The 70438-nt window shown below is 36.8% G+C and overlaps 3 protein-coding genes across 3 annotated transcripts in view; 1 reads left to right on the top strand and 2 right to left on the bottom strand.

The window, feature by feature from the left end:
• The window catches only part of hhat (hedgehog acyltransferase), a 14671-nt gene extending 9024 nt beyond the window's left edge, over positions 1–5647 (top strand). The window contains exons 10-12 of the mRNA XM_062430653.1: positions 100–301; positions 794–938; positions 5562–5647. Of these exons, the coding sequence (XP_062286637.1) occupies positions 100–301; positions 794–938; positions 5562–5647 (433 nt within the window). The remainder of the gene's footprint in view (positions 1–99; positions 302–793; positions 939–5561) is intronic.
• An 11991-nt stretch (positions 5648–17638) lies between these two features.
• Positions 17639–59617, bottom strand: kcnh1a (potassium voltage-gated channel, subfamily H (eag-related), member 1a). Its single transcript, XM_062430104.1, has 12 exons — positions 59545–59617; positions 52707–52830; positions 48583–48689; positions 48086–48214; positions 46722–46840; positions 45998–46390; positions 37152–37309; positions 34984–35255; positions 28736–28935; positions 27070–27322; positions 23261–23457; positions 17639–18505 (listed from the first exon to the last, which is right to left on the bottom strand). Exons 1-12 carry the CDS (start codon positions 59615–59617, stop codon positions 17639–17641), a joined length of 2892 nt encoding a protein of 963 aa, XP_062286088.1.
• Positions 59618–64770: 5153 nt separating this feature from the next.
• Positions 64771–69846, bottom strand: mrpl57 (mitochondrial ribosomal protein L57). Its single transcript, XM_062430566.1, has 2 exons — positions 69703–69846; positions 64771–65330 (listed from the first exon to the last, which is right to left on the bottom strand). Exon 2 carries the CDS (start codon positions 65313–65315, stop codon positions 65004–65006), a length of 312 nt encoding a protein of 103 aa, XP_062286550.1. The 5' UTR covers positions 65316–65330; positions 69703–69846; the 3' UTR covers positions 64771–65003.
• Between the last annotated feature and the right edge of the window lie 592 nt (positions 69847–70438).

Genomic DNA, 70438 nt, shown 5'->3' on the forward strand with positions numbered 1-70438 from the left:
GTTATGATCTTCTTTCACCAGTTACAAACACTATATTAATTCTGATTGCATTCAAAAGAAATACGTTTTTAAAAAATGTCATCATTACTTATGTTTCAGATACATCTATGTGCCGTTGGGAGGTTCACGGCATGGTCTTCTATGCAAAATGTTGTCCACTGGCCTGGCGTTCGGATTTGTCTGCCTATGGCATGGTGGCCATGACTACTTACAATACTGGGCCCTCATGAATTGGGTTGGAGTTCTGGTGGAAAATGGACTGAAGTCTTTCTTTGCCATATCTTTTATTCACTCCATGCTTGTAAGTTTCAAATCCATATATATCTCCAAACAGTGTATAGATATACTTCCGTGGTTATTCTGTCAATAGGATTTTAAATTAAAATGTGTGGACATGATCTAATCTTTCCTGTAGCTAGAAATAAATGGGTCATATAATCTGATATAATAAGAGATAATGCTGGGAGCTGTTTCAGTACAGCAAGTTCAGATAGGAGACAAACTGGTTTGATCCTGTCAGATCTAATTGGCATGTTAGGCCCAACTTAATGTGAGTAAAAATTGATTTCCTAAACATTAGCAATGGACACTTTCAGGCTATTCTTGCTTCTTTGGCTTCTAGCTTTGAGAGACGTTCAAGTTCTCAAAATAGTAATGAGGTCTGATGGTCTACTGAGTAATCTTTTTTTGTTTATTAGTGCCAGGTACTTTGCTGTTCTTTGTGTCTTAGATTTACAATGAAAATCTCTTGTGGTCCTTCAGCAATTTACTTATTTATTTACTAATTTCCCAGGAGCAGAATTTCTCTGCGGCAATGAAAAGGCGTTGCGTTGCCGTTCTGTCTGCCTTCTCCACTGCCATGCTCATCCTCTCTAATCTGGTGTTCCTTGGGGGGTTACATGTTGGCAGAATCTTCTGGAAGCGCGTCTTCATTCAAGGTAAATTGCCTTTCACAACACTCGCTCAATAGGATTTGTGAGTGCCTTTATTTGCAGGATTGTTTTAGCTGGCATTTCCAAAATCATTACCAATGTAGAATATCATCATCAGTCATTTGGTGTTTTAATTTGACAGATGAGTTGTATGGTTGCTGTAGGAAATTACACATTCTCCAATGTAATAAAATGGTTTAAAATGCTGCTGTTCAATAGGGGTGTGTATTTAGCAGTATTTGCAGTGGATGTTGAGGCTGTGGACATACTGAGGCGTTTTATGCATCTGCATGTCTCCCAAATAGAGAGACATCTGCTCCGTGGTTGTGCCAGTCCCTGAACTGCTCCCTGTGTCTTTATTTGGCTCATTTGGTACCTAAAGCAAAATGGCAGTACCTCCTGAAGCCTGTCTACACATGATAAGCAGTCTGAGCTGCACTCACCACTGGGCTGGGCACAGATTAGGTGCAGAGAGCTCAGTTCAATACTGACACGTCATTATAGAGTATTTTAATAAAATAATAGTAAAATTAATGCTGAATAAAATACATACATTGGCACATGTTATGTAGTGGTAAACAGTTGCCTATTAACTCATCCAACAGACACAGCAAGAGTTTATTTCTATTCATTCAAAGAATTTAAGAATATTTACTCTCCTTGTAGCTCTTTCTTTTGTCTCCACCAGCAGCTTAGGAAACTCTCTGACTCTTCAGCTCCTAAATGCTCCACTATATTATACTATCTAGTAACTAACTGTGTCCGTCTGCTGTTTGGTGCTGAGCAAGTCAATCAATCAATCAATCAATCAATCAATCAATCTTTATTTGTATAGCACCGAATCACAACAAAGTCATCTCAAGGCACTTTACACATAAGGCAAGGCAAGGCAGTTTTATTTATATAGCGCATTTCATACACAGTGGCAACTCAATGTGCTTTACATAAAACAAACATTTAACAGAAAAAAAAATTGAAAAAAAACATGGAATTTGAGAAATAAAAATAAAACCCAATCATAGAAAGCACAGACAACTCCGGGGAAGAAGTTTAGGTTATTGAATGCATTAATAGTACATGAATGTTAATGGATATAGATGGATGGATAGAGAGAGAGAGAGAGAGAGGAGGAGAGAGGAGCGGGTGTCTGCCCTCCGGACCCAATCTGGGAGATGGTTCCATAGGAGAGGAGCCTGATAACTGAAGGCTCTGCCTCCCATTCTACTTTTAGAGATACTAGGAACCACAAGTAGGCCTGCATGCTGGGAGCACAGTGTTCTGGTAGCAGCGAGGTATAAAATGTGACACAAGACCAAATGTGGTATCACTGTCAGGAGCATCAGATTCATCACTTTCTACAGAAAAAAAACAATGGCTGAAGTAGATGAGAAGGGATCATGTGACAGCCTCTCCTTTTTTCACAAATCAACTCTTTTTTTTCATATTTAATTTGAATCGAGAGTCTAATGATAGAGGATGTTGTATTGCTGTGCAGATAGCAAAACCCCCCTGTGGTGAATTAGTGATATTGAGCTAAACAAATGAAATTGACTTGATGAATTTGTTAAGACTTGATATTCCAACATTATATTAGATATTATTATATAATATTATAACCTTTATGGAGATTTTTAGAATAGTTTCAGATTGCCAGTGTACAGTCTCTTCTGTATTAGAAAGAAACCTTTAAACATGCTGCATGTCTCACACTTTTGGTTCTCTACAATCTTTATTCCATCCTTTTCTTTACTGGTTATTCAGACTGGGGCATATTCTTTTCGGATTCTGTCAGGGAGTCTGTATGCCTCTTAAAATCAAGCCTAAACAGACTGACAGAGGTCATGTTCCAGTCACTAGCTAAGCTTTATTGTGCGTAAAAAAATTTAAAAACTAGAAGCCTCACAGCAAACGGTGCGTAACATTACGTCTCTAGCACTCCTGACCTCCTTTCACACATACAGTAATGTAAGACTTGGTGTAAATAAGTTAGGAGAAACCTAAAAATAAGAACTGGGTGTTTGGAAATACCATTTCTGCTGTGAATTATTCACAGAAAAAAGTAGAAACTGAACTGAGAATCTCAGTTTGCTTTTATGGCAACTCACTCAGGCCATTAAAATACTAAAAATAAAGACCGCATGGCACTGCCTGATGCTTACTTCAAAGAAATTAAATAGACCATTGAACAAACCACTTAATCATTTTGTTTCAGTGAGTATTTGTGTTTTTGTACTTGAAATTGAAGTATAATGGATCCACTGGAAATGCCTAATGCCGTTTCTTCTGTCTGCATCTGTCTGCATAATAAACCACCCAGGACGGCGGGGGTAGCAGTTTGCTTCATTAACATGAGATCAATGCTTTTAAATCAGCCTGTCTGGGAGTTTTACTGGTGCAGGCAGCAGCGTAATTGCACTCTGACCTATCTGGTGAAATGTCCAAGAAACAAACTCCTAATCAGAGTGTGTACAGTCTTATATTTTGACTCAAGATGTCCGAAGTGTCTCGTTGAATTGCACACTACTAACGCATGTGTGTTGATATACCCTCAGGTAAGATTACACTTGAATGCGGAGTGATTTAAAGAATTGTTAAAAAATGTAAGCAGCAGACTCAATGTATATTATTAATGCAGAACTATGAATCACCACTTTAAATTACATAGCTGTAATGAAGACTTATTTATCTTAATATCTTATTTGGAGCTGCAACAGTGAGTCAGCTAATAGATTACTTGGCTATTAAATCAGTTGCCAACTATCTTGATCATTGATTCATAGTTTTTAGGCAGTTTTTATTAACAACATTTCCAAATTCTCTGATTCCGGCTTCTTAAATGTGAACATATTCTAATGTATTTAGTCTTCTATAATAATAAACCAGATACTGGTTAATATTGTTGTACTGTTTTTAATATTGGTCAGGACAAAAGAAATTTGAAGATGTCATCGTGGTGACATCAACTAATCGATTAATCAAGAAAACAATCGACAGATTAATAGAGAATGAAAATAATTGTTAAACGCAGCCTGAATCTCATTTCAGTGATTATGTTTTACAAATTATCGTAATCCGTCTTCATCATCTACTTTTATGTCAATTATGTACTTCACTGCAGCTGAAATCACACATTGGTAATTGTTCTCCACAACATTCAAACAACTGCAGGACTCACAGAAGAGTATTCTAGCTTTACTTGTTGCACTAGTGTTGGTAATTTCCACTTAAAGTAATATTCCATAATTCTAGGAGATTTACTTTCCTGCTGAGTTAGATTAGAAAATCAGTACCTCTCCATATGTTTGTTAACCATGACTTCAATCTAATCTCTGTACATTCAAAAATGTTTCTTACCTGAAAACTTTACTTTGTAACTTTTTTTAGTATCTTTTTTGTTTTACTCCACTAGCTTTTAAAATAGTGCTTTACTATTTAAGTATACTATTATTAAAACTGCAGTTCCTTTACCTGAGTAGGACATTGTATTAGCTCCACTGCAGGCTGCTGGTATCATCACTTACACTTAATTATTACATTATTTGCTGATATTCACACATTATCTGTGCAATGATCAAATATGCATCCAGATAGAAAAGGAAGCATTCCATTTACTGAGACGCATAGTCTCTCAAATCAACTTTATATTTAGTTTTGAGTCGCCTCTCTGCAAGCAGCCTTTCTACCTCCATTTGAACTCAGTAGCACTGAAGTGTTAATCAAGTGGCAAAAGAAACGTGCCATAGAACCATAGAAACAAGCAACTGATGGAAATGGGTTAGTCATACTCCCATACTGTATTTTCTTTCTGTCAACATTTCTATGCCAGGCTGCAGTAATTAGTAGTTTTGGTTAGAACAGCAGAGCCGCCTGAAAACAACTCGATTTTATGTTACAAAATTGCGAGGAGGTCACCTGACACATTAAAATGCACTGAAAATTTGGCTTGTGGCTTCATAAAAATGTGTACTTGTCACTGAAGCAAAGGTGAGATGATTGGTTGGATAATATATTTCACACTGAGGGCGTTAATGGCATTTACATACCTGCAAAGACAAAAACACTAGGAAGTTTTGACATGACGGCATGGCTTCCTCATGGTTCATGCAGGGTCCTTAGCTAAAAGGCTTTCAATGATTCATTTACATGTCAGAAATACATAATATTTTAAAGGTGGTATTTACCTCAGTAAAATATGGCTTTTATAGGCTTTGCCCATGTTACTTTTCTCCCCCGCAGACAGGAAACTGGCAGAACAGATGTGCGAGAAGCAGGCCGCGTGTATGCGAATTAGATTTTGCCATGAATAGGAAAGAATAGACTATTGAAAAGCATTGTGGGTGCAGGTGCAGGTAACCAAGATAATCTGGAGGCAAGCCAGTAGGGGAGGAGATGCAGACAGCTGTCCTTACCTGTTCAAGAAGCAGCTATAAATAGAAAAACATTAAACAGCAGAGAGTTTAACAAACTGATGCTGCAGTGGAAGCATTGCTTTTTTTGGCTGAATTTAAAATGAATTAATCCGTTTTTATGTAGCAAACTTTGCCCAGGTTCAGGATAGAAATGTGTTTTGGAGTTAAAAATCATTTATTTTCAGTTCTGTTTCTGATAAAACATCCTTTTTTATTTCAGGATGGTCTACCATTGCTCCACCTATGCTGGCTTTCCTCTACTGCTTTGCTCAGATTGGACTCGAGTGGACTTCTCACCCGCCATGAGTCACCTTGACTTTGCGTGAGTGAGAATCCCAGCTGCCGCAAAAACCAGAACAACCTGCTGGGTCCAGTGACTCGTCCTCACCAGCCAAAGTTTCTGTTGTGAATCTGGCTCATGGCCACTCAACCTGTCCAAACCTGGCTGAAGTGCAGCTTAGCAGCAACTTTTAACAACCTGCAGCACCCAGCAAAAATCTGTAAGCTACGACATAAAGGAGCCATGTTTTTCCTTTGAAAAGTGAACGTTTTCTGTACTGTGTTGACAATTGACGTGCATACAAATTGTAACAGAATGATTGTTTAAAGCTGTAAATGAATCTAATAGAAGTCAGTGTTGAGGCATGTTTTCCTCCCAGTAAGCTACACTGAATGATTATGATTGTGATGATTGTGATTCTCAGAAACCGTAAAACAAAATATGGACCCCAAGTCTGTCTTGGTTATATGACTGATAAGGTATTGCTCAGTGATGCGGGAAGCTGGAGAAATGCTAATTTCATGTTTACAGTCCTCCTTTGGCTCGCCACAATAGCTGTTGTGTATTCAGAGGTAGACAATAGGCACAGCAGGCTGAATAGATCAGCAGGAACCTAATAATGTCATTATTTTTCCCTACAGACATAATTTGGGTAAAGTAGAATGACACTAATATCTGTAGATGCATTACTGAAACGCTTTAAAGGGACTGCGCACTAGCTTTTAATTCAACACCATTACAGTGGTAGATGATGTTTATCCAGTGGAATTTTTGAGCAGAGAGTACATAGAGGACTGCAGGCTGGGTCCTTTTCACTAATGTGTGCTGCATACTGCTGTTGTTGCGTCAAAGCCTCATGTCACCAAAATGTCAGCTTTTCAATCCCTCAGCCTGACGCCACTAACCAAATTTAGCAAAAACCCAATGATATATAAATATCACTTTTTGGTGATGCATCCATCCATGTTATAATGGATAACTGATACAATGAGATATTCACAGTTTTTCTGTTTCAGCTGTGTTTATGTAGTCAAAACTGATGGTTCACCTGCTCCCCTATATGTTAAGATTCTTCAACTTGCCTTAATTTAACTCATACAACCGTTTCAGAACTCATTCTCAACTTGTTGTCAATTTTTCAGGAAATAAAAAGATATTTTTAAGCTTGATGACAGGATGTTTTTATATAGAGCTTAATAAGCATTTGTAAGAGAGATAGAATATGTTACTCAAACTATTGGAAAGCATGCAATCTTCAACATATCAGAAACATGAAAATCCCCAAACTATCTGTTATGTGAGATTCACTCGACATCTGAATTTTGAAAATGTTTTTAACTTCTGACAAGGGTTGGGCAATATGGATAAAGTCGTCCATCACTTTATATGAAACTTTAAATCGCAATATCATCATATTATACCGTGATATAATACATTTTCTGCTGATTTTGGCAACAAATCCAACAAATAAAAGAACTTCATCACATTGTTGCAAAAATAATATATATAAAAAACAATATTAAAGGAAAGGTTGACAATTGTTCAAATCAGTCTTAATACAAAAGTCAGGTGCCCATGTAAAAAAAAGTGAAAGAGATTGTCTGTACTGTAATAATTCTGACTGTTAAAAGATCCCCTTCAAATGTGCTTTCAGTGTAAGATGGGGGACAAAATCCACAATGTGTCTACATGATTGTGCATTTAAGAGTTGATCTGAAGCCTAAACGATGCTACAGCAGTCTGAGTTAGTCATATCAAGTGAATATCTGCCACATTTACGGTCTTTTTAGCATCAAATTACCTCTTTGTGTCTCAGTGGACAGTATTTTCCTCTTCAGCTGCAGTGGAAGAATAGTAAGAAAAAAAAGAGACTTTGGCACTAAAAAGACTAACGATGAAAAATACTCTACTTTGGACAGCTGAAGCTTCAAATTAGCTTCAGATAAACTTTTAAATACATTTTTGCAAGTGCATTATGAATGGATATTTTAATGATATGAAGAGGAGGAATGATTACAGCAAGAAAAACATGTTTCAGTGTTCATTTGGGCTCCTGACTGTTGTAAGACTTGAAAAACTGAACCTGTACTTTATTATTAAACATATCTGCTCATTGATTTACAATTTTGCCTAGAGGGATACTTACTGTGGCATAAAGTGAATGGTTAATTCTCTGATGGTATATAGTAATATATCATTCTAATTTTGGCCAGTGTGCTGGACTACAACTAAAACCAGGACACACATTATAGTTGTTTAGACTCATGTAATTTGGGCATGATGACTGATCAGAACGAGTAGATCTGGGTCTGTCTCAGGCTGGCTGATGTTGACAGTCAGGATACAAAATCAAAAGTCTGGTGTTAAAGGATTCAAATTTAATCTTAATTGATGTTAGCTTCACATAAGAGGTTCAGTATTAAGGCTCTCTGGTGATATTTTACCCATCTTGAAAGCGTTTGCATCTTCTCTTCATGTTTCAGATCACAGTAAATAATTTACTCTTTAATCCAGGAGGGAATGACTAGTTTGTCATGAGCTTTCAAGGCAAACTCCATGCTGCAGGAATTAATAGGAAGCTGCTGTAAACAGATCATTTATGCTTTTTTGTGTCTTTTGAGCTAAGAAAGCATGATGAGGCAAAAACTATCTGATCCTCCTCTTCCTGTGAAAACAGTAAGCAATAAGCAAAGCAAACAGCTGCAAGGTTTAGCTTTCAAAAAGCTTCATTTTGGAATTTTAAGACAAAAGTGCCGTCACTGAGATTAATTATTAATATAAACCTTTCAAGTTGCCTCTGGTTGTTCATTGTCATGATGACTGCTCTCAAGGTTTGTATTTAAGTTTTTCAATCAGTAAACCATCTCACAGTCAATGCACTAGTCTGTATTTTTTACTATTTGATCAATGGCAAATACATTATCATATAATACAAGCTGTTGTCAGTAAAAGAACTTTGTAATCTTAAATCTGTTTTGCTTGTGAGCCTCCAGAGTTTCCATTAGTTGATTTCTGTTCTCGGGATAATCACAACTGTGACACTAAGTAGGATCAGTGTGAGCGGGTGGTCAGTGAGGAATCCTCTTAAATGAGCACAAAACTGTGAGGTTTATCTGACGTAAGAGGATCAGCAGGAGAATACACCTGCTGAGTTACACTTTCTTAGAAAGATACCCCGATCAGTGGCAGGCGAGCTAAAAAAAACACAGGTCGGAGTGAATTTTTCATGGTGCCATGCATTCCACAAAGAGAAAAACCAGGGCACAGTATGTATAAAATATTTATTATGAATAGTACAGTATGTCGCAGTTCATAACAAAGAGTCCTCATTGTGCTTGAAATAGTTACATTTCTCATCACATTACATGTGTGAACATAGAGGCATGGTGTGCATTACATTAACTATATCTAATCTTTTCTCTGTCATTGCAATATCAGTTGTGCATATATATTTATATACTGTAGGGTTTTATGACTAGGCAGCTTTCTGGAGCTGACCACAAAAATAGTTCTGTGTTCAAATTGTTTCAATGGAGCAACAATAATTTAGATATTTACTACAGCTTTTCTCAAGCACAAGGAGTATGGGCCAGTATGAAGGCACAGTGCTGCATGCTTCTCTGTAGCAGTCAAAGGTAATTAATGTTGCTAACACCATTTTACAGCTCCTTTAATTTAATATTAATATCCTAGTATTTGCAGGTGTTTAGCAGTTAAATTGCAAAAGATGGTGGTGCCATTTGGTACAAATTAAAACATTTTTTAAAAGCGTAGGTTTAAAGTTGGTTTAGTTGGTGGGTCGACTCAGTATATTTGAGTTTATATGTAGTTGTTAATTTACCAATGATTTACCAAATCATTTTCTAATGAATTTGATTCTTAACATTTTGGCTTCATGCACCAATGAGCGACCTCTGACGCTGTGTCCAGTTCTCTTTATACATCAATGATTCTTACCCTAACCCTAACCATTTCCCTCCACATGCCTAAACCTAATCAACGAAGGAAACTAGTACTAACCAATCAGAGGCACTGTAGGGAATGTCATTCTGTCGCCATCCTAGTAAAAGAATGTGCATCCAGTCAGTGGTCTAGAGCAGTACTCTGCTGCTGTTTTTTGTAACTTTTTGCCAACTACTATCTCTATCTAGCGACCCACCCAACTTCCTCGCCTCCTCCTAATAAGCCAAAAACACCTTATAAAAAAAATAAAGAAACATTATGTTGACATCATCTGAAATGCTTAATTTCCCCTGTACTCAAACATAACTACAGGTCATATTTGGTGACTGAATTGATGGTGATACCAGGCTGTGTTAGCATATCAGATTCTTTCTCAAACACTATAATGAACAAACCTCCAAATTACAAACATAAGAGATCTGTAAAATAGTGTTACCAACACTGTTGATAGTAGTGTTCTTAAGAAACCACCTCATATGCTAATATGTAGCTTGATATATGCACTGTTTTCTGTCTGTTAAGAATTGTTAATAATCTTAAGTTTAAAAAAAAATAAAAATTAACAACTACATATGAACCCAAATATAACGAGTAGTACCAACTTAACTCCTTTCCCCCCATTTTTCTTATAATTTGTATGAAATTGCACCACTGTTTTTCAAAATGTCCACAAAATGTAAATGCTTATGAATTACTCAGAAAATCTCTAGGAAATAAGTAGAAAATAAAAGGATCTGTACAATAAAGTGTTACCTGAATGACTAATAATAATTCAGTAAATGTAATGAAGTGCAGTACTGTAAAAGTGTTTTTCACTTCGTATCTTAAGGTTTTCCATATTTACTGCCTTGGATCTTTGTTTATGAATGTTAAAGCACAAAACTACATATTGCTTCAAGGATTCTGTCTCAGAAGTTATGAGTGCACCTTAATCCCATTATAGTGCAGTATATTTATGATGTTGGTAAAATATTTAGCCTCTTGAGAAAGTACACTTAAAGGTGCCATCCGTGTGTCAGAATACCAAATGTGATCTTTTCATTAATTTATTAAGAAAGATCACTCTGATCTCATCATGTATCCAGAGAAACTATAAAAAGACAAACTAAAAGATGGTTTAAAATATGAACTTACGGTGCAAATATCACACATACTGAGAGAACACAGTGCCTCCCACAAATAAGACCAGTTACAGGATTCAGAGGTGGTGTCATTCAAAATGAAAGTTTAAACTTTACTATGTGACAGATTATATCATTCATCTGTGTCAAATGGTGACATGAAACTGCAGTTTTTTTATGGCTAAAATAGAAACATTTCACTGTAAGTAACATTGAGGAAAACGTAAAATTTCCCACAAAAAATACAATCTTTTGAAGAAAAATAATTAAAATGATGTCAAGGTAAAAGTTCTTAGTTATTTCAACCAGCTAGAGTTGAACTGTGTAAAATTTGAAGATTTATACCTTTACCCTCCACATAATGTGACTTAAAATTAAATCTTGAGTTGTCACACATTAATTCAAAGTCAAAATCATTGACTAACTTTCTAAGCATTGTTACGGTAGAATATCTACATTTACTGGCCGTACAGAGTCATACTTTACTACTTCAAGTTGTTTTACAAATCAGAACTTTTCAAGCAATTTATAGGCTGCACAACCCAAACTTTCACCCGTAAATCCAGTTTAGCTAAAGAAGCTGATCATATGTACACTGTGCCCACATAAGTGTAAATCTGCATCATTTGTAGATCACTTTTTTCACTAGTGTGACAAAATGTTGCCCTGGACAATACCAATTAATTCACAGGCTTTGATTGTGCAAACAGACTAATGTTTCAACAGTACCGTGTGTTCATCAGAGCTTAAGTGGAAAAATACATCAGGCAAACAACATATATATAGTCAACCTTGACCAGGTGTAGAATTGTCATTGGGTAATTGCTTGAACAGGGTTTTGAATCTGTTGGATAATGAATTGAAAGGTGGGAATTGCGATAGTGAGTGTTGTGCCACACCTTGAACACCATGTCAGAAACAGAAGAGCATAGACCTGTTTTAAAGGTACAAAGATAAAAGTACAAAAATTACAAACATCCGTCAAGTGTGACAAATCAGATGAAACCTAATAAATCCAGTCCTTCGTTCATGCCAAAGGGCTTACACTATGTCAGAAGCAAAGGAACGAAAGAGAAAGAACACAAACCTCTCCTAAAGTTACGAAGATAAAAGTACAAAAAGTCCAGGTACTAACATCCTTCAAGTGTGACAAATTGGAGGAACCATGAAAAATTCAGTTCTTAATTTATGCCAAAAGGCTTCAGTGTGTTCAGAATGTGAGTCCGATATGAGCCGTGGTTAGCCTGTGCATAATGTTGAGCAAAGCATCCATATTTTGTGTACATATTGCAGTCTCACATCCAGATATGCAGATCTTTAAAGGTCTTTTTTTTTTTTGTCCGACACAAACTAGTGACATGTAAAGTACTTGATGTTTGATGAGTTGGAACATGAGCACAGTGACCACAGCAGAAAAAAACCTGCAGGTTGATTAGACAGCCATGAGACAGTGTTAGATGGTTTCGCTGTATCGGAATTAACCAGTCGGTCTCTCAGACTGCGGCAATGTTTAAATGTGATCAGCGGAGGCTCAGTGCTGATATTATTTAGAACTAGGTCACTTTTTAAGATATTCCAGTGTTGAAGTATAATATTTTTGACCCTGCCCTGCCAGAGGAGAATACTCAGTAGAGAAAGTAGTCTGTGAAAAAGTGGTGGTTGCCATAGTTGTGTTAACTCACAGGGAGTCCCTCTCTGTAAGTCCCTCTGCTAGGCCAAAGAGATATATGATGTAGTATAACTTCAATGATGGAAACGCTCATTTCAACAGCTTTAGACTGGAAAACGGTAACAGTACTGCAGTTTCTGTGCAATCTCAAGAACTGACCAATAGCAATGTTGTGACTGAGTTGTTTTGGAGGGTTACTCTCAGCTTTTAGAAGTGTGTTTCTGCTTCCTGAATGAGAGTAGTTTCATTTAAATGAGGCCTATTTACCATCATTTCCAAACATATGTGTAAAACCTGTGTTAATAAGTTGCAATGAAGTTGGCTAAGCAGGTCTAACACAGAATTTGATGATAATTTATACCTTATGCTTTATAATCAGTCAAACCTAACTGGGTCAATTTTGATCCCGGAGGACAAAAGCTGCATGGCCGACGGGAAGAGGAACAGGAGGGTTAAAGGTTTACGATACATTGTATTCTCAATAATACTCTTGCTTCCCTTGTAATGTGTTAGGTCTAGAAAGTGGACAAAGGTTTCATGCTGTTCCATAGTGAAAGAAAGATATTTAGTAGTAGAATTTCTGTATTTCATAAAATCAGACAGCTCTCCTCTATCATCTCTCCATATGAGCATGATATCATCAGTGCATCTTTTGCACAAAGCAATCTTGGATAAAAATGTGTTTCGGAGTGGGTTGTAAATTCATTTCTCTTCCCATAAACCCAAAACAAGACAAGCATAGGATGTGGCACAAACACTGCCTGAAGCTGTACCACTAGATTGCAAAGTAATAACACTCCAAATGCTTAAAGTTCACGGTGAGAATCATTTCTAACAGTGTAAGTAAGAATTCATTAGGAGGCAAAATCCCCTCTGGATGTGTGTCGAGATATTGTATAAGAGCATCAACATCCATCTCATGAGGTACGCACGTATACAGGCTCTGCACATCAAAAGTTACCAAGATATCAGCTTGTTCATGTTTGAATTCTTTAACCCTCACTTACTGTTCAGGGTCAAATTTGACCAATTTTTACATTTGAAAGCAGTAAATACACTCCAAATACTTCTTACTTTTAGCCTGAAATCTGATGACTTCACCTTAAAACATTTGAGTGCAGCTGATACCTATTTGTTATAGAGTTTTTGACCCATATTTATTCAAAAATGTTTTTTTCTCCATAAAAGAAAAGTGTTATAAACTGAACAATAAACTCTCTCAGCTCTTTGAAAGCTTAATTAAGGATTAATCTTGCTTATTATCTGTGACTGATGATGTATTCATGAATGATTTGTTGTGCAGAAACTTGGTAGAGACTAATTATGAGGGGATACTGTGAAGAGTCTGAATATGAACAGTATCTGAAGGTTAATAGTATTTAGTATATAAGCAATATTGCCAAAGAAGGAAGGGAGATTTGAAACAAATTTCTCAGTGAAGAAGTCAACAAATTGTGACAGAAGCTCAGCGATGCTACCAATACTTGTCACAATCAGGCAGAAAGGGGGTCTGATAGTGGATTTCTGTACTTTGGGCAGGCCATAAAAGATACTTTCAACATGCAGGAAGTCTTACTCTTTTTTCTTGTTGTCCAACTTCTTTTAAAAGAAGAGTCAATATATTCATTAATTTGATTCTTAAAGTAGGGTTTGACTCAATGGTTATACAGCACTCTGCCTCAAATAGTTGACTTCTCATGCTAGAAAAACCCATAACAACTGACCCGCCTTTATCAGCTGGCTACATGATAATCTCCAGATTGCTCAGAGCTTTTAATGCAGATTCGCTCAGATTCCTTCAAACAGCATGTGAAATCTAGTATATTTCAGCTGAATCTTTTCCCGCTAATTTGCTTTTTAAGTGAGGATGGTGGGATTCAGATTGAATGAGGGCAAGAACAAAGATTTGCTTTTAAAAGGAGCTGCTTCTCTATTGATGTTAACAGCGTAGCTTGATAGGACACTAGACCTGGCAATGAAAAGTGTTTGAAATGCAGCTGTCTAACAAATTTAAACACATCAACTTTTAGTTTAAATGGGTCAATATTTTTAATTGTGGAAAAGCTAAGACCCTTACTCAGCACAGATACTTCATCTTGACAGAGACTCTTTTCCTGTTGCTCTGAGAGTGGTACATCATGGCGGGACCTATGCTGTCATCTTGTACTCTGCTGCATTGGTTCAAAATCTATTGCTGTTTCTGGAGGTCCTCTGAGCCAAAGGAAGATGTTTTGTTTCCCTCTTCAGTATTCAGAGAGAAGGCCAGAAGAATCTCATTTCTTTCTATCTGAGGTTGTCAGGACAGAGTAGATTGCTACGATGGCTGAAAAATGTCATTAAAAATTGAGCATGGGACTATAATGTTTGCACCTTCTTCTTCAGTGTGTTAGAGTCTCTGATCTTGCATCATTCTCTTCTGGAAGTTTGCCGTCCTTGAGCTGATTGGCACCTGATTCAGCATCTTTTGCTGGAAGCTGTACAGAGAGCCCTGTTTTAACTTAAATTTTGCCCCGTTTTGATTTTCCGACCTCTTCAGTTGTGTGTGAGCGACAGCTTCATAGATTTTCTGAGTGAATAGAGGTCTTAGCAAGTAGTCTTTAGTGATTTTTCTTCTCTAAGATCAAACTTCTTTATGAAAATAGACCCATAAAACCCACAAACACTGGCTCTCACCCAAATGATTTCTCACTTCTGTGATGACAGGCCCATTTATTTTTAGTAAGCTGAATTTTTGATGGAGATTGGGGATATAGAGTATGTGGGAGAATAAAAAGCCCCAGCATCTTCAGTGTTCCTCTCAGCTTGTCTCTGGTCTTGATAAGAGAGAAGGCATGCAAGGGACATAAATTATCCATATGAATAATGAATAATATAGAATAATGGTTATTTTTTGCAAGGTACAAGAACACTTTTAATGTATACTAAAGATTCTTTCAAGCGGATCAGACCTGCTTTTATCAGAAGTCGCCTCAAAACCACTTTTGTGTTCTTGTCCACAGTTAAACAATGATTTGCTTTAGAAATACAACCAGGACTAATGTTAATATCAGTAGTATTTTAAAGTAATACTGCATTTTATCTGCATAAATGTACCAGCAAAAATGGTTTGTTCAAAAAAAGATATCATATTTCCTGAATATTGTTAGACTTTATTTCATTATTCATAGTTTTAAAGAGCATCATGTTTTTAGCATTACATTCCACCATAATAATGAAATATGCCTCGTTATTGCTTAATATTAGAACTTATGTCTTTGCTGTACTTGATGTTGGATGAGTCTTATTCTGTCGACTCATCAGGTTCTTTGATGAATAAATAAAAATTAATTTCAATCACTACATTTTCCACCCTCAGTTTTCTCACTCCGCCCCCGTCCCTCCTGTCACACATGCTGGCATCTGTTTTGTTTCTAATACAGTACAATGATTCATTTTCACACATTTTACTTATTTTATTAAAATAATTTAGGATGTAAAAGGTTATGTAAAATTGATGATGATTCCTTCGATCAGCTCAGTCTAATTTAGCCATGGGTCAAAAAGGACATATATAGTTTCAGTATTTATTTAAATGTACCTAATTGTTGGTATCAGAAACAATTTTTAGCTAGTTGTTGAGCTGAGTTGTTGCTCTGCGAATGACGTTTCTCAAAAAAAAAAAAAGGAGATAGAAATGTTCTATTTGTTTCTAAACACATTTTTATTTATTTTGACTGGATCACTTTGCCTGGATCTGATGTAATTCAGTTTATTAGAGGGAAGGTTTTGTTTAAAAGGAATAACAAATAAATAAATAATCATGCCAGTTTGGAAAATTGATAAAATGATACAAAATAATGATACAAAATTTAACAAAAGACATTTTTTGTATAAAAAATTATATTTTTTAATCTATTTTCTCTTTTTCCCCATTATGAAATGACTCAGAATTTTTAGAGTATTGGATATCTACTATATATTGGCTTTATACTGTATCTACTACTAGTGGTACCAGTGGTACCCAGGTGGTGACAGATGTCTTCCAGGCCAAAGGCATCTTTAAGTAGATGTGTTTAATTTGTGGAAGCTGGAAGTTGAAATGAAGTTCTGACAGAGATCATCTGCATTGTATACATTGAAAACGTACTAAAAGTTTCACATATTTGGTCTTCGCTCCTTATTAATAGTCAATTTGTATGTCATGTCGTCATGATGATGATGATATTTTAAATGAATGTGAAGACAGACTGACACATTAAATCATGCATGCAAAGTGGTGCTTTAATGGCTACTGTTCCTCTGTAGCCATTAAAGTGTTGATGTCTCAGTCCTCTTATCTGGTGTTGTTTACGTGAAGACACTTTTGTAACAGCCTGCAAACTCTAAACATTGGATACTACCTTACTGTGTTCATGGGTTTTAAAATAACATAATTATACATGGCTTTCATGCAGTGTATGTATTATGTACTGTATGTGGCTGTAGTGTTTATAGTAGTGTAATACTAGATAGCAGGAAAGATGAATAACTTTTCATCAAGCACATCTATCCACGGCTTATGGAAATCTGCAGTTCTGCAGAAAGATGTCTTTGATAATGAGATTGTTTGGCTGGAGTTATCTGTTGTATAATTCATAATGATCCTGGCAATTGATATAACAAGAGCAGTTCATCAACTGCTTGAGGAAATTACTCTGAGACTGTTCCAACAGCTGTAAAGACTGTCCTTTTTCACTGTCACTGAGAAACAATGCAAAATGTCTGGGTATGTGGCCTCAATGAATCAAATATGCACCATTTGCAAATTCGAGGCACGTGTCTATTTTATGTGACATGCAAAGACTCTTATATAAATGATTCAATAACAAACCAGTGGGTCATGCTGCTTCTAATGAAGCCTTCCAACAGAGGTACAACTGCGTGCTTCTGTTGAGGCTCTCAAACTCTCGTAGGAGTTTGACACTCAAGCTATTTTTCCATTATAGTGCACTGGAAAAATAAGTCAAACATATATACAAACATACGGCTGTCAGGTAACCTCCAAGCGTTCAATGTTGCAACTGTTTGACACCAAAATCTGGGCTACAACCTCGGCTTCTCTGCGTGACGTTCCCTTGTTAACCAATAGGAACACCTGGGATTAAGGCCGGTGAGTCCTGAAGACCACCACTGTTGCCTAATCTAAAGGGTGCGCCCAGTACAGCCCCAGCTATCCAAGTAATGTGGATATTACTGGATTCAAGCTGAGTTCACAGTAAACTGTTGCTTGATGAGTCCTCCATGTTTCAAGAGAAGATGTCTTCTTTGTCGAGTTCAGGTGAAGCAGGTCTAGAAATGTCAAAGAGATGCTGCGGAGATCCAGCAGCTGATTTCCTCGCTTTGAGGAGTTGAAGTGCTTCAGTGAGTTGCGCCTCCAGCCCAGACATTCGAACATTTAGGTTCTTGAGGTCGTCCTTCAGCTCCAGCTTTAGCTCCTGAAGTGAAGCCTGAAGTGTTTGCTCTGGGATGGGGTAGAAGGGGTGTCGGGTCTCCGGGGGCTGCACTGGACTGCGGTCCTGCGGGGTCAAGCGGAAGTCACCGACTTTGTCAAGGCGCAGGTCACTTTTGGTGATACCGCTGTCACATGAGTCCGTCTTCTTTAGAGACATCTGTGATTCGTGCCCCTTGGTCCGTTCAGGCAAAGTCTCCATAGACTCGGCTTTAGACACTTTGTTCCAGTTGTCAGTTTTGGCCATTGACTCTTTGAAGCGACCCCAGCCTTTCACTTTGACTGGCTCAGCAACCCGACCTCCCACAAGGGAAACCGGGGGCGGCACCTGCAGCTTCGCCTTGTCTGTAGGAGTACAGTTGGGGGGTGTTGAAGATGAAGGCGTGGAAGATGAGGGTGTTGCTGGGCTTTCTGTTACTGTGACAATGCTGGTAGTAGTAATGGCTGTATTAGCTATAGGGATGTCCACGAACACCTGGCCCTTCTCGATATCATGGTCATCCTCTGGCTTGTCTGTCACCAGGCGGGCTTCTTTCTGCTGTCTAAAGCGCTGGAAGAGTTTTCGTACTGGATGATCTGGTGGCAAGTTCAGAGGGGCTTCATTTTTACGTCTCTGTCGCTCCTCCTCCTCTCGTTTCACATCACTGATCTTTCGGAAGACGATCTACAAGAGAATTTAAAGTTCTTATGATTCATAATAACAATCAGTGTGTGTTTGACAGCACACAAACACATGATATTGTATTGCCTCTGCTTTGAGTCACTTGAGTATAATCAAGTGAACAAATAATAGCATAAAACCAGGGTCAGGTGTGTCTAGTTTGTTGATTGTAGAGTTTATGTGAGGAAGATGTGTTCCAAATTGTGTGTGCTTTGTAAATGCCATCTCAAAGAGGCTATTCCCATGACACAGAGGGAAAGTTCATATCACGCCTCTGGCTTCAGTGTGTGACAACACATTGTTAGCTTGTTATGCAGCTGCTAATGGACAACTGTTTTAAGCATTTGTGTCACCAATTTCTGCTTTACAGTTTTCCTTCTGCATTATGGATTGATGTTGTTTTTGTGCAATGATGATGTCTGTAACTTGGTCTTCTCTCTTCCCAATTAGGCTGTAGTTAAAAAAGATAGGTTCTCAATTTTTCAAGTCTAAAACAAAAAACTGGTGCCAAAATGAACTCACTAACACATTTTAATTGCTGTAATCATTCCTCTTGTTCGTACTGGCCCAGTTAGCATGACCCATACAGCCACAAAGGACACACTTATGGGAAATAAATCATGTTGAAAAAAAATTCCACTTTAAGAAATCTCTTCATAATGCATGTTCAATTTAAGTGATGGGGGAATAACGTCCACAGCCCTTTTAATGTAACAATGTGTTTAAAAGTTTATTTGAAGCTAAAATGTGGATTCAGCCATCTAAATTTGTCAAATCAAGGCAATGTCCTTGAAAGTTACTCTCTCTATTGTGCCAAATTCCCCCTTGTTCAGATCCTTCCACTGCAGCTAAGCAGGAAAACCCTGTCTGTCGAGACACAAAGAGGCTTTTTTTTTATTAAGATGACTAACTGTGGAAGATATCTACTTTATTTGACGAACACAGAGGGCTGAAGCCTCTTATTATATTCACATGCTCAAAATGAGGACTGTGGATTTTGTGGTACATCACTTACACTGAAAGTACATTATGAAGGGATCTTCTAAAGAGAACCTGTTCCATTGTTCATTTGGGTTCTGTTGTTTTGAGACAGACTTGAGAAACTGTGAACCTGTCCTTTAAAGGCTAAATACACTTTTACATTTTTTTTTATCTTGTTAGTATTTAACAACTACAAAAACAAACCATGAGTTAAATATCAATTATGATAGTATAGCACATGGTCTTCAAGGCTGTCTTTAAGACCATCTGCTACTTATAAGCCAAGTTCAGAAGTCCTAAAAGTGCTAAATCAGAACAGTAACTACTACACCTGGCGTGCCAACATATCCATGTCCAAGACAATGAAGACTGTGTGTTACAGTCGAAAACTCTGGGAAAAAAACTGGTAAGTGGACCATGAGTTGGGATAGTTTTACTTATAGCAATCTTTAACATCCAGAACCACATTAGATATACTTATAAAGGAACAACGTGACATTAAATAAAAAACATATCTGCATACCAGCACCTGTAAAGTTCACTAATTAACAGGTTACATCTTGTTTATGTCTTGCATACAAACAAAATTGTCTTTATGTCAAGCTAAACTAACTGGCTGCTGGTTGTAGCGTCATATGTATTGTGCAGATATGAGAGTGGGATCAATCTTTTCATTTAACTCTTGGAAAAAAAGCGAATCAGCCAATTCCCCGAAATATTTCTTTCTTTAACCATTTTCCCTCTATGAGAAAATACTTACTACAAAAAATGCCTGGAAGGAAAAGTGGGGTCATTTTTTCAGTGTTCTGGAGAAGAGACGGGTAGTTAAATGACAAGCAGCTGTCGTGAACAATTTAGAAAGTGGACATTTTATGATAGCTCCAAGTTTGGGCACAATGACTTGCACTGGCACTTTGAAGAAGAAAAAAAAAGTCCAAGCCCACATAGAGAACACATTTTTATCATCTACTATTTTGCCTTTCCTGAGCATGAGGCTGGATTACAATAAGCACAAAATCACTCATTATTTCTGAAAACATCCATTTCTCAGTCCCTGAGCAACTGTGTTATAACAATTTAAACCACTTGAAAGCCGAACGTGTCGTGTGCTGGATTTCCCAAGTCGGAAACACAACCTCACGAGCTCCATTTGAAGGCAGCTTTTGGCTCTTGATTCAATCCATCTCAGGATTTCCCTGCTGTATACATTCAAAAAGTATAGGACCCTTGTGAATAGTAAATTCAATGCAGCAGATGAGATTGCCTCTTCACATGCAGGCAATTTAATCTCAGTTGCAGCCTCTTGGACAGACTAGCCTTATTATGAATGAAGTAATGATTGGTAGCTACAATTGTGTTGTTGATCACAGCTCTTCATTTCTGAATGGAGGATGTGAGAGGGGATTTAATAATATGGTGACAATTTAATGGAAGTGTGTTTTTTGTATGTGCTGTAGTTTGGGTTGTTTAGATGTTTAATATGTTTGACGTCTGACTGTGGTCAGGTGTAAATCTGTTATTACAAAAAAATAAATAAATAAAAAAATCCTGCCATAAATGTAGCAAAAAGATATTTTCTAAAGGAATTATGTGCTCAATATTTTGGTTAGCAGCAATAGCAATAAGTAATAATAAAGAGGAAAGGGAAAGTTATGGGGTCATGTTATGATTTTTTTGATTCTCTATTATTTATATACTGTCATGTCTGTCTATGTTGGATGTTGATGTTAAAGCTACTCTTACCTTTCACACAGCACTAAAAAGCACAAAAACTTGAACAGCAACAACCCTTCCTCCCTCCTTTGTCCCACCCCCGCACTCCCTTCCCCTCTGCGAACGCGCACCATATATATATAGTTTTCTTTTTCCCCGTGGGAGCGGCTGGAGGTGGAAGCCGTGGCCCGCTTTTGTCGGTCATTGTCAGTCGCTACTGTCTGTTTACGGCTATCTCTGTGGATCATGGATGTATTATAATGCCGTGGATCCACAACAGACTCTCTTCCGGGTGGGGGTGTGCGCGATTACGTAATGCGGAAGCGGAAAACAGGCAGGTCGCTCGGCCAATCATATCATTCGGACCGGATGATATGATTGGTGAGAGTTTTCACAGAATATTATGAGAATGGAATAATGATTAGTTTCTATGCCTGGTGGATCTCTCTAACATGTGTGTGCCATTACCTTATCCTGCTCTGAATGCTGCGGTTGCAATGATTTTTTTCTTAATCAAACTGATATCAGATTTTTTGCATACTCATAAAAATGGCTGTTCAATGGGTTGTCCATCTTGTCCACTCACTTAATGTGGATCTTTAAAATTGTACTGATGTATTTGAAAGGTTTCCATTTTGAGTAAAAATTAAATCCTAGCACTACATTTTGTAACGTTATGTAGCTTTCAGGACCAGTAGAGGTCTGTTGAACAGTGTCTTTCAAGAGCTGGCCAATCAGAACAGAGTAGGCTCATCAGGTCTTAAAGAAACAGGAATCAAAACGGCCTGTTTTCAGACAGAAGCTGAACTGAGGGGCTGCATAAAGAGTTTTTTGAACTGTAAAATCATGCAAAGACATTCCAGTAGAGCTCCAGCTTTAGAGGATGTTCTTACCTCCAGATAAATGCTGGCTAGCTGCTTCCCTTTGTTTCCATTCTCCTGTCTAGCTCCACATTTAACTGACAAACATGAGAGTAGTATCGATCTTTGCATCTAACTCTCAGCTAAAGAGAACAAAAAACTGTACCTGTAGAAAGAAAAGCAGTAACTGTACTTGCTCGCTCTTATTACTACATGGTCTCTGTGAACCACATCACAAAAACATGACAGCAATTATAAACTGTCACCATAATATAAAAAGTATAAGATGTCCACATAAAGTACAAGCACTTATTAAAAATAATGGCCTAGCCAGAGGAAGAGTAAAAGATCAGAGGGAGCTGAAAATCTAACTAATCATATTTCATGAAGCAGATAAACAATGGGGAAAAGTTTAAAATCCTTGTTTCATTGTGACATTTTACTGTATATTAAAGGGCTATTACTTAAAATGATTAAATTAAGATATGATTTCATGAAAAGTTTAAGGTATATACATTTAAACCAGATTAATATTAATAAATCATATTTTACATCAACAAAATGTAATTTCTCAGCTTCATACAACAGACTATATAATCAGTTGCCAGTGTTAGGTACAGTTAGAGCTATAATTATATCAGTTTAATACAGCCCTGCAATAAATACAACCATTAAAGTTATGGTTTGTGTTTAAACTGTTTTAGAGAGGTCTTGATTAAACTTCATGGTAACTTAGGAAGCTGTAGATGATTAATTATTTCGAGGTAGACTAAGAAGTGTTTCTAATATTTTGTCTGAGGTCAACAACATATAACATTATGTTAACATCGTCAGTATGACAAACAGCCTTTAAAGCCAATTATACCAACTAACTTGGAACTAAGTATTCTAATAATGTTGATATTGTCAATTTTTTACTTCCTTTCTTTTTGGCCATATTTGTTTATATATATATATATATATATATTTTTTTTTTTTTTTTTTTTTTTTTTTAATTGTGTAAACTTCAACGACAGAATTCATGTAGTTTATTATATTCTAACAACCTCTATGTATACAGCTGTTGTGGAAATGAGGGAGCTGAAATCTTAAGTTTTCCAACATAAAATGTGTTGTGTAAAGGCTGTAAAACCAAATCTGACTGGGTTTATATTTGAGTTCACTGTAAGTTATTTTTATCTTTGATGTTTGAGGAGTCACTCACCCTCTTACGCAAGTTGTAAGTGAGCAGCAGATTTCTTGAGAAGTGGTTGGAGAACGCCGTGTAAAACTCCAGCACCTTCTGCAAGGCATCGCGTTTGATGACGTGCAGGTCACAGTAGGTCAGGGCACGGACGTTGGCGCAGGCTTGAGCGAGAGTCACTTCTTTCCAGAAAACATCTCCAAATACATCTCCCTTACCTGCGGAAGGAGGGCAGAAATTAAGTCTGTCTCGACCAAATGAAAGAGACTAGTACCTTGATTAAAATTATGGATTACTCTGGGTTTGAACATTGTTGGAAATATTTAGGATAATGTGGTTTGACACCCCAACAAATATCATATAACATATGCCTTGTCATTTTAAGACAGTTTAAGGTGAAAAGTTACATATTGTAGCTTTAATAGATACTCATGGCTTTCTCACTGTCTAATAAGCCCTCATGCCTGTGGTTAAGTGATTTATTAAAGCATATGTCCACATTTTTCAAGTCTTTGTTAAAGTAATATTCACATGCCCCTATGTAAATTGAAAGAGATATTGGTTGCTGTAATGGTTCCTCCTCTCAGTGCTGGAAAACCATTTCAATGTCAGTGATGGGGAACAACATCCACAATCCTCTTTCTGTCCAAAAATGCACTCAGACATTCAGTCAAAGCCAAAACATTTTATGTTATACTAGAAGTTTTATAGTAAAAGGCTGTATCTTTAGAAGATTCCCACTTTAGCTATGCAGCTTCATATTAACTTCAGCTGAACTCTAGAAGTTATTTTTAAACAGAATAAGGACTGTAGATGTTGTACCCCATCAATCTCAAAGCACTTTTTAAATTGAAAGTGCTTTGAGAGGAGATCTCTTCACTGCCAGTATGGACAAGAGTAACAAAAAAAGTATTTTATTTGGACATGTGCATTGTATAAAAATGGACTTTAAAACCTTGAATATCCTTTTACCACTAATAAAACCAGTAGTTACACTGTATAAACCCTTTTGCAAAGGATGTGCTATTAAAAAATTATCCTAATTCTATATCACCCATATAATTACTTGATTTTGCCCCACATGCTGTCACACTCTGCTTGTTTATAGTTTTAAGTGAATTGAACCCTAAAATGCAAGTAATAAATCATTCTGAGGTGTTCAATAGGTAATTAATGAGACACTAAACGAAGGGAAAAACATATTTCTCTGTCAGAATCCTTCATTTTCTGTATCAGGGCACCTCAGAGTGAAATATCAGAGTTAAAAGATAACAGCATACAGTTACCTGCAGCTAAATATAGGTTGCACATTGAATGGTGTTTAACCTGTTGACCAGGACAATATTTGCACAGTTTTTATAGACACTTGACACGTGGTATAAAAAAGTCTGTAGCACATTAGATAATTTAAGTATTTGTAAGCACTCAACATACTGTCACTTGTGCAGCACAGTCAGAGCTAACCACACCAGTGAGTCATCGAGGGTGCTACTTGAAGTCTGAAAGACTCGACATGGCCATAAAACAACATAAAACCACTAAGTATATTATGACTCAACACAATTAACATCTAAATCAACAGCTCCTCATACACGATGACTGTAGAAAATATTCATGAATCTGATTTAATGTGTCTGAAATGTGTCTGATTACTTCTATGAACCGCTTGATGACAACCTGAATAAAATGCAGCCTACGACAGAAAATAATTAAGCATTCAAGTTGCAAAAAGAATGAATAACCCTTTCGCTGACACATAGATGAGTTACAGTGATAAATAAGATTTAGAGCTGCTGCTTTACGGTTTACTTTACAGGTTGTTTCTTTTCCACAGTGCCATTAGGATGTTTATGGGTGATGTTAATGTGATTCATAACAGTAACTTGTTTCTCACTTGGGGCTCCTTTACAATCTTCGTCTTGGTCAATGGTATCAGCTTGACAGTATATTGCTTGTTGGATGAAGGAAGTTATTGACGAAAAACAGCCAAGATGGTTTCTCTGGGGTTGCCAGAGTATCCATTATGCAATCAATTATTTGGCAAAATAATGGATGAAGTTTTAAAAAGCAAATACTCTTCTGGGATTTAACTGAATTGGCATAAGCAAAGATAAAGCTCCTCTCTTTTGTATCTTGATAAAGTAGATAGAGATAACTACAGTAAGCTAATTTCTTCAACAACATTAAGGTGTGATGGAAGAGCGAACGGGCAAATTAGTGACACTTTTTCCACAAAAAGATAAGATGCAGGTGCAGCCGGATCACCCACATTCACATGTTAAATAGCTTTTGTCTTTATTTATCACAGTTATTGATCCTGACCTTTTGCACACCAAGCTTGTTGCTGTCTGTGCACCACTTACTTGACATTCTCCTCAAATGGAAAAAAAACACTTCATTTAAGTCACACAAATGCTGAGAACACCACTCAAGGCTCAGCTAGATATTTATAATAAGACTTTTTTAATACAATCGGGGAGCTTATTGTACTGTGTGCATGCTATTTTGTGTGTATTTAAAAAATGTAAGTGTTTATTTGTGTTAAAAAAAACCTCAAAAAATATATAAACAGTAATTTTGTTCGTGCAGGATTGTGTTTGTTTAATACTGATTCATGAGGGCTTTATTTACAGACCACAGTTAAAAAAATGTGTGAGCCGTCCTGAAGAGGATTTGTGGTTTTCTTAAGATTGAAACTAAGATCAAGTTGGCCGAGCGTATTCAAAATCTTTCTGAGAGGATCATGTGTCTGTGTTCAAATCCCGAGTTCATGACTCAGCAGACAGCGATCCCCAAAGGGCTCAGCTTTCACTGCAGTCAGAAACATTTTAGAAAGTGCTGCTGCACAGAAATGAAAAAGGGGGATTTAAAATAAGTCCTCTAACAAATAAAATGTTGTACTATGATGCAAAAACATTTTCTTACAACAGTGCCCGCAGAAAGTTTCTCTGAAGAATCTGTCTGCTGTCGTCAATGCCCAGTCTTTTGGTGTTGCTGGGACTCTCAGATGATGAATTCAGTTACGGGCAAAATAGCAGCAAATCTGCATCTTGTATTTTTGGTTCCAGTTGTATTTTAAAAGAGACCAATTATATATATATATACAAACAAACCATAAATTTATATTCTGAAAAAACAGGGCAGATCTGGGTCAGGTACTTTGGCAGTCAGTAGATGAGAAGCCTTGACTGCCTCTTTCATCAATAAAGTGATTAATTCCATTATGTATTATATCAATCTTCTGATTAGATATGATATGAAACAATTAGTTCATTAGCCAATGCTTATAGCTGATCAACAGAAAACAAATCGTCAATTATTCTAATAATAGAAATAATCATTTCAGTTATGTTTCAAGCAAAAATTGTGGGGGAAAAAGTTTATTTTCAGCTTCTCAAATGCAAACATTTGTTGATTTTCTTTGTCTGTATGATTGTAAACTGAATATCTTTGGGTTTTGGACTATTGAGGATGTCATCTTGGGATCTGGAAAGTTGTGATGGGGGATATTTTCCTTCATTTTGTGACAAAATGGAATCAATAAATTGAAAAGATAATTGACAGATTAGTCGATAAAGAAAGTTATCAGAAGTCCTGGTTGCATGAAGTTATTTAAGCACACATGATCACAACTATGTAAAGAAAAAAATATTATAATATTATGTAACCAGTATGGCAAAACACTTTTATGTGTCAGGAATATTTACAAAAAGAAGAAATTAAGTCCTTAAAGTGAAACACATTAAATCAAAAGCACATAGTGACTTTTACTCTAAACTCTTAACATGTTTAGAGAGAAAAACAACACTGAATAAAAGTGCTCAACTCACCTAAAATGGCCACCACCTCATCATCCTGAATAACCTCCAGCGATCCAGACACCACAAAACAGAGGCTGTCCACACTTTCACCAGCGTGGTAGATGAGATCACCAGGCGCACAGTGGATGGTCTGAAACTCCATGGCCAACGCTCTGAGACACCCGTCGCTGGCCAGCCGGAAAGCTGGATGCTCTTTAAAAACCTTCCGGTTGAGATGAACGCAAATATCTGCTCTCATGTCCTTTGGACAAATCTGCAACACCTGGAAAAGCAAAGATTGCAAAGATAAAAAGTCTGACTGATACTGAAGGACATGTCCTCTGTATTCTTGGATTTTGGGTTTTAAGGATCTGAGAGAGGATTTATACTCTACAATTACTCATAAATGACACATGGTGAGTTTAAAAAAATTATGTCTGATAATCAATATTCTTAAATCTGACAAATAAATGTAATAAATAACAAAAAATATAGGGATTTTGGTTTTTCTCCACCCAAAATGTCAAAATGTGTCCCTTACAATGTGGTTCTGGCTTTGAAATAGCATGTAGACACTTGTGGGAAAAGATCAGATTTACAGAAAATATATTTTCAGTTGAATAAATAGATAAAAGGTGAACAATTTTGAATCATGTCCTCAATATTTCTAAGATCTGGGTTTTAGTCCTGTGCTGGTGGACGGACTTCAATACATTTTAACCTTATTCATCACATTCAAGACTCGGTCAAGTGTGAACAAACAATGCCAGGGGGAAAAAAGGACAAGAGAAGTTATTAAGTGGACCTTGAGCTGCGATTGTTTTGTGAAAGGACAGGAGGAGGAAACTTAATGAAAATGCAAGACTCTGGTAGACCTTTATCTGTAGTCACATTTTATATATATATATATTTATATATTCAAAGTATGTCCACTGTGATCTATGTTTCATGTTGGAGTTTCACATGAAGGTCACATGGAAGCTGCGACCGGTTCAGAGTCCAGCTGCCTCTCTGCTGAGTGTCACTGAGTGGCAGCATGTTGTTCAAGTACACCTAATCAACAGGATGCCAGGCCGTCGCATGGCTCTGCCTTTAAAACAAATCTCTTTGAAGATGAATGTCAAGCAGAGAGGGATTATGTGCCATTTTTAGACCCTTTAGTGTGGCCTTAAGCCAAACAAATAAATGATATACAGTAGTTGATGCAGCACAAGATTACCACCTGAAGAGGAACACAATAAGAAGCACCATTTGATCACTTAATGGAGAAATACTTGCTTAGTTAGACATTATATTTCTAATTTAAGGTGATAAACTAAAACTATTTCCATGATTGGATTTTGGAAAGGTAGATTCAAACCCACAAGTGATACAATGTGGCTTTAAAATCAACCAGACCATAAGTTGAATGTATCTGCTTTCATGTATGATTTCCACTTCCACTGCAATCAATTTAGCATCATCTGAATTCAGTAGGATGGCTGCCATCACTGTCTGCTTTTCAAAACAATCATTGCATTACTTTTACAAAACAAGTTGACAATGAAAACCCTGAACTGGAAACAAATGAAGCAGTTTTACAGTGGCACATTAGAGGAATCGTTTAGGAAAAATGCTTGTTTGCTGAGAAGATAGATTTTAGACATTTTAAAGCATTTACTAACTTTTGGACAATGCAGCCTACAGATTTGCGTACCTTTTCAGTGTCTATACCCCGTGACATGGACCAGGTTGATGCAATGTAGTCCATGACCCTTTCGCTCAAGCCCTTGGGCACCTGGTAGAGCTTGAGGAAGTCCCGGACGCTGTTCAGCATTTCATGATAACGGTTCGTGTTGGCGTACATCTGCTGGAAGATTGTCGTTACGTTACCAAAGATGGTGGCATAAAGAAGGGCTGCGGAAAGATGGAGAAGAGGAAAAGGATAGTTTGAGCATATGAAGTGTCATCAAACAATCTGTGTTGGTCTTGAAGATAAATTACCACTACATGTACTGTAACTTTACTCAGTCACACAAGTTGGGCCAAATTTGTGTAATAATTACAATAATTATAATTACAAAATATTTGAAAAGTTTTGTCTGGTGGTTGGCTGTGTTGACATCATATAGAAAGACATTTAAAGGGACGGAAAGATGCAAATAATGTGTGACTATGAGTGAAATCCTTCCGTCATTGATTTTTCAGAAAATGATCTACATTCACTTCTCAGCTCATCACGTGGATCAGTAGGTTTTGAAATATTTATTGAAGGCATATTAAAGCAAGAGCACAATGTTGTAGGAGTATTTAACATGAACATACATTGTACTTAAGGATATGTAAAAAAATTTTTTAAAAAAATCAGGAGAAAAAAAAACTCACTTGACAGGACATTGACAATTTTTATGAGGACACAAATTTTCCCAAGGCTGGGTCTTTAAAAAAATCCACAATTTGAGTTTGTGTAGTTTCATCCTACTAACTTGTCTTATGATAGAGGAATTATAGAAAAGAAAAAGACAGCATATAGCGGTGCATCTCGGACGTGGTTGGTTTGTTGAACCGGTGTAACAGCTGGCGTGTGCGTGGATCAAAGCTATCAGATGCCTGCTCAGTGTGTGTAGTGTTCTCCTGGCAATCGAGCCCTAATTAGCCCTGCTACAAGGGACGGAGAGGAAACATGCCAGCCACACATTTCAATTATCTTCAGATGATGACAGTAACCTGTGCATGTGTTTGTGTATCATGTTTGTTTGGGGTTTTTTTTATGATGCTCAATCAAAGTGTTGGGAAATTGCACAGGGAATAATACTAATAAAAAGAAAAGCTATCAAAATTCCTTAAGGTCGAGGATAACTGCAACTTTCATCTTTTCATCACTAGAGCTTAATGGTACCGCAGCGTTATTAAGCGTTACAGTGTACCAGAGCTGTTTACAAGTCATTTTTTACAAGTCCAAGTCAAGTCTCAAGTCTTTGAGCTAGAGTCCAAGTCAAGTCTCAAGTCTTTGAGGATCAAGTCCAAGTCAAGTCTCAAGTCTCTGGTCAAGAGTCCGAGTCAAGTCTCAAGTCTCTCGCCAACACTAAATCAAATTCAAATTCTGACCTTAGAGCTGTACAATCTTTCATCCTGATCAGTTAGCCTTGCGAGCACCTGCCCATGTCTGTTTTTGTGGTGTTTTAACTGTCTGCTGTCACTGAAGTTTGTATGTATGTATCTGTTTGTATGTTGAGATGCCCTCTCCTGAGACTGGAACCAAATCTACCTTCGGCTATTACCTTGACCTAGACCTTGATATAGGACAGTATGAAAATGTATCAATTGTAGGTTCACTATAGAGAATCTACTGCAATGTGATGTGAAGAAACACACACTAAGAATTATTTCAATTCCATAACTGTTTTTTCTTCAACAAAAAAATAATTATTTTAACAATGTTGTAAAATATAACAAAATGAACAAAACATGAACATCACAGAAACACTGCACTGCAGTTTAACACTGTGGTACAAACACACCTTTTATCTGCTGCTTAACACAACACACAGCAGGGAATGTGTGGGGATATTATAAAATATATATAAAATGACCATAGTTAACGCAACGTTGTGTTTTTTAATAATTAGCAGCGGAGCCACTAAGTTAGTGGCACTAAATAACGGAGTTGCGGTGGTTTCCTGTCTGAGCTTTCAAAATAAAACCTTTGCTATTGTGCGCTTCTTATTATTATTAACAAACAAATTTGGGGCTTGTCAATTACGGGAGAAATGACGGGAGGCGGCGGGAGATGGGTTCGAAATATGGGAGAACCAGGGAAAAACGGGAGTGTGAAGGCATTGTATCCAAACGTAATGATCTGAGGCACTCCTGCTGAACTTGTCGCACTCGCCATTGTCAATGTCTGATACTGAAGATGCGCGCTTCACACACGGTGCATGCGCGTGGCATGACGTTGGTGTTTACATCTAGCTCAGAGCCAGAGATCGTACAAAAAGATGAATGACAGATAAATAATGAGAATAATAATAATAACATGAAATAAAGGTGGTTCGCGAGTCTCGAGCCTCGAGTCGAAGTCAAGTCTGAAGTCTTTTGAGGTCGAGTCCAAGTCGAGTCTGAAGTCACAGTTTAGTGAGACTTAAGTGCAACTCGAGTCCGAGTCGCGAGTCCGAGTCCCCAGCTCTGCAGTGTACGGCTGTTTTTTATTATCACCTAATGTGTTTTTATTTGTAACATATTCTCAGCACTGCACATTTTGTAGGCATCAAAATCAGAAAGCTGACGGGTCAAGAAGGGTTTGTTTTTTTTTAAAAGGTCTGAGCCCACTGAATCTAAGATGTTTTGACAGTCGTCTCTTTTCGATGGCTACCTCGAGCTTGAGCACAGATGGCAACTCTCAATTCTCTGATAAGCAGAAAATGCTGTAACAAAGGAAACTCAATCAGTCCCTTTGGAAAACGGAGCTTCATCTAGTCCCTGACATTACTTTCTACTTGCTGACGTACACAACTTTGTCGCAGCGTTGCTCAGCATACAACAGCTGGTTTGTTTGAAGGTAGTTAAAAGACAGTTGTCAGAAACTCGAGCCCCGGGCCAGCAGTTGCTATAGAAACAAGACATATGCATGGTACTACCCCCCCCCCCCCCCCCCAACAACTCCCTTCCCCATGCCAACCCCCCCCCCCACTCCCAGTCCCTCGTCACACTGTGATCTTCTACTGCCAGCACCGATCCAGTGCTGATGGTAAAAATAGAACAGTATCAGGGCATCCATATTTCATAGAGAACAGCCACGAACTACAGTAGATTGCATCTACAACTGAATCCCCCCGAGACTGTCTGGCTTTTAAGATGATTTGTATCTCACAACAAAAAATGTAAAACAGAGACAAGTGTGCAGATGAGTTTTTCCGATTCTCCTGAGGTTGTATTCATAAAACTGAACAGCCAAAAGGTATAGAGAGAGAGTGAGGGGATAATCATACTCTCGTCTCAGGGTTCAGACTGTGGCTGCTGAAAAAAGTACAACAGAGGTGAAGAGTGATTGCAGAGGGATCGGAGGGAGTGCTGTGCTAAATTGATGTGGCAGTGTCAGTTATTGCTCCGAGGTGTTGCTCTTCATGTGCAGTCACACATAATGACACCGCGTGGTATACTGTATTATGAGCCACACAACAAGCAGAAGGTGCCTTATAAATGTTTCAAACTGAGATGCGAAAAGAAGAAGGACATGCTGTGAAAATCTGCTTCCTTCTTAGCAGATTATTGTTAGTTAGTTAGTGAGGGAAGCTTTATTAACAAAATAACAATCCAGTCAATGTTAATTAGGTCGACAGTTCTGTGTGTTGTTAAACCAGAAGAGGTGACATATATAGACATTATTCATACTATTAGGGAAATGGGAAACTTCACAGCTGTGAATATGATGATTTCTTGAAACTAGGGCACCTATGTAGAAGAAACATGCAGGGTTTTTTTTTTTAAATTGGTGTTTTATGACTAGAGAAAACTGTGAAAAAGGCTGTAGATTTCCCATACCACTCTTAAATCCTACAATATGCGTTTCACATGTCCAATCCACTACTGATAGTGTGTTTATGGCACACAGGTGAAAAGTACATTTCCAGCGACCGGTTAGCAGAGGTAAAGTTAGTGAGCAGTTTTTCTTTACTGAGGCTTATTTTCATTTACAATGTTTTTTTTACTCATTGAGTCTGAGTTTATCGTACCGGTGTGTGAGAATCATAAAACTAATGGCGCACAGGAGTCAGGTTTGTGGCTCATTGCAAACTTACTGACACACAAGCCAGAATGCTACCAGAGCTGCCGGTGGACAGTCAATAAACCTCCCAGTGTGCCGTCTCCATTTCAGCTTAGTTTGGGGAACAATCGTGATCGGATGAAGGTTTGAAAAACTGCAACCAAACAGTGTTTCTTTTTCATCATTTTGGACAAAAGGGAGCCATAAGTTACAGGTAACGCAGTCACTGATGTGCTGTTATCTATTCAGAGTTCAAATCTGATATATTCTGTCAGAAAATAGTTAAACAAGTCAGGTTTAAAAAGCATCACTAATTCTGTCCGATTCCACAGCACTATATTCAGCCTCATAATTCGTAATAGTGGTGTGACATCTTTGCTCCGACATTATATTATAAAGCTAATTGTTTTTTGTTTTGGATTCGATTTTTGGGTCCACCTAAGGCTCAATATTCTCTGGTTCGTTGTCAGTAGAATCACAGATTTAACCTCAGGATGCGGTTGTAACGTCGCTCTAGTGGTCACTTCCTCCTTCACACTCTGTCTGATTCCACAGCACAATATTCAGCCAAATATCATGAAGCTGGGCTGTAATTCTTTCTGTGCCTCCAATTATGTCCCTGTGCACATCAACAACTGCAGGTTTTTTTCACATTATATCCCCAATTAGGAGAGATAAGGTCGAAAATCAACAAAAAAATCCTTTAATTAAATTTTTCTAAATTTTTAATGACATTACATTTAAATTATATTTTCCTTTTTAATTTTTTTCAGATGTTGACATATTTGAACTGCCAGTAAGCCCACACTCTTGTTAGAAATGCTCCACTAAACTCTGTCTCAGTGTCTCTATCTCAGAGGAGTATCCTTCTTATTCGTTGTTTCAGCTGTGTTTTGTTTTCATGAGGCGTTTCAGAAATATTGAGAACTTCAGTGTGATGCATCACGCTCCAGTAAATCTTAATAATTCAGCACAATATCACACAGCAGACTGAGGTAATGAGTCCAATGAAGGCAAGAACAGCAGCTCCTTCTGTACTGCATGACACTGTATTAAAGTAGACGTTTACGGGCTGAAAAAGAAACTGACAGACTGACAAAAGCTACAGAGACGTTTTTAAAAAGCTTTAAAAACGTACTTTTTTACATTGTATGAATGTGACATACATTCACACAGCATACTGTATCAATGTATTTAGTTTATTTCAGTTTTACTAGCTGTGATTCTTTGTAGTTACTCAGTAAATCCATAAGAAACTTTTTATATTTTTTGCAGCAGTTTGGTGATGTGTTCAATGACGGCTGCTAAGAACAGTCAATCTGAGCTTTGTAAGCGGGATTGAAAACATCACCTTCCTTCACCAGAGCCAGAAAAACTGTGACAGAAAAATCATCAAATCGCAACAAGCACAGACAGGATTGACGCAGATGTCCAGATTGCTGCAAGTTGATGTAGACAAAAACAACTCTTAAGTCAGCATATTTCCTCAATTAATATGACAAAAGTTAAGTTGACCTCCCCTAACAACCGCTACTGCTAAATGCTCCTGTGTGAGATGAATTAATGAAGTGAAAACAAAAATTCAATTCAGTCTCATTATCAGGCTGGATGCTGCTTTGTGAGAGACATTTCATGCTGGAAAATTGACGTTTCCTTTTTATTTTCATTTCAAAAGTTTACAAAAAAGTAAAGACTGTCAGATGTTTTTTTGATGAATTGATGATAAATTAACTCTGAAACATTAATGACACATTTTATCATCAATCTCATCTCTCATCTCTCAATTATATTTAAATATCATATATCCTGGCATGAGAATGTGAATAAATGTTTAAAAATATTATGGTATAAACTAAAATTTCCCAGAAATGAAAGTGTTCCCTATCTACAGAAGAGTTGGTAGAAAGCTCTGAATAAGCCTTTGAGAACAGAGGTTTATGGTAGTTTAAATAAAAGTGCAGTCAGCGTTGGTGACATTAGAAAATTATTCAACCTGAGCGGCATATTCAAAGTTACAAGGGAGTTTGAATATATTGTTCAGTTAATCATCTGTAGAGGTCTATTTTCTGAACAGCAATGGCTCTATCTATAATTCATTTATCTACCTACCTCAATGGATTGTGGCTTTAAAGAGCGTATTCACACTTCTCATGTATCATGTATCTGCTACATTAGAGAGAAGATAAAACGCCTCCACTCACATCCAATCATCATCATGGCCACAGCAAAGATTTTCTCTCCATCTGTGGTTGGGGCAATGTTTCCAAAGCCGATACTCGTCAGGCTGGTCATGGTGAAGTACAAGGAAGTGATGTAGACAGAGTCCTTGTTTGGGCCGCCCTCCCACTTCCCTGAGCCGCTGGCGTTGAAGCGGTACGGCCTGCCCACCGTCTCAGCCAGGATGTACAGCCAGCTGTCCATGCGCACAATGTTGGTTTCTTCATCGATAACCTCGTAATCACCGATGCTGTACCTGGAGTGTGAAGGGGCAGAAATAGAGAGGAAAGTAGTCTGAGAGATGAGAAGAAAAAAGCCCTCAGAATAAACATATGGGGAATCCAACCAAGGGGCATCTATCATAGTTTGAGGCTGAAACAAATGTGGAAGTACCTTAAAGTGCAGTGCCAGCGAAGACCGCTAGAAGCTGGCTTCAAAAAATCCCTGGCTCCAATTGACTCCCATTCAAAAAGTTTCAATTTCTCTTTGGAAATACTAGGTTAATAATTATTTTAAAAGAGTAATTGGGGTCTCAATCACGAAATTCAGACCCTCTATTAAGTGTGCTGGTGTTTCTTTTGGAAGATATCTCTGTTAAGAAGATCTGAAAATTTACAGCAGCTTTGATGTCTGCTGTGTGGGCGTTGAATGACAGCTGTGATGGACAGTTGGCTCATCCGCTGCTCTGCCAACAGCTCCAGGACTCGCACTTGGACTATTGTGGCAATATTTCGGTAATTTTGATGTTACTTCATTATGATACCCGTTAGTACAATTTAGCTAAAGTAGCTATCTTTAGCCCAAGTGTGCACAGTAAGATAGCAGCTCCAAACATTCATATACAGTCTATGAGTCTGACAATGCAGCAAACAATGTTTACAGTCTTTTTGTTTTCTTCCTTCTGTCTATTTTGGGATTTCTGTTGATGTGATGAACATTTCAAAAGAAATACTTTTACATCTTTTGTGCATTTCCCTTTCAATGTTCAGCATATGGTGCATTCCCCCCCCCCCCCCCCCCCCCCCTCTTTTAGACTTGTTTCATTCCTTTTTCAGAGGTAAACCTTGACAGGATTTGATGCCGTTGTTGTGAACGGACACGGCTATTAGCTGCTGTCATCTGAATTGATGCCGGTTTAACTTTCTTTTTCTTTTTTTTCCCAACTTGCTGCCACAGCTTGTCATGTAACCATGGCAACCACAGACACCACACAGAGGGGAAATCATACAGGAGCTATATTTACTGGGACCTGAGTCGCCTGGGTTTGGAGCAAAATCAGCTTCAAAGTTTAATCATAGTTATTATCATTATCAAACTGTGTGTTATTTGAAATCTTATCGACGAAAATCATATTATGTTTGATGATGAATATGTGAATATGTAAATACGATGACATGTAAAAGCTGTTATTTTGTGCAGCTGGAGATTAATAAAAATAAATAATTTGACCATAAAAGGAAATCTGCAAAGGAAAAATCGGTATATTGGTGTAAACACATTTTCCCTGTTTTTATGTATGCAGGACATTAGCCTACTGTAAGTTTTCATGTTGGCATCTGTCTGTCTGATCCATCTGTGTATGAGTGTAGACGTTCTCATAAACATAATAAATCACATGATGGAAACTTAATGCTTCCACCACACTTTGCCCCTGTAGAGTAGATGATCTGATTAGACTTTGGAGGTCCATGCTCCATAAATTTGCATTTTAATGAGGAAAAACAAATTCTCTTGGCACCACTCTGACTCTCTCTGGCTTTAAGGTACAAAAAAACATACCGTTTTAATGTGTGAAAACAAGTATGTTGACAAAAAAATAACAGCTAATGAATGCATTAATTATCTTAATCAATCACCTCATTTTAATAATTGGCTGGAGTATTAATGTATCATGGTGATGACAGAACGTAACAGTCTCATAATGTGTGTGTAATATACAGTATATGTGCTAGTGTGGTAACTCCAACTTTAAATTTCTCTGTTTTTATTCACTTTTCGACAATTTTGTGAATGAAATCCTGATTGAAATATGTGTACTGTCTGTAATAAGTTGCACTGTAAGATGTATGGCAGATGTGTGACAGATGTGGAGTTTCTCTGGTGAAATGTAATAAAAAATGAACAAAAACAAATGTCATGACTAGGAACATACCAAATGCAGGCCAGCCAATGAGCCGCCAGTCCAAAAACACACACCAGCAGGACCAGCACAGCCGCTCCGTACTCGATGTAGTGATCCAGTTTACGGGCGACCCGACCCAAACGGAGGAGGCGAACAACCTTGAGTGAACTGAAGAGACTGCTGATCCCCTAAAAGACGAATGAAAGAGGAGAGAGAGAGAGAGAGAGAAATATTTATGCAAGGCAAAAACAATCATTGATATCAGATTTTTAATAGGTTAAAATACTTGAAGTTTTACTGTCAGTTTGTAATTAAAAGAAAAAGTTAATCAATACCAAAATTGCTCTAATTCTTTATCATTGTTGATATTTATCTTATAGTCCTTTGTTTTTTTAATTTTAATTCAGTTCATAGCTAATATTCTGTTTTCCTATATTCCTCTTTCTTGCACTACCCATCTGTCTATTAATCTGTCTATCTTGTACAATACTGTCTTGACCCATGAAGGACCACAAACAACACACAGCCTTTAAGTGGTTAAATTAAGTTGTCATAAAAGGGTTAAAATAGCTCTTTAGGACTAATGTGAGAGTTAATATATTTTAATTAGGAAAAACATGTCAAGGGTTAGGGTTAAACTGTACATGTTTACTGTCTTGAAGAAGAGAGATCCTAATGAGACTACCTGTGTAAATAAAGGAATAAATAAAAAATACATCTGTTAACTGTTAACTCATTTGTAATTAATCTAATATTCAGCAGCAGACCTCGCCTTAGTGACCCAGTGTGAACATAAAGTTTGATGAAGTGATGTACTCCTGGGTTTGTTCAAGGTCTGACTTCAGATATTCAAAGTATATATTTCAACTCAAAATATGTTTTTTTTTTCATCTTGTTCCCCCAGTTGGATGTTTGAGCTTCGCTGTGCAGAATATGTGCAGAGTCTGACACTAGAAGGCTGTTTTCACATTTAGTTTCTCTGAGCTCACTGAAGATCAGAGTTCCGGTTTTCTACAATCTTGATTTGAACTGAACTGAACACTGAGAGTGGACTTTAAAGTGAAGTATTTTGATTTGGAGATTGTGACATGAAAAATATTTGCACATTCATAGAGTTTGTATTTTTAATGAGGGCGAAGGAGATTTAATGTGGTAATGAATGAGTCGTTTTTCAGTCGAATTTCTTTTTCTTTAAAGCATTTTAAAGAATTGGTATGAATGTGTATAAACTTGTAAAGTAAATGTAATACGGCAAACACAGAATATACAAACATGATGCAGTTAACATATCTGGAGTTAAATTTAAAAACATCCCTGTGCCATGTGATGAACTCTTACAACATCTAACGGTTACATGACCAGCAGCTAAATGTCTACTCAGCTTAACGGTATATTGAAAAACCCACCCAGTGATTCAAACAGATATATACAATGCCATCAGTCTTCTTTGTGACAGTCTGTGCGGGTGGTACTCTTTCTCTCTCTCTCTCTCTCTCTCTCTCTCTCTCTCTCTCTCTCTCTCTCTCTCTCTCTCTCTCTCTCTCTCTCTGTGTGTGTGTGTGTGTTTGTTGGGAGGGATATTGATTTTACTAATGTGCTGTGGTCTGCAATGCGAGTACAACTGCAGTGCTCGCTGTCACTTGATCTGATCTGATCCACCTCAGCTCCTCTACAATCACTTTACAGACCTGAGCCCCCCAACAAAATTCAATTATCAGTTAAATCATATATTTGAGTTGTGCAGCAAACTCTGCAAAATAAAATAAAGTTAACTAAAGGAATAGTTTGATATTTTGGCCATATTGGCTGTTTTGATTTTGAGTTAGATAAGAATATCGACAGCCCTCTGATGTCAGTGCCCTACTGTAAATATGGAGCTAGAGCAAGTTATTGGCTTAGTTTGAAAGACTGGAAACAGTCTGGCTAGATCAAGTTAAAAATTACACCTACTACACCTTTAAAGGTCACAAATTCAAACTTATAGCATTTTTGGGCTTGAAAAAAACAATAATTTGTGATATTGCAGGGAGGGTTTTATGCTAGCTATTTCTCTGCTAAAAGTGCTTATTTTTATTATTATTTTTAACAAATCCATTTTAAAGGCCAAAACCAACAATATATTTCCCCGTCTGTCAATATTTTTCTACTTCCCCAGCCTGTCTTAGACATTGAGCCCCTACTGAAGACGTTTCCTACTGCGGACAAAGAAGAAAAATAGACAAATATATAAATCTATACAAGTTATTTCCTCAAACAGCTGGGAGGTCTATGGTACAGAGGAGTAAGATACACAGTCAATTGTAAGTAAGATCAAATCATTGTTAATTTACTTTTTAATGGCATATTTTGACGATAAGGGGAACAAAAATGCAGAGTATCACCAGACTTCACCAATCCTTAAGAGCCCGTCTTTCCTATTAATTCACATTTTCAATGCCAGGATGACTTGGGAACACTCATCTTTAACCCTCCCTCTGTTTAGCATTTATAAGCAGTGGGTATACAGTTCATAAATGATTTATAACACACCATAATGTAGTTGTTGTTTAAAAAGTCAATGTTTTATTGATTAACTTGTGCTGTGAGCACCCATAAGAGGAGGCTGGTGTATTCAAATATCATGAATTTCATGAACTGCAATATCATAAAACACAGATGTAGTAATATAGAGAAGTATAAGTTATAATTGTTGACAAATACTACATTAATAAACGCTTTTATTAAAAAATAAAGACATTATAGTGTCTTATAATGCACTTATTAAATGTTTAAATATTGCTTATAAATGCTAAAGAGGGAATTAGAAGTTAAGTGTTGCAGATGAAGTTTTAACCCTTTCAGTGTCTTGTTGCTGCAGACATGTTTTTTGCTGACATCAGGACTGAATCAGCACTCATGCAGCTTTAATGAAGCTGTTCATTTTACAAATTGTAGAACACAATCAGATAGTTGTTAGCTCCTGGCAATGAAATGCTTAAGCGAGGATAGAAAAAAACAAAAACAAGCTGCATAATCCTTAACTCACTTCCTCTGACATTTATTTCATGCATTGATGCCTCTGCTGCTGCACTCTCATCGAGCACTACAGCTGAAACGTCGGTGCAAGAATAAATGCAAATGTGATGAGTGTGCGACTACTGTTGTTAAAGCCTGATTGAGGGCTCATGTACAATGTGTGTGCATGTGTCTATGAGCAAAATAAAAACACAAAACTGTTCATTATCATATTCTAATCAAACTGAAGCCTACTTGAGTGACAGCTCGGTGGTTCCAATTCTTCCCATCACGTCCCATGCATGAATACAGGCAGAAGAGGAAGGGAGGGGGGGCATGCAAACAGAACGGAGGGATGAAAAAGAAGAAAAACAAAAACGAGGCACAAGTAAGAGAGAAGACACTTGATCAGTAGTAAGCGATGAATAAAACACATGAGAAAATCAATATTCAATAAAGGTTCTAAATGAAAAGAAACACAACAAAACAAAAACTTTCTCAGTGTTCGTAAAGCGTGTGCAGGATGACTGAAGCATGCGTTGAAAGCTCCGTCACTTTGTGTCCCTGGAAGAGCTTTTTTGCTAAAACACTTGGTAGGCAACATGAAGCGGATCATTTTGTTGTTGTTTTGAGTTCTCAGTCATTAGAAAGTGAAATGACTCAATGACTGTGAGGCTCAGTCAGGCTCGAGGTGATGTACAGCTCTTTAAGATTGTCTAGAATAACTCTGACAGCCGCTTCTCATTAATGATCTTCCTTTCCCTATTTGGGAACCTGTTGGGGAAAGCGGCCATCATAGTTATTCATGTCAGTCGTTAAGCTCTGTAGCAGTGGCAAGATGTTTCGGTGCCGGTTTAATAACACGGGCAATTGTTTATTCGCTCTCATTTACCCTTGCCATGGATTGCCTCAAAGCAATTTGGAACAAATTGGAGTCACTGAGTTGTTGCAGAAACACACTGAGAGATGATCCTGGTAGTGGACGGTCATAGCTATGTTGCTGGCTTAAAGCCACATCCCTAACATGCTCAAAATGTGAACCGCACAGCTGAGTGTAAAGCACTGTACTGTTCAGGGCAGGACTGAAACAAACAATTATTTTCATGAACTGCTTGAATAGTCATTAAGTCTCTAAAATGTCAAAAATTGTCACAGGAAATGCTGATCACATTTTTCCAGAGCTCAAGGTGATATCCTCATATTCCCTTTAAGCAGATAGTCAGCATATAATGATATACAAGAGAGAAAGTTCTCACATTTGAGAAGTTTTAACCAGAAATGTCTGGCTTGCTTGGTAATTGATTAATCAATTATCTATTTTTTATTACATTTCTACATATCATCTCCTTACTTATTTAACAATACTACTAAAGTGCACAAACCCTAGGCCTGACTGCATAATGAGTAAAAAATCGTAAAGCTGGTGTTGATTTATCATTTTATTACTTCCATTAAATTCCCTAAAAGACAGAAAGCAACAGTTCATTCTGCTACAAGTTTTATCTGTGTAGACAAAGGCTGAAATATTTCAACTGTTGTTAAAAAAACTACCAAAGAGACACAAAAGAGCCACACCAATGCATTTGGTTATAAAGTATATCATATAATTACAGTGAATGTATCCAGTATACTGATTTTTCAGGTTCAGACATGCTCAAAGTCATGGTTTCCTGTTGCCATGACAATCACTCACTAATCCACCATCATTTAGCTACTCGCACAACCGAAGTGAAACCAGAACTTTTGGGTTCTGTCCCAAAAGTAAAAAATAATCTTTCAAAATCACATTGATATTTGTAAATACATAAATAAGTAGACGTCCAGGTTTGGACCAACGTCTCTGTCAGCAGTATGTTCTGTGATTCATTCATTTTCGGATTTTTTGTACGTTTCTTCCAAAGTGCAGAAAGACAGGAAACGCGGGGGTATGCAGTTTTTCAAAACACTGATCTTCATTTGTGGAAATAAATGCGTCGTAGATATAAATGAGAGACTTTTATGTTTTTTTTACAGAGAGGAGAATGGCATGCAACAATGGTCCCAATATTTCCCATAAGCCTTAGACGTCCTGGGTTTAAACGTCATCTTTTAACAAATGAGGCGAGTCCATCAATGACAACTGCTGCAGTGGATGCCGATTTGTCTCAGAATATAAAAAGTGAACTCGAAGAACTCGCTTCATTTTTCCAGAAAGACAAATGGAAAAAATGCTGATGAGTTACAGTGATGTGATGTCATGACTCCAGCTCTCTATAAAAGATCATATGCTGCAGGATGTCTAGTTATTATTTATAGGTGATTAAAGTAATTCATAGTTATTATATTGTAGTCATCACATATACATTTTTTTGTTTGCACAATGCATGATGGTAGTTGTCTCTCAGGTTAGTGAACACTGAAAGTTCACAATTAATACACTCATTATCTTCTCGAATAATCAACAATTAATTAATCAACAATATTTAAATTGGTTGTTTAGTCTGACTCATTGACCAAAACCTAAAAATAGTAAGTTTACAATCTTCAACCACCAAGAAAACCAGCAATTATTCAAGATTTAAGAAGCTGGAACCACAGATATTTTTGACTTAATTTAATTTCTAAATTGTTGCAGTTTAATCAACTAATCATTCGAGCAGTAATCATTTTTAGTAGACAGCATAACAAAATTGCAAACCTACTGTACAGTGGACTATACAGTGAATGCTTGCATCAGTGTGGCTCTGTAATGTGTATTTGGACAACAGTCTTCTATGGAAAGAAAGAACAAATTATATCAGGCTAAACAGACACTACTTGTTATTAAAATTAATTTATTGTTGTTTTTAAAGTTCGAATAGCACCAGCCAGCGTTATCCTTTAAATCTTTGTTTTTTGTTTCTGCTGACCCTTTTGCTCCAGACACTTGAACTTGTCAGCGTTCAGGATGCTGAAGTGTTGAAAGAGCAGAAAGGGTAAAAAATGCTTGATCTGCAAATACAACTCAGTGCTCGCTGGCCACAAACAAGCCTTTTTTGAAGCATTACCACAGTGTTTCATATTACCCTGTGGTGTATGTGCAACCAGACAGCCCCCGAGAGCCCACCAACACTGTGCTGTTAAATGCTATCACAGCATTTTACGCGACCACGCTGTCGCAATGATACACACACATCGTCAGCTGTGACACATTTAAGCACACACGAGCACGCACACAGTGAAGCATTGATATAATGAAAAGTGCCGGACCCCGAGGCTCCATTTAATAAATGTGTGTGTGAGTGTTGGAAGAAAACAAACGGGGATATCCACGAACATTTGTGTCTGGTTGGACCATAAAGATACAACTGATTTTCAGTACATAAAAATCACCAAAACATACAAAATATGATATGCCTACATGCAATATTTTAACATGTAGCCATCCTCTAACATAATTTTCGTTCCTCACTGAAATAAATGTAGATACAAGCAATGTTATATCACAGCTGAACAACACATAAATATGTTTTTCTTTCTTTGTGGTCAAGATCAACGAGAAAAAAAGAGACAGATTTACTATACACCTTCTAACACAGTCATATAGTAACATTTACTCACCTTTATAAGCAGTAGTTTCCAGTTTAAGTGAAGTTGCCGACTCAAAATGCTTGTTTGGCAAAAATAATATACCTTAGTTTGATTTACAGCACATTTTTCCCCATGATTCAGTCTTTTTGTCAGCTGCTTTAAGGTGTTAATGGTTTTAAGGCATCAGTGACACAGCAGTGCACCGAAGAGACTGTCAGTTAAATAACTTAACGCTCCCTCCACAATTAAAATGTGCCAATTATCTCAAGATCCTGTGATAGCTCTTCATCAAACACTCCTTATTTTGGCTACATAACATTTATGAATTCATAAACAAACATAATACATCAACATAAACAAACATTATGACTATGCTGTGCTTCAAACTCACTTCTTCACTGCCACTATACAGAGCAGTGAGCATAATATGATGTACAGCTCAGAGGTTATTAAACATCTTCATAGATGGAGACATTATACTTATACATATTAAACACTGTGTCAATCAACTTATCAATTATGCTTTGTTAGCATAAGGACCAATCAGTTTTTTACTTTTAAATATCAGTGGATGTCCAATATTGAATTTCTGACGCTGACACTGAAATCCTTGTATGTGAGTTTCCCATATTTTTTGGTTCCCTAAAATATGTTTTTGTTAAAGAAGTGTGAAAAATGATTGGATAAAAGTTGAAAAATAAACTTGTCAGTGCACTCTGATGGATGAAATATTTAATGGATTTCTGTCTCATCAGGCAACATATGAGCCGAAACGTTATATCTGCACCCAATTTTTCAGACTAGATCTAGTATTTACTACCTATTTTCAATGTATCACAGTTGTTTCTTAATATAAATTGTTATTTTGAGGGAGAATATGAACATCTGCGTTTCTGAATAAGACTTTTCTCCAACATGTAGTGTATGTTTGGTTAGCACACACGTTAAATACCTAAGTGCACTAAGTGCTTCTGTATTGACTGTTTTCACTTCCTTTTTGAGGGTTAATTCCCCATTAACATTGAAATTATAACTATTACTATAACCATTATTAATAAAGGAGAGTCAAGGGACCAGCATCATAATTCAGTATAAAATGCCTCCAACTAAAGTTTTTTTTTCTCATTACAATTAATTCAAGATTAAATATTTTTTCCGAGATTTAGTTTTCACCCCTAATGTACCCCTGACTAAATCCTGCCATCTTAGTTTTTGCTATGATATTTAAGTCTCACAGTCTTTTAAATGTCCTGGAACTTGCAAACTACTTAAACAGGGTGTTACAGATATAGAATGAAGCATCATTTTTATACTACTGATTTTCCACCAAAAATGTATTAAGAGACTGATTCAGGCAGACTTTTGACAGTTTAGGAGACATTTGATGTTTTCCAGAGCAGCTGCTGCGGTTTTTCATGTCAGACTAATGAAAATAGAAACCAATAACAGCCCATTAAATGGTGCATTCATCCATTCAGGTGTAGGAAAGACCAGATTACATCAAGAAAAGCAAGACTGTGAGCTGGTGGTGTAAGACAGACAAATGCTAAAAGGACTGCAAGTAATGTTATTTTCATTATAAATTATTTGTTTTCAATGTATTGATTAACCATTTAGTCTATACTATACTATACTATACCATAGTATATACTATACGGATAGTGAAAAATGTCCATCACAAGCTTCCAGAGCCCAACGTCTTTAATTCCTGGTTATGTCTGACCAACAGTCCAAAGCCCCCAAAATATATTTCTTTATTCTCATTACATAAAAGAAATATGTCTGGTATTTTTGCTTTATAAATACTTAAAACTTAAACAATTCAGTCAAATCAAAATTGTTAATTTCAATTCGTTAATTTCAGTAAAAATGCAGAAAATTATTTATGCTTGTAATAGTTTAATAACCGTTAACTAATGAGTGGTTTCTTGGTAATGATTCCCTATTTATGAAGAAACATCACTTGAAAACCATATGACTATACTGTTTATTCATTATTAACTTAACTGCAGATTGTTGTGTTGTTTAAGTCATTTATCATTTTGTCTATACAATGTCGGTAAACTATGTAAAACTATGTCACAATATGCCAGAGCCAAAAGTGACATATTCAAATAACTCTTCTTTTGTCTGACAAACAGAACAAAACATTAGACAAAGAAAAGCAGCAAATTCTCCCATTTGAGAAACTGCAACCAGCAAATCTTTGTTTTTTGTATGTAATACAATTAATTAATTTTCTTTTGACAAACTAATTGATTAATAGACTACTAACTTTATTCAGCACAATGCAACCTCAAATCTCATACCACAAACACAACCACCACACTCACCTCATCTACATTCTCGAAGGCGTTGATGACATCATAGGGCAGACAGGACAGCAGGTCGATAACAAACCAGGTCTTCAGGTAGTTCATTCGAATCAGCTTGGGGTCAGAGATGACCTCGCCAGCTGGGCCCACAAACGTGGTGTGGAAGTTTAAAACGATGTCCACTAAGAAGATGACGTCCACGATGCTGTCCACCACCAGCCACGTCACGTTGTTCTGCTTCGTCTTGAAGGAGACGTTGTAGGGCACCATGATGGCAGTGTAGAAGGTGAGGATGAGGATGACCCAGTCCCACGTGGTCTTGAAGAGGCAGTAGTGCAGGATTATGTGAGGAGGGGTTTTAGGGGTCTCCTGTTTGTACTGAGGTAGGATGTCTGAGCCGAGCTGCAGGACCTGCCAAAAAACAGCGCGTCATGAAAACTCCGATATACACGGTAGCTTGGGGCTTAAAGAGTGCCGTCCTGGTGGTGACTGAAGCTCCCCTGCTCATAAGAACAGCTGTGTAAGTCTCTCACCCTAACTGGCCTGATCTAAATGACTCTTCTGTTCACAGTTTCCAAAGTTTGTTCTCTATTATACAGTGTTTGTGTTTCCTATTAATGTTTCAGCCACAAATAAATCTGTAGAAAAACAAACCCTCACAGCAAAGTGACAATATCCAGAATGTGACATTTTTTAACCTACTCTTGCTAATCATGAATAACATCACATATATTCTCCGTACCTCAGCTAAGCGGGAGTGTTTGTGGACATTTTCTCCTTTGTGGACTGTGGGCTGCAGCTGTTGTATGACTCCTCTGCTGCTTGTAAGAGCTCGAGTAAGTCTGGCAAACTTTCCCCAACCTAAGGACAATAAAAATACAGCGTATGCACAATTTTCTGACTCACAATGAACAGTAAAAAAATTAAAAGTACAATAATTGTAAATGTACTTACTTACAAAATCTAATCTGGATACTGACATGATGTATAAGGGAGATAATTTCTTATAAAGCAAGATCTATCTCTCATTTGAAAATATATTCATTAGTTTGTGTAGATTTTTGAATTTAAAATAAAGATATTTTCTGAAAAAAGTCAAAAGTCTGGCATGGGCTTAATTGGTGCTGTGACGCCATTTAAGCCCATATCATGATTTATTTACAAATTTGTTTGTTTTTTTAAATTTGATTTCAAAGAATTGAAAACCGCAATATACTGTATGTATTTAGTAATATGTTAAATATTTTTAAAAAATAGGTAAAAACCCTCCTGAGCAAAATCTTAAAGGTTTGACTTTAGATGTAACATCCTTTATAATCATCAACATTTTTATAAGTAACTGTAGTTTAATTACACATTTTTTCTCAGTTACTGTAACAGATTACAGTTACATTTATTTTGTTATTAAATTACGTTACACCGTTACATGTAACTAGTTACTCCCCAACACTGCAGATGCAAGCTAATTTAGACAGCAGAGCTATGGAGGGACAATGTCACATCACAGCATTTCCACTTCAACAGAAACTTTTTAAGTACACATCATCACACAATCAGGTGCTATCTCCTTTCTGGTTTTAACAAATACCGTAGACCAGTTCTCCTGGTGACTCAGTTGAGGACAGTCTATACTATTATGAGCTCATGGGTGCTACTGTGTACCAGTTTTTTTGTTGGTCCGAGCTAAAGCACTTAGCTCGGACCAACAGGTCACCAGAGCACAAACTGTGTTGTTTTGGCTGTCATCAACAGTCATACAGTCCCGTAGATAATTTTAAGTGTTTGTTTGCCGATAGCAATCATGATGGGGGGCGTATTTGACTCAATGGGTACTTGCCAGAGCACATGCACAATGCACTGGGTCGAATGGTGATCGCTGGCAGACTACTGTTATCTGTGCCTCTCTCATTTGATAATCTTTGTTTGAACAGTTTTAGATCACTCTTGTTTGCCACACAATTTATAGACATTTCTGAGTGACACAATCAGAAAGAAATGTGTTTTTTTTTTCTATTTTGAACACTCTGCAGTAGAAATAACTTTCATTGGCTGCTTCGAAAATACATGATTCCTAACTAAAAGATATAAAATTAAAGAGACTCCAACCTTTGGAAGAATCGTCTTCAATAGGCTGTTTAAAGGCTGTGATGTCGCTGAATGTGCACAAAAACAGGACCACTTTTTCTTGTTCATTTCGAATGGGAGCAATCTTCACAAAAAACCAAACAGGCGTCCCTGAAAAGTATAAAAAGAACAAATTTAGCTGCATCATCAGCTTATTTTTGGAGGCGATGACACAGGGCATAAATTCATGTATATATACAGTATGTCAATTGTTCTAGACTTTTAAAAAGTTTTCCTGTAACACCTGCAAGCAGAGGAAGGTAACACCAGCGAGTGGAAACAGACACCAGCATCACATTTATCTGGGGAACGTTTCTCTGTCTGGCTCTCAACCAATTAGTAGATTTTTACAGAGGTAGAAATGATCTGGGCTGCCTTTGAACTCGACTGTATGTTACACAGGCTATGAATACATTTGCATGACAAGAGAGCGGAACTTCACATTTTTCTCTTTCCACACAGATGGCGTCGCTACTCACTGTTCTTCTTGTACATCAGTATTTCAAACGAATTCATCTCATAATTCTCGAACGTTAGCCGCACTTTTTCCGTCGTGTCCTTGTCCGTGAGCTCCCCATACATGAAGCTGGAAAACACAAAGGGAAATAAGAATTTAAATAGTTAATAGTCAGTGGCGCACTGGACGAGCATGCTCGTTTTTGCACTACAGACTGCTGACGAAGGCTTGAATATGTGTATATCTTTTTGTGTTTTGTTGTATATCCTCATTAGATTGTGATTTTTTGTTCTCATCTTCTTCTTGCTTTGACACCATCTTTTTGTGTCACCATATTGAACTTCAATATGATCTCTTATCTATGGTTTCCCCCTAAGTATAACATATATTACTTAAAAAAATCAAAGTGATATTATTTATAAAGACTTATACATAGCTGAGCAGATGACAGCTAGTACTTAGACACCTCCATAGAGGTACAGAAATAGGCAGCATCAAATATAGAGTAAAAGTAGATTAAAACTCACTGAAATGTATCCTGAGAGCATAAAAAAGATAAATGCTGCGTAACGTCTAATTGGCCAAATGCAAAGTGCCTCCTGAAGATGGGTCAAGCAAGCATGAACACATTTAACCACGCTGCAAACATTCATCTCACTTTGCTTGTTACTGCCACCCTCAGCAGCAGCCTGTTCCAGCATGATCTAAATATAACTCAGAGTTTGTTATGAAATACAAAAGGAAGGCTAAATTTAATGAGACTACATTCTGACGCTGCAGAGACTTTTCAGACCAGTGCTTGATGTAATATCACTGATGAATGTCCTCTCTCACTGAGCCGGGAGGAATGTGACTTTCTTCAAAGAAAATACTTTAATGACTCTCGTGTCATGCATAAAAATTCCCACAGGTTTGTCTTTGTATGTTTACAGGAGCCAGTATAGAAAAAAAACATATACATAATTGAAAAGACACAGAACACACCAAGAGCAGTTCAGATGGAAATCTTTGATCAACACATCAACAACAAAAGAGAGACAGATATTTGACTTAAACACTCTGGGGAAATGAGTATACACTTTACGTTTGAGTTGTCTTCTAAAACATCAAACATCTGACCTCTGTGAATATTTTATGGCCTCATAATCGGGGCAAGTGGCTGATCCAGCATAAAATGAATCAAATACTGTTGGAAAACAAAACAGTGTTGGAATAATGTAAAAAAGTGGAAAGATCAGATGATTAACTAATTGGAAAATGTACTATATGAAGAATAATCAGAGGGGGTAATATTACTATTAATACTAAAACTACTTTACAAAGGGGTTTCCTGATAGCTGATTTAAGCACATACCATATAACCACAACATACAGGGTTCAAATTTAACTTTAGATCTTTGCTGCATGGCTGTTGGCCTCTGTGCTGTCATATCTAATAAAAATGGCAACAGTAAAAAAACAAAAACACGACTTATCCAGAACCAACGAAGCCACTGTCCACCATCAAATTAAAGTCTATAAAAATCTAGTAATTTGGTCATAAACTAAAGTATTGGAAATTTCATTTTGACCTGATAGTCCAAAATAACAAATTGAAACAAGAGCAAGGCTCCAATATATAGAAACTAAAGAATAAATCAATGAAATAAAGTATATAAAGGATGTCAGTATATAACTATAGGTAGATACAGCATTTTAATCAATAAATCAATTTGCTTCTTAAGGTTAGATAAATATCTCAAATTCATAATTGTGGCATAAATCATGAATGTTGGTCAAAATACAACAAATTAAGACTTAGCTTGTTGTTTCAGGTTAACTGATGTTGTTACATCATTTGTCAGAGCTGTGACCAGGCAGGCTACTGTAAATATTGACAAGCGTATTTTTTTAGTTCCCCAAAATCTTGTTGCTTCTTTGTTGTTTTTACTTTTTCTCTTGAGGACGCTACGTGATTATTATTTACTATATTAATTACAATGTTATGCTTCCTCTGAGGCTTTTATGTTGACCTTACACTAATGACATGCTGTTTTTTCCTGGCATAAGGATAAAGCAGCTTAAACTTAAAGCAGCTGCGATTGAGACAGTCAATTAACTTAGTAGGCTGGTTTTCCATAGCCTTGCTAGCTTGTCTAATTGTGCTGTAACAGGTAAATTATTGTAATTGTGTCAAAATGCCACTGAAATTCACTGAAATGTATGGTATCATTTGCACTTAAAACTAGTATCATAACAACTATTTATGTGTAAATAAAAAGATGGTCTCTCAAATGCAGTCAGAACACTTTAGGCCTGTGTTCCCTCCTCTTATAAACACAGGACTTCACTCCTTCTAGCAAACTAAAAATAAACCTGAAACCAATTGCCTGTTCAATATTTGTATTGGCAAGTGTTCTGAAGCTTATGTTTGGGGACCCGAGGGTGTAAATCAGTAATAGCCACAGTGCTGGCTGAGACAAACACCATCTCCCACAGCAGATGAAATCTCCCACGGCTTTCAAATCTGGCAGCTCCAACTGTTTCAGTGTGATCCTATTAATGTAGCGGTTACTGACAGGCACAATCAACACCACACAGGGCTAGAAGTGGTTTACTCAGATAGGAATACTACTCAATTTAAGGATTATTTTCATTCCTTTTATAGTATGTGAACAGATTTGGAGAGAGCACCCTGGGGACACTGCGGTCTCACTGTTGCAGTCAGTGTTGTGTGATGTGAAACCAGTTTCAGCTCTTACAAACTGATTACATCACAGATTTGTGTCTGATTTTTCTGGCTTTGTAATAGAAACAAAATTAATGGACTGTCCTAAATTATGGGGGTATCTTATTATATTCACCTCAACAAAACAGAACATACAATGATTGTAACTTATTCTGCAGAGATGCTGGTGCTGAGAGGAACTGTAGTCAATCCTAGGACTCCAGGGTCCCCTCACAGTTAAGTCCCCTACATATAAAAGCAAGCCCCCGAGGACTAGACACCAGAGCTCCTCATGCTGTCATGCAGCCCAGCAACCCTGGGGAGAAACCTCAGTTTGTTTGGCCCCTTGTATCTACACTTTTATCACTTAGGTCATTCCTCAAAGCTCATTACCGTATTTGAGGTTTGAAATAAAGATCTATAAATCGAAAGCGTGCAGCTCGGCTCTTCCTTAACCACAACAAGCTGATTCATTGACCACATTACTGCAGCTGCAGAAACGAATCTCACCATTTGACTGAAAATAAATACCTAACATGTTTTTAAAAAAAAATGCAATAACACCTAATAAAGAATTGTGCAAATGAATCAAAAGTCAAGACAATGCTCATGGGCAACGGTGGCATGTAAATACTGTACACCTTGTGAGATTAGGTTATGATGTTTCCTGTGAAATGGCAAGTCTCCAAAGAAAGCACAAAACCAAAAACATGGGCACAAACACCAGCAAGGAGATGGAACCTAATTATCTACATCTACTTAAATAAGTCTTTAAATATTACCCCGAAAGAAAAATGTCCCTCCTGGTGATAGAAGGTGATAATACAAATATACACAAATGCAGCAGATGCATATATAAAAAAGGGGCCTTTAAAAAAAAAAAAAAAAAAAAAAAATGCTCATACACATCTGCACATCTACAAAATGAACTGACTATATTATATTTGTAGAAAAGTTAATATCAAGCTACTACAAACCTCCTGACTATAACCGAAAGCAACAGTGAAAAACTGGCACTCATATCCACTCCATCTATCTATCTATGTATCTATCTATGTATCTATCTATCTATCTATCTATCTATCTATCTATCTATCTATCTATCTATCTATCTATCTATCTATCTATCTATCTATCTATCTATCTATCTATCTATCTATCTATCTATCGATCATTCGATCATTCGATCTATCTATCTATCTATCTATCTATCTATCTATCTATCTATCTATCTATCTATCTATCTATCTATCTATCTATCTATCTATCTATCCAATACTGTATATGTCAGAGACTTTAGCCAAAATAATAATCATAGATTGTTATATCTTAAAAAATTGTTTGTTATATGCTTGAGGACAACAACAAAAAAGCTTTTTACAATTTAGTGTTAAATCAGTAGTAGTTTGTATTCTTACGACACAGATACACTCGCCTACCTGCAGGTGCTGCTTTTCTGCATCACCTCGGCTCTGTGGTAGCCCGACAACTTGCAGAAACCGTCATTGCTGTAGACGATGGGCCAGTCCACAATCTGAGCGTTTCCCAGGACAAAGTTTGTATCTGTTTGAAATCACACGGGAAAGAAAAAGAAAAAGGGGGGCAAATACTTGAGGGGTTACAGTATTTTTCTAAGACGGACACATTATAGAAACACAAACTATGGTTTGGGTAGAGAAGAGGTTGAAGCAAACTGCATTTCATCTAAATCAAAGTCAAGGGTTAAGGGGACTTGCAAAGGAAAAATCTTGCAAAAGGTAACATTTATTTAAAATATGATAGGACACAATGTTAGGCCATAAATGTTTTGTAGGGTGCTGTATGAAAGAGTTTCTTGAAACTTAACTCTTAATTATCTGTGTTTTAACATTTTTTTATTGTAAAGCGAGTATTGATGCTGAGAGAAACTGAAAAATGGCTCCATCAAATATTAGTGTAAGTGGACAAGAAGAGCGCACATGCTGATACTTCATCTATTCTCGACACAAATTTGTGTCGTTGTTGGAAAGGGAGAACATTTAGGATTAAAGTGCTTCAGGAGTCATTTTAAATGTAAGGTTGCAATGAATGACTTATTTAGTGATGGAGGTTATTCCCTCACCACAGCTTTTTAGGACTTTATGTTTGATTTAAGTATTTTTGAAACACATTTCTTGCTTAAAAACATATCTTTGTCTCACAATGTTTCTCCAGCCATTAAAAAGATTGACTAACTGTTGCTTTAAGAGCTGCTAACACACTTAAATGTGTTTCATTACTGTACATGATGGTCCATTACACACTACACACAGGGCACATCTTCACTAAAACAAATGTCAGTCTGGGACAAACTCTTTTTTTCCTGTAGTTCAGTCTTAAATTATCTACTACTAATCCAAACACTAATAAATATACATTAAAATACATTAATTTTGGCACATATACAGTATATTGTTTACAACAATGGCTTGTGTTGCTGTTTGTGTGTGTTGCTTATGTGGAGAATGCAGTAAAAAGCCTGAATGTTGTTTCCCAGGTGCTCCTAACCTACATTATTGTGTGAAATGATCCTTGTGTGTAAATGCAGTCTACAAATATTAGTGACTGTTGTCATCGATTTTTAAATGTCATGGAAAACAGTGAGTAAATAAATTCTCATATTTTGCATCTTCAAATGTTAGTGAGGCCTTCAAGCTAAACTCATTCATAGTTTAAATGTTAATAAACCCAAATACTCATAGTTGCATGTGCATGTTTAATGGCCTATTATGCTTACGTCCTATTTTTTTTTTTTACCTGTCAGCGATTTTATAATTAGCATAGTGTTGCATTACTTAAACTGTAAATGGTCCTTATGTCTTGTGACATGAAAGTAAATGATAACTCTGCCGTTTTACATTTTGCCTGCTGGTTTTCTGAAGTATAAAACATGTAATTTATTGGGCTGTGCAGAATTTGTGATAGAAAAATGTACAACATTTAACTTGGACTTAAATTAAAATGACTACATTAATTAAGTTTGTTTCAAATATTTGACAAAATCATTTAAAAGGCAGGGACATAAGTTCAGATTGATGAACCATCAATTGTTGCCTTGTAAGAAATAAGAACATTTAAACATAAACATTTAATTGTTACTTAATGACAAGTATGCAAGACTACATTGAACAATTAGGCATGATTATTAATGTGCACATATGCATGTTGCAGTTTATTATTTTATATCACGCATTCATTAAAATGGTTGGTTTACCAGGTGGCAATGGCACAAAAGAAAAATAAGAATAATTGAAGTTTTGCTCTGTAGCTTGGATCAATAATTAAAATATTACAAAAGTGGTGATGTTTATGGATTATTTCTGACGGAGTAAAACAATGTGATATGCAGCCACATAATTTAAGAAAAAGGCAAAAAAAAGGGGAAAAGATGTAATAGTTTTCATTGGGAGAAGAGAAGTAATGATGATTGGGGGTTACAATCTCACAAAGTACAGAATCATAAAGCAAAACACCCTGAGAGGGAAACAGACTACAACAATGTGACGACACAGGGGTGAAGGAGCAGGAGAAGGAATCGAACACTGGGCATAAAACACATAGTCATTTTTACATTATGTAACACACACACACACACACACACACAAATAAATAAAAAAAACTGCATTCCTTTGATCAAATCAAAATCACGCACATTGAAATGACATCTAAAAGCATGAGGACACTGACAGAATATGAGGCTCGAGACGTTCCATGCCAACGTGTTATTTTACAATGATCACATGAATGTTCATCTTGTGAGTAAAGGAGCGTAAGTCCAAAGCTCTGTAATTTTTATTAGCCCTGGATTTGTTAATTTATTGCTGTGTTGCAGCAAATTTTCACCAACATTTAAAAAAATATTAAACATGTCTAGTGCATACGTGCTTTGTAAATTAACAACATTTGGTATAGAACATTTAGTGGTACATTACAAAGAGAGGGAAACTGTAAAGAAAACATGAGCAGCACGCCAAACTAAACCTTATTGTACCTGTCTGTCTATGTGACAGTGTCCAAACTGAAAATGTTGAAAAGAAAACAAGTGTTAACAGATTACAGTGAGAAACATCTGTTCAATGTCAGACAAAAAAAGAAAAAAAAGAAAAGATGGAGCATGCCAACAAAAAGAGAAATACACGTGGTTACAACACTGCCGTGAACCCAGCAGCGCTCTATGATGCTTTGGCCTGAATGGACGCTACACACTAAAAACATGATCATTTGTTTAAAGAAATCTGTAAAGCAACTAAAACTTGATTTATCAAGACCTCAGGCTGATGGCTGAGCCCATATTTAAAGTTGCTATGCTTCAAGTTCAATGGTTTAAATCCCCAGACTGGTAGCACATTTGTACAGGAAATTATGACATTTAAAGCAGCTATAAACACTATTTTTTATATAAACAATCTGTCAAATAACATTGTCAGAGAATTAACAGCAACTCTGCAGCTCCCATTTAGCATTTAGCATTTAGCAGCTCAAGGGAAGTTGATGGAGACCAAAAACACAGCTAAAGGAGAGTTAATATCGAACTTAAATTCAGATGGACAGAAACATGACTCCAAATAAATGATAACGTTGTTCTGTAACTGCTGGAAGTGTAAAGAAACAACTGTTTGCTAACAAGTTCAACATATTAACTGAAATGATGGAGATATTTCAGCGTTGTGTTCACAGCTCATTCCTGCTGGCCCCAAATGGCCAAAAAATCAGTGAGTGCAAGTTTCAGTATTACAGAAACAGTCATTTTACAGTAGATGTATGCTTATGCTTTAATTAAAGCTGCATTGATGCATTTCTGGCCAATGGGTAGCAGATAAACTCTTAAAAGAGACAGCTCTTCATCTGAAGTTCGTAGCTATTCAGTTGCTTACACTTACACATCCAGCAGACTAGAAGCAACATTATCTTTCATTTGAAGTTGAGTTTCTGTCCAACTGAGGACTGAACGCCCACTCTTCACTCTACTTTTAGATGTTTGTGGTCTCCATCAACTCCTGAGGGAGCTATCTGGCTATTTAGCTGTTAAATGCTCTAGCTAGTTGCTAATTGTGTCAACTATCTGCTGCTGATTGGGTAGCATACAGTACGTTTATCAGAGTGTGTTTGCCCAAAGCAGCTGCATACTGTACTACTGCTAGAAATTGTTTTGATGAGAGCAAAGAGACTGAGCTAAAACAGTAACTGTGTTGTAAAACTGAAATAATGAGCTAAATTAAGGTAAACAGCTCCAAAGAGCTGCAAAGTTCAAAGTACAGAATACAAGCTAATTTAGTCATTTGATTTAATATGAAAACTACTGATTAATGTGGCTTTAACAGACGGCTTCAATTAAGATGACAACTGCCTATAAACATTTTGCATGGCAGACATTTTGTCCCGTTACAGAAAAGCACAGGTGTGATTAAAAACATTAATGATGGCTTTATTCAGTGTATGAAAAGCTCTGTGACAATATGCAGGTGGAGTTATGTATTTATTCCCAGGTTTATGTACTCTCAAAACATAGTAGGCCTCTGTCACCCACTGAATCTGAGTAGCTGTCATAACATCACCACACAAATAATCAATAATAATCTTCTTTAAGAAGATAAAAAAGAGAGGTGTCACTGAAAATCATTTCCTTGCTAACAGTGAGTCTAAGAGCACTTGTGCCTTTTTAAATTGGTTTTTGATTAGGAGTGATATAAGAACTGCATGTTTTGGGGTTTTTTCCTCACAGAATAAGGACTTCATGTTGTCATAAGTGTTCATTTACTGCCTTTTTTTGAAAATAAGCTACATTTCTTGTCTTATTGTGCATTCTTGCTTACTGGTGTTGTTTACTGGTGTTGTGTCTGGAAATCTTATTTAGTACATAGTGCACTATATTTACTGTCTGCTATTTTGAGTGCCCAAACCATGTCCTCTACATATTTCCCTCAAAGCAACGAAACAACAAAACGCCCATATGTGCAAAACTTTCTGCTAACAATGATGCACACCATGCTTCAGTTATCTGATTGTATAACCAACATTTCAACCTCACTTTCTCAGAGCAGGTTTTATGGATGCAAACATTACAGTCGTGTCACGCTGCACCTGTCAGTGATGACGCAAAACGATGATGACCAGAAAGTGCCCGAAAATGTCAATTTACAGCTCACTGTTGAGTTAACTACTGAGTGTCTGGATGAGTGAGGGAGGGAGTGATTTCGGACACTCAAATGTCACAGCTCCATCATTAATGTATATCACTTACACCTGTGCATTTCCTGCTTTAACGAGTGCTGAGAAAAAGATCTACAGCGCAGCTTTAAAGAAAATCTTGAACATTGTCATCATAATGTTGCAGAGATTCATACTAAATACAATGAATGATTGAGAGACCCAAGTTACATGAAAGGAAAAGCATACTGTTTGTGAACCTCCGCCCACCACTGAGTCTCTCACATGTCACTCTACTGTTTCCACAGCGGCACCCTGCAAATTAGAGTCTCGGCTCTTTTGTTTTCTAGTTTAGGAGAGATTTAGTGCTAATTAATCCACAGACCGCCCAAGGTCATAAGAAAAACATATGTACGTGCTTCTTTTTTTTTAAAGGGTGGATTTCTTTTGAAAAAAAATCATTATATACCTTAAGGATGCAGATATTACAGCTTTCATCTGATGCATTCACCTTTTCTGAACAAGTTGTTCCCTTCTGTCATAACACATCTTAAAGTAGATATGTGCAACAAGGGCCGACTGACATGAAACATACACAGACACTTGTGTTATTTTAACACACTTCTGAGGATACTGGCCATAGTTAATACATTCAATAAACCCCAAAATGTATATTAACCAAACCCTATTAAAAAAAAAGATGATCATAGCTCAAGCTGTTTTCAAATTTCAACTACACCAAACTAATCCAACTCCAATTATCTGGTGTATCCAATATTGCCTGCAAATGTGGCTTGAGACAGACACACACATCTCTGCTGGTTTTGTTTCACAGCTAGCTGTCCAGTGTCATAACTCTCCAGTCTGTCCTGTCAGTTCCTATTGGATCTAATAATACAGACAGAACCAAAGGACTGGTGACACCCAAGTCCAAAAATACTGCAGCACTGCCATCAGAGTTTAGAAGTTTTAGCTTTGGAGTGTGATTGTCTTCACATCTGGACCACATACTGTGCATGAACTGGCACAAAAAAAAAATTAAACCCATTTGTCTCAGTAAGAGAACAAGATGGTATTTTTGTGACAAATGAACAGATAAGAAGAGAAGAGAAATCATTTGTTTGAGGAGTTGATAACTGCTGCTGATTTTGCCTGGTAAGATATTTAAAATGTTTTGGTAACAGAGGTCTGGGATATGTGCTGCCAGCTTTAAAACTAAGGCTACAAGAAAGCTGAAAAGGATTCAACCATTTAAATCCATTTCACCATAATACATCTAAACCCTTTCTGCTGGGATGCTCATTTGGTTGGTATTCCTGAATCAGAGTACTAAGCAAAGTTTACACTGCTGTTATTTTTCACAAAAAACAATAATGCATTGCAGCAGTCTTAATTGGATGTAGCTTGAGGTTTGGTTGGACAAGTACAACCTCCCATCCAATACATACTCAGATCCCTTTTGGTTCATATTAGACATTAAATGCTCTTCAAAGGCTAATTGCCTCACTCCACCGAAAGCCTAACAGTTTAATTTCAAACCAGTCAGTCACTTAAAGGGCAAGTGTGTTGAATAACAACAATGGGAGATCATCACTACTGATCCCTGAAACAAATATGCATCTTTAGTTAGTATATTTGCACTGTACTTGCAATCACATGATAGAAATCCCAAACATCCATACCAGACAAGACATTTCTGCTCATATGACATTTTCCAATAACGACTTCCTTATGTAATTTTATACTATGCTGTCATTTTCTTTATCCATACTCTCCTACAGTTAAACAGCAGCTTTGGCAGATAATGCAACCATTGTTACACTAATTAAAATAATTGAATTGAACGTTGATCGTCACATTTTTTAACACTGCAGTAGTTTTTTTTCTCTTCTTGCTACGCAGCTCAATGCAAACATTAACTTTTAAACTCGAATAGTATTAAAGTGACGGTTCATTAATCAACCTCCTTCATTTTCTTCATTTCATCTGTTCCAATTAGTTGATTGGCTCTGCTAGACATTTAAACAATTAATCAGTCTTAATTGTTTCTTAGCTAATTTACATGTTTTACATCGTTAAAGCTCAATGCGCAGAATTAATCTTCATCCTTACCGTTTGACCGTCTGACAATATTCTCCAAAAAAGTATTCTGAGGGGCCACAAGTCCCCTGCGACCTCCCGCCATCCTGCCTCTTCACTCAGTCGTCTGCAGGTGAATCTTTACTCCTCAGTCTGCCGTTTCCCTTCATGGTCTCTGCGGCTCTGAGACGCTGCAGGGTCTCTAAGAGAGGAGCTGTCTGTCTGGTGTGGTCAGTAGCTTCACCTCCTCAACCCGGTGCGGTGCGCTGCGTTGGTGCCTCTTTACGCACCTCATCATCCAGGAGGAGAAAACGACGGCTGGAAGAGGAGAAGGAGGGGCCGACTCTGGTCCTCCAATCAGAAGCAGGACCTCGAGCTCCATCTGCTGCACAAAACTATGTGTGCTTCTTTCCCCTCAGCAAACTCCAGAGGTGGAAAAGTATCTGAGTACATTTACTCAAGTGATGTACTGAAGTGAAATTTCATTTTCTGTTACTCCTCTACATTTTAGAAGGAAATATTATACTTTTTACTCCACTAGACTTATTTGACAGATACTATTGGTTACATTACAGATTAAGATTTTTAAAAATTATAAGCACAACTTTTATTTCATGTCTTTCAAAAGAGTTTTTAAAGTCTCACAAGAGAGATATTTCCCCTCTTAACGTCTCTATAGGTTCATCTAGATTCATATTTGAAGCTCAAGTGGGTCCAGTTATCCAATATTTCACAAAAATACAAAGATTGCATTTAGATTTAATATAATTTTGCATAGAAGAACATGTTTTTTCTTCTTTATACTTAAATATTTAAAAATGTAATCCAAAGCCTACAATCAGTTTACAACATTGTTACAGATTTAACTACCAAGTACTGTATGAAGCATTATGTAATTTAATAATATATAACACTTTGACAGGTGCCAATATGCATATATAGTATTTTTACTTTTTAGCTGATAATATTCTTGTACTCACTTAAGTACATTTTCAAATGCAGAACTTAAACTTGTAAAATGGTTTAATTTTTATTGGATTTAATTTTTTAGAGGGTCTTATGATAGGATGTAGTATTACTGTAAAGAGTGTAAATTTGTGATTTGTGATACTGAACTATACAAATAAAGTCTAAATAGATCTAAATACTTCGTCCACCACTGACAAAACCATAAGTCTGGTTAAGTGTGGCTCTCTCTGATGTTTATACGGATATTTCAGTACTTTTTATTACTTTTATATCTACCACTTGTACTAATACTAACAACCTTCTACTATCTGTACAGTATAACAATGGTACTGTAGCTATAATTATTGGATTTTTTGGTGATATTCTGTTGTGGACAGAACAGAACTGATACTGTGTGAAGGGATAGAAACTAAATGTTCAATATTATAATTCACCCAAATTAATCTTATAACTGAATCTGAACTGAACACTTTACAACACTCTTAACTTAACAGAAATCACAGATAATGTACATTTCTTCTCATAGAAGTTGAGTATCAGCATTACATTATTCAGATAAAGACTGTTTTCATGAGCTTGAGTAATGGTAGATGAATACTTGGTGTTGGATTAGTATTACAACATGAATCTTATAACAATTATTTGTATATTAAGGGGGAAAAAGGAATTAGAATTGAATATTATAATCATTATTATTATTATTATTATTATTATTGTACATTCAATTATTATTATCATGAGCGGAAAACTCATAAATCTAAGGATTTCTCTCACTTATGTTGGAGGGACCTTACTCACATATTTTGGGAATAACTGATACTCTTACATGCTTGACAACATGTCCAAAAAGACATTAAGTTGATATTAGGCATTCATTTCACTTTGAATCCATCTTTTTATTTTATTTTGGGGTATCCTACCTAAAAAAATACCAGGTAATAATTGTATTATTTAAAAGGAAAGTCGCACATTTCAAATATCATGAAGAGGATCAAAGCAAAGCCTCAGCTAAAAAAAACATATGGAAAGATGGGCACCACTTTAAAAGACTAGATCTATACATCAAGGAGTATTTTATTCTTTATTTCTACTTTTCTCTGTTATTTCCTCGGCCAATGCAATAAAAAATATAATTTTTAAACAGTGAAAAGTGGATATGTTTAACAGTTTTTAGTTGGGAGTGAGTAACCAACGTAAGAAATACAGTTAGAAAAGCTTACTGCGGTCGGCCCAGGAGGATTTGGGTGAGTTGAATTTCATGGATTACTTTGGGTTTAGAGTCAGATTGTTAAAACGGGTTTCCCAAAGGAGCAGCAGCCTAATACTGAGCCATGTGATCTCTCCTTATTTGATTCCTGCAGTAGAATTGTCTCTTTCAAAAGGAGCCTTTCCCCAATCGTCGCATTAATCCAGTCAAATTATTTTGGACCCTGCGGTGCCCAAGCTACAACAGAGCTCTGATACTGCTTCTGATGACGACATTTCCATCAAAATTAAACAAATAGATGGTACAAAAATTGTCCAGACAAACGTCACGAGAGGTTTGCTCACACCTGTGGTTTCTCTGAAGCCCAAAATACTGCTGGTTTTCTAGTCTTTCCATTTGTTCATTGTGTTCACTTGATGTTGCAGGTGTAAATCAGACTGATTGGCTACTATAGAAACCAGCACTGAATGTTGTTTAATGTTAGCCAATTAAAATGTTTTTTACTGAGCATTAGAAGATATCCTCTAGTTGTGCACTGGTGTTCCTCAGGGGTGTTTCCTGAGCCCTATCCTGTATGCCCTCTTCACCCATGACTGTCAGCCTGTCCATGCAACAAACACCATCATAAAGTTTGCAGATGACACGACAGTCATGGGCCTGATCTCCAACAACGATGAGTCAGCATACAGGGATGAGGTGCAAAACCTGACAGTCTGGTGTTCCACTAATAATCTCATCCTGAATAATAAGAAAACAAAGGAGATTGTAGTGGATTTCAGGAAAGAGAGGAGAACAAATCACATGCCAGTGTTCATTAATGGTGAAGCAGTGGAGAGTGTCTCCAGTTTTACATTTCTGGGGGTAACCATCTCTGAGGACCTCTCCTGGGCTGCACATACATCCACCATCATTGGGAAGGCACAGCAGCGTCTCTTCCTTCTGCGGAAGCTGAGGAGAGCCGGTCTGCCACAGAACCTACTGGTTAACTTCTACCGTTGCACTGTAGAGAGTATCATCACGTACTGCATCACAGCATGGTTTACCAGCTGCACCAAGAAGGACCAGAGGGCTCTGCAAAGACTCATCAAGACGGCACAATACATCACTCGGACCCAGCTTCCTGCAATTGGGGACATTTACCAAGCTCGCTGTCAGGGCAGGGCCTTAAATATAGTTCATGACCCAACACATCCTGTCCACCACCACTTCCAACTACTTCCCTCTGGCAGGCGATACAGGACAATTCAGTCACACACTACAAGACTGAAAAACGGCTTCTTCCCCCAAGCTGTTAAACTAATGAACATGGCCTGATCCCCTCATCCCACACACACTCACTGATTGTGGCCTATTCTTACAATGATAATTGCTACTGTTTGCACCTTTTATATTGCATATTGCACTTTGGTGCTCTTAGATTGTTAATGTTGTATTTATGTCTTAAGTAGTTTTTAATTGTCTTAAATGTTGTTATGGCTCAGGGAGTGCTATCTAAATTTCGTTATATTGTTGTCTGACCCTCAATATAATGACAATAAAGCTACTAATCTAATCTAAAACTAATCTAAGTGATGGGGGACAAAATTCACCGCTTTTAGAGAAAAAATGAATTTAAAGGTTTATCTGAAGACATGAGACTATGAGACAGCTCTTTGAGTTAGTCAGATATAAGTAGAAATCTTCTACACTTACACTCTTTAGTTAATAATGTCCCTCTTTGTGTCCCTATGGACAGTAACGAGATAACGAGTTTAGAGGGAATTTAGCACTTATACGACTTTTAAAGATCACTGAAGCTTCATATTTGCTTCATACAAATGTTTAAATACATTGTTTAAATTGAAAGTGTATTATTTACATTTCTTCTAATGATTACAGCAAGAAAAACATTTAGTGGTTGATGACAGCTGACTCAGTGTTTGCTTTGAGTTTTACAGTGTGCAAATCTCTGGTTTGTTCATCTTTAATAACTTCCCAGATCCTTAAAAGGTTACAAGACTCAGGTGTGGGAGATTATGATGCAACCATCCACTTCTAAACACATAAACCGGCCTCTCCTGTGTTGTTGTATTACTGTTGTAAACATAAAGGGTATGTAACGTCAAGGTCTGTTGTGAATGAAGTCATTGATACTTTATCTTTCATGTGACCAGATTACAGACATAAACTGAGGTTTCATAAAGAGTCAAACGTCTGTAACTAAGAGAGCTAATTATAATAAGGTATTATATTTTAGTATTATTATAATAAGGTATTATATTAGCACAGGCTATTTACACAGGCTATTTTTCCTAACAGAAACATTATTAAAATAAAGCAGATTTATCCCAAATCTCAAAGCTCCCCACTACGGAAAAACTTAAACTCTGTGACAATCCCTAATGAGATGTGAGCTCTTCCATGAACCTAGAAAACGTACTTCTTCCTGCCCCCACCCCCTCCTAACTTCAAAGGTTGACGCGGATTAAACAATCCAGTTTCAGCGCCAACTGTTCTTTCTGACAGTCACCACCCTTTAATACATGAAGTGTGAAACAGTATTCTGGTAGTGAAATGAACCACTTTGTGAAGTTATGTAATGTCTCCCCTCCCCTCCATCTTCCCCAGACAATGTATCCAATTCCTCCAACATTTTCCACATGGAATATACTTCTCAACATTTCACATCATTATTATAAAGATTGTATAACCAGCGGGAAGCCTGATTTTCCCAACTTGAAAGTGTGTTTTGTTAACAAGCGGTAAAATGCAGTTCTATGCAGTTTTTATCCGAGGAAGCTGGAAGAAATGTGAAGCGCTTACAGTCCTGTTTTCGAGTCCAGTCAGTTTTTTTTGTGATACAACTAAAAGGTGCAAATAATATATTATATATAATAATAATAATATATTCTCAATTAATGGCTTTGTCCTTTGATCTATAAAAGGTCAGAAAATAGTTGAAAAAATGTATCTCACTGTTTTCCAAAGTAAAAGATATAACCTAAAATCTTTAATTTACTCTCAAGCAACACTCAACGACCCAAATATATTCAGTTTATGATCAGACGACCTGAAAAAATACTCATTGATTATCAAAAATAGTCTGTGATTAATTTCCTGTAATTCCACTAATCGATTACCAGATACAACACCACAAATCAACTGCTTCCAGATGTGTTTTTATAAAGACAGATGCAGTTAAAACAGTCTGTTGTGATCTTGGTTGACAACTTTCACACATACAGAGCTTTCCTCATCACACAAACATGTTTCATGGATAAATAGCATTATAGAGTCTTTACATGTTGGACAGAAGTGAGACATTTTACTGCCCGCATTAACTCGACCACGTCTTGGTGATTCTGAGATGTTTCAGGTGATCTGTGATGGTCTTGTGTTCAGGAAAATTGGCGAATTTGGTCTCCTTGATCTTGAGCCAGTTCTGGGCTCTGCGCTCGGCGGCGTGGCCGCACTCCTGCTCCGCGGTCATGTACGGCCGGCTGATCCAGTACTCGTTCTCGGCCTCGCGCTCCAGGTGATTCAGCATGTTGCGTTTCATCTGCCACGTGATTTGTCGTGGACGCCGATACTTTCCGATCCACTGCTTCCCAGGGATGCCTTTCCGCAGCAGGGCCAGGGTGAGGAACATGGTGGTGATTTATATCTGACAAAACACAGGTACAAAAGATTACTGACCGCTGTGGTAACAGTAGTGCTGTTTGTGCCAGAGACTAAACTGTAGGGGTTCGATACAGGTACATACTGTAGACATTTTGAGGTATTCAGTACTAATCACATCACTTTAACAACCACAACATCAGTACAGACGCTTAATAGGATTATTAAAGGCGTGTAAAGGCTGATAAACCATCTGCTCAGGTTGAATTCATAAAACTGTGTATGAGCAGGAATGATAAATATGCAACAAATCTAACAGCAGAGTAGAGCACATTTTTTTAAGTAAAAATGCCCAAAGTGTGCTGGTTTTAGCTTCTCAGATGTGATGATTTGAGGCTTTCCTGAGTTAGACATGTTAAACGCTGAATATCTTTGCAGTTTGGGCTGTTAATTGGACATAACGTGATATTTGAAGATGTCACCATGAGCTCTGAGATATTATATTGACGGGCATTTTATAGATAATGTGTGATTAATCAAGAAAATACAAGTACAATCAAGTATAGTCTGTGAACACCCACACAGCTCTGAGAAGAGGTCTCAGCAGTCACCATTAGTGAAAAAACCTGTGTGGGTGCATCATCAGTGTGGAGACGCTTTAGGAAATCAGTGTCATAAAAAAATGCAGCAGAATGACATAGAGCCATCTAAAAAGACAATTAAATAGAAACCCCCCCAATAATTTAGCTTAATTTTTGTGGCCTTGGGAACTGTCATTTTAAATCATTAAAATCTGACATTTACCACTGTAAAATTATGTCATGCAACCTTGACATTCACTCCCACATGCTGTCTGGTTTCCATACAACCAGAGGGGTATTGGCCCCCTCTGTTAAGCTGTAGTAGGTCATATATTTAGCCTCCATTAGCTCACTTGAGGATAAAATGCTTGCAGCAAGTCACATAACATAAGATAAATCAGATAAAATGATAAAAACATCCTGAGAATCAACTGAAAATAAAGAGCCTGAAAACTGCTTATCTCAGATCAAACTCCACTTCATTACGTTGTCGGTATTTCAGGCACTGATTAGGTTACTCATTAGTAAACCTTGGCACACTGAAGAGTCATGACTTGTGGGATTTTTACAGAAGTGCGTGACAATGACATCACATTACAACTTTTATCTCATCAGGGTTAGGTAGGTGTCTTAATGTGTAAGAAGTCAAAAATGTGACATCAGAGGCTGTTTAACGGATGTAACATCTGATAAAGTGGATTCATAAGCGACCCTAACACATAAATGTTACATGAAGGAAACAGCTGCTGCTACTGTCAGTATATGACAATGTAGTATAACACCCTACTTATTTATTTTACTAACATTTATACTCTATACTACTTTAAATCATTGCACTGCATGCTGATAAATGTTCGCAAAAAATAATATAGTAATTTTTTTAGTGTGGCTTTGTAACATCTGTCCAGGGACTACAGATGCTGTATATATATATATAACTCTGGCACATTTAAAGCAATGTTTATTAATGTACACTGATAGTAAAATAAATAAAAAAATAAAGTAATTCTGGGTACATTAGATTTAAGTAGGGTCCTGATCAAACACTGACAAAAAAAATCAGTGATTTTAGTACCTTCTTTTTTTTCTTTTACAGCCAACACTTTGACTCTGACTCGTAAAAGCAGGAGAAGCATAGGTGAAGCTGATAACATTAACAATGGCTCAGTTCCATGAAAGCACTCCAGTTTAACCATCATGTGACCACATGGAACTGGACCATCTTAATTAGTTGCAGCCTTTATTAAATGTATTAGTTACTTACTATGCTTTACCTGTTATAATGTGCCAACATCTCTGCTGTTAAAAATAAATAAATAAAAGGTCTATTTTAAAATCTCAAACCATTTGAACAGTTATCATCTTATAACCACTGGTATTGTTTCTGTGTTTGACATTTGACACACACAAAGCTCTTTATTAGGTACACATGTGCAATCTAATGCAATCCAATACAACCATTCTGTCATAAATTCTGCTTTCATGAAGTTTATACATTTACAGTTTTTGTTGACATTTCCAGAAAAGGTGACAAGTCAACTTTATGTTTATTAAATGGTAACAATTCACTTTGCTTAAAATTTGAGAAGAAAGGCACACACGCAAAATTTAAAAGGATCTGATATCTGCTGCCAACAGACCCCGACTGGAAAGGCATTTGTTTTGGATATTTTGTTCTATCTAATTTATAACATACAGTAATAAGGGCAGATAATAACATAGGGAAGCAACTGCCCCTCTAAGCTGAGACTCTTACTTCGTGTATTTCTTAATGTCAATCAAACCATACAGACAATCTTACACTGATGTTTTGCACATTGTAATTAATTTTTTCTTTGTTATATTTTCTTTGGAAAGTTTTTAAAAGAAATCTATTTTACAACATTGAATATAAATTGTTACATACACTTGTAATAGTGCCTGGTGTTTTACATATATATTTTTATACTCAACATAATGTAAAATAATCTGGAAATTATTGAGTTTAGGCTAAATCCACTGAATAACTTAGGTGATATACGTGCACACAGGCCAATCAAAGGTGAAAGAAAAAGTTAAATTGGGGTGAATTATAAATGTCAGAAGTAGTAATTAATGAAGAGCTGTTTGGGAGTGGAAAGAGCTGAACTTAGCCAAATGATCTGACTCACTCAGAAGAGCTGGACACATCACTAGTGTGGTGGTGGTGTACTGGAATGCATTATATTGAAGGCGGGTCTTCCTAACATTTTACCACCATGGTATGTTAATGGTATGGACTTTCTGACAATGTCAAGAAAAGCAGAAAATGTATAAACCTTGTAGAGTTTAAGGCAGAGCTGCAGCAATAACAATAGTAGTAAAATAATAGTAAAATTATGTATTATGTACATTATGTTTCTCTATTTTGTTTCTTCTCTGCATTGCTTTTATTGATGTTTTAATTTATTCTGTATGGTTTTATTGTTTTAATTGTCTTTGATTCTGTGAAGTGTCTTTGAGCATGGTTAAAAGCGCTCTATAAATAAAATGTGTTATTTTTATTATTATATTGGTGTTGATTGATAATATACCTGAGTTTGATATTGATATTGCACCGATTTAAAATAAAGTCACACATACATTACCTATAAAAAAGTATTCACCCCCTTAGATGTGTTCCCCTTTTATTGCTATTATAAATTGAATTATGGCTGTAATTTGGCTTTTTTTTATTTTTTTTATTTATATAATTTACAAAAAACAACTCTTTCATGTCAAAGTGAAAACAGATTTCTACAAAGTAATGTCAATTAATTAAAAATAAATAATGTAAAATAGGTGATATATTCACCCCCTTAAAAATGACTGACCTAATTCAATAGCGGTCCAGCCAATTCTTGCTAGTATTCTCACAAATAGTGAATTGGAGATCACCTGAGTACAGTGAATGTGTCTCAAATGATTGTAGTATAAAACACCTGTGTCTGGAAGGTCCAGTCACTGGTTAATCAGTATTCTTGCTACAATTACGCCATGAAGACAAAAGAACACCCCAAGAAACTCCAAGAAAAGGTTATTGAAAAGTTTAAGTGAGGGGATGGATACAAAAATAATTCCAAGTCTAATCCATCATTAAGAAATGGAAGGAATATAGCACATGTGTCAGCCTGCCTAGAGCAGGCCCTACCCAGAAAATGTTTAACAGAGTAGATGATGTCATTTCCTGTATTGTGGTGCCTTTTAACAGGTGTTTCGACACTTTGATCTCACTAAATGATGGGTGCATTGGCATTTGGCCCCAGATCACAAATTAGAAGATATTAAATATCTGAAAATAAAAATTGATGATTAGTATATTCATATTAAATGAATCTATTTTTGACATGGTAAAAGTGGGGGGATCCACTTTTTTTTTTAAATATCAGATTGGGCTATCCCTAATTCCAAACCATTTCCAGGCCTGGAAAACAGTTTTTCTAATTTCATAACCTTTCCAGGAATTTCATGATCGTGGGGGTGATTACTTTGTAAAGGCACTATATATATATATATATATATATATATACACATATGTGTGTTACATCTAAAGTACTAATATTGCACAGTATTGAACATTAAAAAGTGCAGTTTATCAAATTATCCAGGTTGGAGATGAGTTTAGACATGCTGCATGTAAGTCAACCCCAGTTTATACCTCTCAAGTGTTCCCATGAGGTGTGAGAGATAGTGGAGGATAATGAAAATATGACTCCTATATTAGACAGGCAGTGCTGCAGGGTGATGTTAGCTTAGCTTAGCATAACATTAGAGAATGCTAACTTAGGAGCAGCTTCAAATGTCACATTCAGTACCGACAGAAACACATTTGGTCCTTACCTCACTCCCTCAATATGACAACTCTAGTTCACTTTCCGACGACGAGGAGAAAAGACGCACAGAATCACGCAGTTTGATAAAAAAAAACAACAGAAGACGGTGAAAATATGCGAGCAGAGAAGCGAGGGTGTCGTGTTTTAGATGGTAACCCTAGATTTAATCTCGCGAGATTTGTTGGAGTTGTGTTTTTCATTTTTTTATTACTGTTTAAACTAGTTATGATTTATTATGATGATGTGAAACAGCTGTGTTTAAAGTCTGATTAGCTTCAGGTACAAAAAATAACACACTGTCAGGGTTAGGGAAAGATCACAGTTCAGGTTCAAATTTATAAAATATCGCGAGAGCTTTCATAAATTCAGGGTTACCGTCAGTGTCATTGAACGAGTGTCCGGGTTGTTCTACGGTGCGGCGGAAGGCTCAAACTCACAACACGCGAGATCAGAGCATCAAGCATATAAGCGTAAGGCAATAATAACAATGACATAAAAAATAATAGTAGCACTAAAATAAAATAAAAACTTTAAGTTTACACTAGTTTTACCCTAAAACAAGCAGGAGTGGAAAATGAGGGTTAATTATTATTTTTTATTTACTTTATATTTACTTTGATGTTACTAGTTATCTCATTTGCACCTAAGTAAACATTTTCAAAACATAATTTTAAAAATATTTTGTATATTTTGGATTTAATCAGTTGTATCTCCTATTAAGGTATAAAAAATGTATAGACGGG

Source organism: Scomber scombrus, chromosome 12, assembly GCF_963691925.1.
Source record: "Scomber scombrus chromosome 12, fScoSco1.1, whole genome shotgun sequence".
Lineage (NCBI taxonomy): Eukaryota > Metazoa > Chordata > Actinopteri > Scombriformes > Scombridae > Scomber > Scomber scombrus.

Bases quoted from the DNA above. Each gene is read 5' to 3' on its own strand.
- kcnh1a (XM_062430104.1), bottom strand. From the start codon at position 59,617: ATGGCGGGAGGTCGCAGGGGACTTGTGGCCCCTCAGAATACTTTTTTG. The intron at 46,841-48,085 runs GTTGGAGTCTCT...TATTGTCCTTAG, and splicing joins TGAAGACGATTCTTCCAAAG to GTTGGGGAAAGTTTGCCAGA. The intron at 46,391-46,721 runs GTACGGAGAATA...GTTTTTTGGCAG, and splicing joins AACACTCCCGCTTAGCTGAG to GTCCTGCAGCTCGGCTCAGA.
- mrpl57 (XM_062430566.1), bottom strand. From the start codon at position 65,315: ATGTTCCTCACCCTGGCCCTGCTGCGGAAAGGCATCCCTGGGAAGCAG.